The 72089-nt window shown below is 37.6% G+C and overlaps 3 annotated features.

The window, feature by feature from the left end:
* Positions 20318 to 20818: an enhancer, noted in NCBI's record as "H3K4me1 hESC enhancer chr3:182033397-182033897 (GRCh37/hg19 assembly coordinates)". NCBI's record gives its function as "activates a minimal SCP1, AML or CMV promoter by ChIP-STARR-seq in primed H9 embryonic stem cells {active_cell/tissue: H9 hESC(primed)}" and the evidence as "EXISTENCE:reporter gene assay evidence [ECO:0000049][PMID:30033119]".
* Positions 31454 to 31995: an enhancer, noted in NCBI's record as "H3K27ac-H3K4me1 hESC enhancer chr3:182044533-182045074 (GRCh37/hg19 assembly coordinates)". NCBI's record gives its function as "activates a minimal SCP1, AML or CMV promoter by ChIP-STARR-seq in naive H9 embryonic stem cells {active_cell/tissue: H9 hESC(naive)}" and the evidence as "EXISTENCE:reporter gene assay evidence [ECO:0000049][PMID:30033119]".
* Positions 31996 to 32536: an enhancer, noted in NCBI's record as "H3K27ac-H3K4me1 hESC enhancer chr3:182045075-182045615 (GRCh37/hg19 assembly coordinates)". NCBI's record gives its function as "activates a minimal SCP1, AML or CMV promoter by ChIP-STARR-seq in naive H9 embryonic stem cells {active_cell/tissue: H9 hESC(naive)}" and the evidence as "EXISTENCE:reporter gene assay evidence [ECO:0000049][PMID:30033119]".

Raw genomic sequence — 72089 nt, forward strand, 5'->3', positions numbered from 1 at the left:
TTCACTGGTGAGTTGCAAAGAGAGAACTTGAGCTGGGCAGAATGTTCACCTGTGTATCTCCAGTGCCTAAACAGTGCCTGAAGTGAACAGACTCAGCAAACTTGTGTTCAACTCCTATTTCCATCTCTTACTAGCTGTGTGACTTTCAAAAAATTGTTTGTCCTTTCAAGGCCTCAGTTTCCATATCTGCAATATGAGAAAAGGAAGAAAATATATGTCTCCGAGGGTTGTGAGAATTAACTGAGATAATCTATGTCAAGTGTGAGAACAGTACTTGATATTATGTAAGTGTGATATAAGTGTTCAGAAAATAAGTGAATAATGTCACCAAACCTCAGAACATACCTGTGATATCAATGCTGTTACCTCCAACTAATAGATGAGTAAACTGAAAGTGAAAAGTTCTAGATAAGTTACCTGTATTAGTTCATTTTCACCCTGCTGATAAAGACATACACAAGTCTAGGCAATTTACAAAAGCAAGAGGCCTAATGGACTTACAGTTCCACAGGGCTGGGAGGCGTCACATTCATGGCGGAAGGCAAGGACCAAGTCACATCTTATGTGGAGGGAGACAGGCAAAACGAGAGAAAGAGAGATCAGATCTCGTAAACCATCAGATGTCATGAGACTTACTCACTATCGCGAGAATAGCATGGGAAAGACTTGCAGGCGTGATTCAATTACCTCCCACCGTGTCCCTCCCACAACACGTGGGAATTCAAGATGAAATTTGGATGGGGACACAGCCAAACCATATCCTTACCCAAGGTCACAGAGCGTAGGATGGCGAGTCAGGATTTGCACCCACATCTAAATGCTTGTGTAGTCTCTGTTCTTTCCCATTGATTCTATGCTCTACTCACTCGTGTTTTTAAGTTGGTCTTTTTGCTTTGTTTATATGTAAGTGTGTTTGTATTTATGTATAGTCTTATTTCCCAGAAATGCTGTTTTAGTCCACAATTATAAGAATCTATAATGCTGGGAAACATTTCTAATTTCTTTCTGTGAACATGCCCGGAGCATCTCAGTAGCAGTGCCTGGGAGCACTCACTTCACTCAAAAGAATTGCGATAACTTGCACCAGTCACCAATTATCAGGGACCCAAAAGGCTGGCTTTCAAGGAACCAGTTATAAATAATGATAACTTTATTTACTCTATGATCTAGGCAATGCACACAGACCATGGAATGTGCAGGCAGGAAAGGATGGTAAGACATGTTTCCGGCTTGGCCAATTTTTACTTCTTTCTGTAAGGTTGGACTAATTCCAAAAGGCTCCCACCTTCTGTGAGGAGAACTAAAGGACCAGAGAGAATACATTCATCAAAACCTACTCGAAACAAAGGGCTGCCTCTGCTCTGAGTCCCTTAAGCTTCTCAGAGGAAAGGTATCATTACAGGTGAAACATACAGTTGGTACTAAGCCTTTGGCCTAGCACAATCACTGTAAGCAGGCTCATCACTTTCCTATTCCACTGGCCTTTGCTGTCTTCTTGGAAATAATTGTTTCATCACATGCCTCGGACAATTTCAGCTTGCCTGTAAACTCTCTTAGGCAACAGTATCTTGTTTTATTTTTAACTGAATCTCAGTTTTGTCGAAAGTACATGAAATTTGTATCTGGGAAGATGTTTGGGGCTGCAAAACTAAAAATAGCCTAAGCAAAAAGGAAAATGTATTATTTTGTGTAATGAAAACACTGGAGCCTGGGAAGTCTTAGGTCAGTGAATTCAGCGATTCAATAGCACCATCGTAGATCGAGGTGCATTTCATCTTTTCTCTCTGTTAATATCAGTAGATCAGTTATATCCCTCTTGATTGCAGGTGACAACAGTATCCAAAGGCCAAACCGCATCTCTCTTCTTTGGATCCATTTTTAAGAACAAGAAGAATCTTCCCAGAAACCCCCAGAGCAGACTGTCCCTCAAGTTTCATTAGACAGGTTTGGGTCATTGCCCACCAATCTCTGGCCAGAGGTCAGTAGACTACTCAAGATCCACTTCCTGGGGCTGCAAAGAAGCCCAGGCTTCACTAAAACACAAAGCTGCCCAATAACTTTATTCTGTGAACAAAGAAGACTGGCAATGGGCGCCTTCGGTAGGAAACGACAATGTCTACCCTGATATATGAAGTCATACGGATCTGGGTTTGAATCCAGGCTCAACATTTATAAACTTAGACAATTTCACCTCTTGAAACTTTAGTGCACTCACATGTAAAATAGTACACTCACATCTACCATAAGGGTGGTTGGTGAGGATTAAACAAGGCAATATTTGTTAAAAGTACAGCACAGAGCTTGGCACATAATTGTTACTTAATGCCTATTGGTTTCTCCTCTTTCCTTTTTGCCTCCCTTTTGGAAAGCTTTCAGCATACATGTTTCCATTAGAAACAGAGGACTTTCTCTTTTTCTATTCATGTTTGTGTAGTCTATTACTCATTCTCCTGCCTTTTCTTGTGATTTCTGATCTTACAACACTATTAGTAGTGCTTTTTAAAATGTGATTATTTCTTGTTATTAATACTACTATTGGAGTAATTGATAAATGTGTAACATAAAATGATACTTGCCCAAAGTTCACATCTGGCGTTGTTTTTGACCCTGATAATGTGGTCAATTGGGGATGCTCCAGTTAAAGGTAATGAACTGATTTATTTCATTGTAATTTGTTATGTTTCATAAGTGAAAGCCCTCCCTGCACTTTGTCCAGTGAGTATACCCACACATTAATCTTGATCAATTGCCAGCAAGCATTTAATGAGTGCCTTTGTTGGTATGGTTTAGGATGTTCCTTTGCTCTATCTACCACTTGTGGAGAAACTTAAGAAAGGAAAATTCATATATGTTGTTATTAAATAAGCTCTCTGCCACCCTAAGAAAGAAACAAGTATTTTGTTTGCGTAGCAGAACACAAAAAGGGCTAATGAGGATACGTTGGTTCAGATTATTATTAAATGACACATCTATTTTTAAAAATTGAAGATTATCTTTAACATGTATGAGTTGTAACTGCTCCTAAGTAAATTCTAGAGAAAATATTTATTCTGCATTACAGCAGAAATGATGGTCTCTTTTTAATTTTACTTAGTGTTTCTAAAGATTTTTAAAAATATATATCCATAGAGAAAATGCATCCATTGTTCACCAGTCAATCTTTTTTTTTTTTTTTTTTTTTTTTTTGAGACGGAGTTTCGCTCTTGTCTCCCAGGCTGGAGTGCAATGGCACAATCTCAGCTCACTGCAACCTCCGCCTCCCGGGTTCAAGCAATTCTCCTGCCTCAGCCTCCCCAGTAGCTGGGATTACAGGCATGCACCACCACGTCCAGCTAATTTTGTATTTTTGTCCAGCTAATAGTAGAGACGGAGTTTCTCCATGTTGGTCAGGCTGGTCTCGAACTCCTGACCTCAGGTGATCAGCCCGCCTCGGCCTCCCAAAGTGCTGGGATTACAGGCGTGAGCCACCACGCCCAGCTACCAGTCAATCTTTTGTTAAGCACCTGGCAACCCTATATTAGGTGAAGTAAAGGATGCAAAAGTCAAGGAAGATCTGGTCCTGGCAGTCCAGTGAAAGAGAGAAGACACATCCAATCAGCTCGTACAATGCAGGACAGTCATGTGGAGCAGGAGAACAACTGGAATGGCTTCTAGCATTGTCACAACTAGCTGGTGGCCCTGGGCAAACTTCCTAAATTCCATGGGCCTCATTTGCAACATGAGTGATTTGAACTACAGAATGTCTAACAGTGGTCAAATTCTAAAATTTTAGCATTCTCAAGTGTTTCAAAAATCACTAACATCTGGAGTAGTCAGCAAAGATTGGCAGGATGAGCTAGACTTGAGGTGGGCTTTGAAAAACAGAAGGAGGGAATGTGTTAAGAAAATTTGAGACAAGGAAAGAAGAACACAGAGCTGCAGGAATTAAAAGTAACAAGTAATGACTGCGTCAGGAGTGTCACACCTGCCAATGTGAGAAAATGTGTTGGGCAATTACTTTAGGAAATCCAGTTAGACAATGAGCATGGAGCAAAATAGGAGGCTCATAAAATCTAGGCTGAATGTATTAGCCTTGATGGTGTTCATATATAGGTGGTTTCTACCTTTTTTCTCCTCTTATTAAATCCATTTTATCTTCCTCCAGTCTTTCTCTTCCACTTCTTTTTCTTTCTTATCCTTTTTTTCTTCTCCATATTCTCTTTCTTCTCATTAGTATTGTAGTAGTGTTTATAATTTACAAGCGCTGTTACTTACATGATATTTTTAAATCAAAAATTAATGCATGCCATTCACAGACTTCTCAGAATTCAGACTCTGGAGCTGGAAAATCTGGGTTTGAGTTCCTGGTTATACCACTTACCAGCTGTATGAGCTTTGACAAGTTTCCTAAGTGGCTATGGTTCAATATCCTCCAACAGATGAAGATAATGATACCCACTTTCTAAATCTTGTAAGAATTAAATGGCCATCCAAAACACTTGGGACAGTGCAGGGTAAATGATAGGTCCTATGTACGTTTCCTATTATTTGGAAAATACCTATAGGGTCATTTTCTGTCCTGTCTGTATGGGTCACAATATGCATGTTTTTCTAGGTTTTTGTGTCCAACATCCACAGTATGTGAACTACTGACAACTTTCACATAAGAGAGTTGGAGCTCCATCTGAGTGAATTATTTAAATGTGCTAACTAAAATTTCAAGAGCATTTAAAAACCTTCTGAGCAAGGCCATGTCCTGAAGTTGCAGCCATTTTAATTAGTTTCACCTTCTCTGCCCCATGATCCAGAAATCTCTAATTGTACCGTTGCAGCCTCCTGCTCCCTGTCACAGATCTGACTTTACCTGCTACTATTTAAATTTTATGAATCATGCTCCCTCTGTGTGAACTCCTGAAACCTCTGAAACTAAATGAATAATTATCGAGATGAAATTGTTAACCGTTTATAAAAGATGTTGTAAAAAGACTTGTTTTCTCTATGAACCATTTTTTTTTTTCTGGTTGTCTCCAATTTGCGGCCATTAGCATGAAGAAAAATGTCAGCTATTCCTCCAATGAAGAGAGAAGGAGATTCTTAGAATCAAGAAGCTTGACATTCCATAAGCAAATACTCCCTGTTTCAAAAAAGGCAGTAGGAGTGTGCCATGGCAACCTCTTCCAGGGAATAACTTTAAGGTTGGCCTAGTGCTCTCCTTCATATATCGACTTCAGTGGGAGCACCTGGCATGAATGTCAGTGAGAAGACAGCTAGGGCAGGGAGTCCCCCAATAACACAGTGCGGCCATTTCTCAATGGAAAAGCATGATCTTGTAATGAGCTGTTTCTTTGAATACTGTTTTGTTTTTAAAGATTGTACGTTTGCATTTATGCCTTTGTTTTGGAAATACCTCAAGTAGAAGTGTCAAAATGGAAAGAACTCCTAGTTTCCTTTGCCTCATCAAAAATCAAATAGACCTAGGAATTCACCTGACGTCTTAGTCCCTCTGAATTTCAGATTTGTTTTCAGATGTGACATGTTATTGGAAACATCTGAAATGAGAGCTCCTTCATCATTCTCAAATTTGGTGATTTGAAAATCTCATTTTCAAGTGCGTTTTTCTTATTTCCCCATGTTGCATGCTTGGTAACTCTTCCATTTGTCTATTTTTGGCAGAATGGTACAGGATCTATTTGCCAGAACAATTTTTTTGAAGACCCAGGCTCTCATCATTTCAAGACAAGGGGTCCCTGGATCAAAATAGAACCAAAAGTTTCATTTGGCATCAATCAACCTTATCAGCAGAGTCCAGGGATTATCAGCAGAGACCGGGGCTTTTATCAAGACACAGAGCACAAGTAAATCCTATAATCTAAATTTGCAACATTTATGACCTGGAAAGCAGCCCCAGGTAGGCAAAAACAACTGACCTTTTTCTACTCCTCCAAAACACCTGCTTGGTACTGCCTCGTCTCCCACAACACTTCTCGACAGTGGTGATCTTGAAATGTTTATGCTTAAGTCGTGTCTTCCAAATTAGCCTCTAAGTTACTTTAGGGCAAGAGCCATGTCTTCGTGTGTCCTGCCCAGTGTTAGGACTGGATCCTCAGGAAATACCTATTGAATAAACTTAGATCTTTTCACATCCTTTCAATTCTGTCAACCCACATAAGGCTGGCTAACAGCAAAGCTGTGGGGGAACTTAGCCTACATTCTTCAATCCAGAATCCCTGAACACAGCTAGCATGGTTCAAGATTAATAAGTACACTGGACAGTTCTTTGGAGCCCCGTGATATTATTGGAATGCTTTTACTTTGAGATCTTGACCTCCTAATGTTAACAGAGCTTAGGTGGTAACCTAAAATCACTGGAAAGATATCACTCTGGAAAAATGAGTAAATGACAACAAATCAACCTTGCAACATCTCTGGATAATTGCTATCTACTCTGTCTAATTATTCCTACAAAAGGTAACTTGTCTTTCTTACATTTCTGAAATGTGGCCTGAGGTACCTCAGGTAGTAGTTACCCACTGGCTGGTCAACTGTGCAGATATGGAAAACATATTTGGCTATATTTCAGTGAGGCAATAAAAGACACTACTTAATTTCAAACTTTTTATTAATTATGTCTTATCAGTCCCTTTCTCCAGAAGATACCGATATGATTCTTCAGTTCAGTTCAGACATCCTAACTTTCCATTTTACATTAAATGGGACATTTTAATATATAAGCTTTTGGAAATAATTAGAATTCACATGTAGATTTTTTTGTAATCAGAATTTTTAAAATTACAGTATATAATTACAATGTACTATAAGAAATTGTCAAGTGGATAACCTTGTTGCACTGAAATGTTTTTGCTGTAAACAAGTCTCTCCTTTAGTGGAATATTTGTCAGTGCATGTATTCAAAGAAGCGCTCTCAAGGCATGTGCTCAGAAGTTAGGAAATAATTATATTTCCAAACATAATCTTTTCTAATCATCCCATTTTGTTTTGTTTAAAAATAACCTGTGGGTTTCTAAGACAGGCACAATTATCTTTCATCTCAGCTCCAAGATACCATCCTTCCAGAAAATGATTTGGGGTGGGGGGAAACAAACTCAGAGGTCACTTTTCTTTTTCTTTCCTTGAAAATCCTCACTCTAATTGCAAATAAATATACTAGCAAGGAACTGCCTAAGTTTAGCTGCTAGGTTTTTAAAGCAAGATAAGTGGGAAAGCACTGAATTTGTAGTAATATTTAACAACTCATCCACGCAGTATTAATACATAGTGATTTTCAGCGGTACATAGACAAGGCTAATTTCAATTCAACAAACTTTTATTGAGCGCCTAAAATACGCCGAGGACTCTGCTAAGTGTTGGGGGCACCAGGGTGAAGATGATAAAGTTCTCGACTTACAAAGCTTAGTTTCTGGAGAAGACAAACAGTAAATAAGCACTTTTAATAAGTTACGCTCAAATTGGCATGAGAACATGGAAGAGGTGGGGTGGTGAATTCTTAGTGGAGGCTTCTGCCATGCACAATGCCTGGGCTGACCTGTGAAGAAGTGTTTTAGTGGGTGGGAAAGGTGATAGAGGCAAAGTGAACAACACAGTCAGTCTGGTGGTTTAGGGAAACAGCCTAGTGTTTTGGCAATGAAATCTCTTGAGTTCGGGTAAGGTAGGGAAAAAGGCCAGCACATGTCTGGCCCCTGTCAGGTGCCACAGAAAAGTAGGAATTTTTCTTGTTCCAAATAAGATCTAGTCCCTGGCCATGCCCTGGTCTTCCAGGAAGATACAATCCATAGGGCCAATCCCAAACTACACCATCGAATGTTCCTTGAGAGCACCTTTGTACTGATTCCTGTAGCACTCAGAATGCCTCATATAAAAATCCCCAGACTGTGCTGGAAACTGTGGGCCTTTCTTGCCACCATCCTCTTTATTAAGGAAAGATTATCAAATGATTACCTGCCACATTTCAGTTACTACAGAGACAAATGATAAACGATCAGACCCTGGCCTTAAGGAATCTACAATCAAGCATTTATCCTTGGTCCCATCTCCTCAGGACTCAGGGCACTCCAAGGTGGCAAGTAGCCAGGAAGGCAAACAAAGCCACACTGTGTTGAGAGAAGACTATCTGCTTAGCCCTCCTTCCCTTTCCAAGTAATATGTGTATATGTATATAAAGAGAGTGTGTGTATGTGTGTATGTCAGTGGCCTTCCTGAAGACACTGCCTTTGTCTTCAGTCTAATCAAATGAAATACAACTTTCAAATTATTCATAAATGTTTTCATATTAGCTTCTTTAGGAAGCTTTATGAACTTTCAGAGCGTTTTAATACTTAAAATTTTTTTAACGTTGGTTCCTTTTACGATAAGATATGGAAGACAGATGTAAAAAATATATAAGCTTTTCAAAAATGAATAATGTTTTTCTATAGGCATTTTATATTAGCTGGAAGGGGAGAATGGCATGGGCATGAGACGGTGGGGGATATATTTGGTTCATAAACATTGGCATAACTAATAAACAATTATGGAGTGTCTTCTAGGTGCAGGGTGCTGGGGCTACAAAGGATTTCGGTGAGTGGTACCTGCCTTCATGAGCCTGGCCATCACCCTGGGGAGATAGACAAGCATCAGGGCAGGAGCATGGGAGACTAGGTGGAGAAGCAAAAGCACAGAGCCAGGGGTGATGTACGAAGGCTTAGATGACAAGAGGTTTTTGCATCTAGAACACTGAGCAGCAATAGCAGGCATGAGAGACATAGGGAGATTAATAAGATACTATGTCCCTGAGAATGAGCCCTATCTGCCCTTTTGGCTACAGTGGGAAACCCTAGACCTTTGAGAAACCATTATGGCTTGTTAGGCTTCAGGATGGAGAAATTCTGCCTGCTCTGGCAAGAGAGGCTCCTGGCTTGCACTCCTAGTGGGCAGCTCCTGAAGGAGAGGCTGTGGCCTGGAGCAAGGGTGGCGAGGTTGGCTGTTAAAGCTTCCAATATTTAAAGTCTGGTCTCTGGGCCTTGATGACCTCTCAGGACTCAACTCAGATTTTGTAAATCATGGTAGCCGATGTTAGGGTGACCATATAATTTATTGTCTAAACTAGGAAACTTCTGAAAGAGAAAGAGGGCATCATTAATAACTGGGCACAAACAACAGATTTAAATGAGGACTCTCCTGGCTTGAGATGTAGAGCCTCCCTAGCTGTTAACCATCAACACCTCCTAATGCATGGCCATGCATGGTGCCTGCTGGTGTTTTTTAGCCTAGTTCCATCACACACACCTTAATAATTAGAAGAAACAGAGGAATTTAAGGCAATGATCAGTTAATCCTGAGAGAGGGAAGCCAAGTTTCACAACTAGAGAGAGCCCAGAGTGTTACTAATAAAATAATCCAAAATATTATAAAATCATTAACCATACTTAAGTAAATAAATTCCAGCTGTAATTCATCCCAGAGCACAACACACAGAACTGCCCATATAAGAAGCAGTTCAACAATGAGAACACATGGACACAGGGAAGGGAACATCACACACTGGGGCGTGTCAGTGGGTGGGGGTCCAGGGGAGGGAGAGCATTAAGGCAAATACCTAATGCATGTGGACCTTAAAACCTAGATGACGGGTTGATGGGTGCAGCAAACCACTATGGCACATGTATACTTACGTAACAAACCTGCACATTCTGCACATGTATCCCAGAACTTAAAGTAAAATAAAAGAAGAAGAAAAAGCCGTTCAACTGCAAGTCACACTTGCATGGGGTGTGCTCTCTGGATGTTAGCTTGGGGCTCCTACAGGATACCTGCTCTGTTTTCTTTGTTCTCTGGGTTTCTTCTGCAGGTCTTTCCTGGATGCCCCAGTTTATTTATCCAGAAGATAACTGCCTATATCTTTTTGGGGGTCCCCAATGTATAATTCACATTAGCTTATGAATCAAGTGAGATAATCCCAAACACATTCTTCAAAGGCAGTAAAAATCTTTCTAGCCATTTATTTTAATCTGATGTGAAAATCAATGAACAGATTGGAATTTAATATGCTTTATAAATTATTGGGAAGTGGAAAAAAAAGACTCCTTTCTTGAGGTCACTGATTTGTGAAGACAGTGTTTGCTTTGGGGACAGAGTTTACGTATTAAAAAATTTAAACCTTACAATCATAGGGGTCCTTTTGTTTGAAAGATGACCTAGTGTAATAGAAAAACGTAGATTTTGAAGCCTGACAGATTTAAGTTTAACCTAACTATGTGACCTTGAGAATATTTCTAAACTTCTCTGAGCTTCTGTTTCCTCATTTATAAGCAGGCATAGTAATCCTCACCTTTCAGAGTTGTACAATTCCGAGATGATGTGCACAAAGAGTTGAGCATATTATAACCACTCAATATGTCATAGCTGTTTTATTATCAAGGTGACCAAAAACATTCTGGAAGAAGAGGGGTGATATTCTTTACCTATGTATTTTATAAACACTCCCAAAAAGGTTCTTAGAGAAAAATATGACTTGAGAGCATAAGATTTAAATTTATGACGTTACTTCAATTGCGAAAGTTTGTTCAGATGGCCTAATCAGGGGATTAATGAACCATCTTGACTGTGATGTGGATTACCATGACCTTCCTCTTGTTTTGGAGTTGGACACGTGGTGCTACCCAACTAAACGAAAATAAGGAATATTTTTAAACGCACTGTGCCATGTCACTTCCTGCATGGTGGAACCCATTCACAGACAAGACAGATACAATGAGGACTGTTAGGAAAATAGAGGAATGAAAGGCACATATTGTTCCCCTGAGTCTATGGCAGCCACTGAATAATGGCGTTTTCTTATGGGTAAGAACAGGTTTGCTTTCAGAGCAGTTCTCTGTATTTTCCTTGGATCCAGGACTTGTCAGCAAGGACACAGAAAAACCCAAGGATAAGTCTCAATCAGCAATAACTCAACACTCATAGGAAGGATGGTTTTCAAAGACAATTAGGAAGCTGTTTGTAATTTGAGCTTCTAAAACCACTTAGGGAAGTTCACCAAGTTTGAGAAAAACATGAGTATCTCCCTTTGTGACCAGGTTGCATAATACTATGGAAGGCCCCACCAGGGGAGTGCCCCATTTGTGTTACCCTATCTTTGCTCCTTACGTTTAGGATTCAGCGTGGTTTCAGTCAAAAGGACCCTAGAGAAGGTTTGTAGTTTATGGCATTAGTACTCACAAAGGAGGTGTTTACACATGTAAAATGATTTCAGAACAACCCTCTAATCTTCCACAAAACTCTCCCCTGAGAGTTTAGTCCCTTCCAACTCTGAAGAGGGTCAAAGCCTTTCACTTGATGAGTAATAAAGTTTATTGTCACACATCCTGACTTACTACAATTTAAATTATATCAAATTTTATATGCATATTACAAGTCAACATAGGCTTTTCATCAGCAGCATTTTTGCTTCATAACAACCTTAGAAAGAGATAGGTGGGTAGAAAAATATTGTTATTATTATTGTATCAAATTAGTATTTTAAATTATTTAGATTAGCTTTTTTGACAGGGGAGTAGGGAATTGGTGATGGAACTGGAGTTGGAGGGCACATACAGAAAAGAATCAAAGTTACACAGAAATACATCCTTCCATCCTCCAACTCAGCAACTATGCTTCTGGGAAGGTACCCTTCATGAGTAGTTACCCAGATGGATAAGGATATGCATACGGTGATACCCACTACTGCAGTGTTTGAGATAACAAAAAGCTAGAAACAAAAGGAATAGTATGGAGTAGTTAAAAAGAATAAGGAACTGTGAACTGTAGGCTACTATGTAAAAATGTCAGTAATAAATTGTATATCAGCATGTATAACATGACCTCATTTGTGATTATAAAAATGAGGAGCTAGCTAGATAAATAGATATTTACATATACTTACAGAATTTTCAGAAAAATTCTCTATAGTTACTCAGGCCTAGAAGTTTGGAACCAGAGTGGAAAGATGGAGTTATACTTTTCATCACGGACATACGGATAAGTATTTCTGAAATTTTTACAAATGGCAAAAATTTTGTTTTTTAAAAAATTTAAAAGAGGCTAACTTTTAAGTGTGTATGAAGATTTACATGGAAGGAAAAAGAAGAAGGAAAAATAGTCATGAAGCTTACTATATGCCTGACACCCAACTCTGCATCTGACATCTCATCTAAACTTTATGACAACTCCATAAGGTAAGACTTACCTTTGTCTGTGAATGAAAGTGAAAATCCCAAGAAGCTGATTCATTACCCTCACAAGCAACATGGATGGCTTCAACCCAATTTACTGAGACCCCAAAGTCCCCATGTATGCATTTCCATAGGCCACACGAATATAATTGTGTCTAAAGGTCATGAGAATAACACTGGGCAAAAGCAAAAATATTCTAACTTCTGAATTAGAACCCGAAGCATAAAACTTGTTCCACAGGGTCAGCCCTGTGACTGTGTAAGGTGATCACTAATGGTAGCAACTAATAGCTACAGGATGGGACACTTGTCCTCATTAATAGCTTTGCAAATATGCTCATAGAGTTGTTGCACCAAAAATAAATTAGAAGCAAATCAGAATGGAGCCAATTCAAAGAACAAAGTGGGGGAGAAAGATTAAACAGGCGACAATGACCACTAGCTTTGCCATGTTTCAAAAATCTGTTGTTCCACAGGATTCTGAAATGAAAGCAAATTTTTTTTCTTTCAAAGCAAAATGGTAAAATGGAAAACTAATTTAATGTTGCCTTTGCATTATCTTCAAAATAAAATAAAAGTTAACTGTTTATAGAAATGTTTTGCCTTTCCAAGGTTAAGAAATAATGGAATAAGATCCTATGAAATTATTCATTTCTCTGTGATTTTTTCTCTTTGTTCTTCTACAGTTTAGAAAGATTACTGACTTGTAAGTGACTCTTCATGCTAACATGCACAATATTTATACATCTCTAAGTAATACCCACTTGCCCAGTGGCATTCCACACAGAAAAAATAGAATTTTATGTATCATTAAGCAGTTTCCAAGGTGTCAGCAATTTCATGCAAAGCATCAGTGTAATGACTAGTAGTTCTACTTGCTAAATAGCAGAGTGTTTGGAAATTTTTAAACTGCTGCACTGGATACACCTGGACTCCCTGAATAAGCTAAAGTCTCCCTCCTCATCCATGTGAGTTCAGCAAATATAAGCATCCCCCTACCAGTGATTTCTCTCTAGGAAGGAGGGTCCGGAAAACTGAGTGTAGATTAGAGGCTCTAGCTGCCCTAGTGGCTGCCAGCAGTGACTCAGGGGCCAGAGTTAGCTGTAGCCAGACTCACTACAAAATGAAAATGTGGGATCTCTTGCATAAAAAGCAAGAAAAAAAGTGTGCCATTTAAGGCATTCAAATAAAATTTTATCCTCTTTTCTGTGGTCTCTCAACTTGTCATGGTGTTTTTATTTGCTATTTAATGTCTTTCTAAGTAAAGGATAAAATTAAAAATTTAACTTATTTGCCTGAATTTTACTGTTCATCATGCCAATTTATCAAGGAGCATTTAACTTAAATGTAGTATCACTGAAATTAGACAATTTGTTTTTCATAGTCCATACATGCATATGTATTTTATTCTTGCCAGAATAGTGGAAGCATTGCACAAACTAACTCAGTTGTTTTTAATTTTACTTTTTGACACTTGCACATTCTAGTATTACCCTTATCTTATTGATAAGCAAGTAAGGGCTGAAAGGAAAAGAAACTATGAGTTGCCCTATCTTTCCCTTTTTTTCTGTCATCATTTTCAGCATAAGTGGGTGGCTAATACAGGGAAGTAACACAAGTGAGAAAAGACTTGATGGATTACTTGGTCTTTTGTGGTTCTTAGAATGGCATTGCTTTGCATTAGAAGCAAGTTCTGTACTCACTTTGAGTCTCACTGAACTTCCTCACGTTGCAAGCCCATGAGAATTCCCTGCAACATGTCCAGGAGGGCACCATGACTACTCTATGCAAATGAGGAGGCCAGCAACTGCACACATTGTATTTCCTCTGTTCAAGCCTATGCTGCACTGCCCCCTTGGACTTAATTTACAAAACACGAGTTCAAAGATAAATTATTATGAACTTTAAAACAGTGACAAGAGTGACTCAGGCTCTTCTGAGTGAGAGGCCCTATGACTACACAGGTCATATGTCCATCAACATGCTCTCTTTAATCACCAAAGGCAAGACTGTCCTGCTGGATGGGAGAGCAATGTCCAGGGGTGACAACTCTACAGAGGGAGAAGTAAGATGATTAGAAAAAAAAAAGACTCATTCAGGAAGAACTGGACAATGATACACACAAAAAATATCATTCTAGTTTACTCCCAGCCTGATCAAATTAAGATGGTCAAGTTGGTCAATACTTTGCCAGAGCATTCAAAATGCTTTATAGTCCTTTAAAAATTACAGTTTGTTGTCAATGCAATCTCCAGCCAGTATATATTTAACTATGTCTGTCAAGCACAGGAAAACGTTCAAATGTATTATCATCAGTGACAACAATTCTCATCAATCCTTGGAATGACAGTTACACTGTGCTAAAATGCCAAATATGTATGTGAAACCCTCACCTATTTATAAAGGGTATCTCTTAAGTTCCTAAATATCCCAAACTAGAAAAAACAGAAATGATTTAACATGAATATCCCATGAAATATTTTCTCTGTATAGCTTCACACCATAAGTTTATTGCCTTTTCAATTTTCACTAAAAATCTATTCCTCATTCATTGGGTATTGTTGCACAAATAAAGTTTGTTTTTTTATTTTTACTTTTTAACATTTATTTTAAGTTCAGGGGTACATGTGAAGGTTTGTTATATAGGTAAACTTGTGTCGTGGAGGTTTGTTGTACAGATTATTTCATCACCCAGGTATTAAGCCTAGTACCCATTAGTTATTTTTCCTGATCCTCTCCCTCTTCCCACCCTCTACCCTCAAGTAGGCCCTAAGTGTATGTTGTTCCCCTCTATGTGTCCATGTGTTTTCATCATTTAACTCCCACTTAAAAAAAAAAAAATTCTGGAGTACAGGATGTGCAGGTTTGTTACATAGGTAAATGTGTGCCATGGTGGTTTGCTGCACCTATCGACCCATCACCTAGGTATTAAGCCCAGTATGCATTAGCTGTTTTTCCTAATGCTCTCCCCTCTCTTTGCCCTCCCCCGATAGGTCTTAGTGTGTGTTGTTCCCCTCCCTGTGTCCATGTGTTCTCATTGCTCAGCTCCCACTTATAAGTGAGAACATGCAGCGTTTGGTTTTCTGTTCCTGCATTAGTTTGCTGAGGATAATGGCTTCCAGTTTCATCCATGTCCCTGCAAAGGAAATGATCTTATTCCTTTTTATTGCTGCATAGTATTCCATGGTGTATATGTACCACATTTTCTTTATCGAGTCTATCATTGATGGGCATTTGGGTTGATTCCATGTCTTTGCTATTGTGAATACTGCTGCAATGAACATATGTGTGCATGTATCTTTATAATAGAATGATTTATATTCCTTTGGGCATATGCCCAGTAATGGGATTTGCTGGGTCAAATGGTTCTAAATCTTTGAGAAATTGCCACACTGTCTTCCAGAACAGTTGAACTAAATTACATTCCCACCAACAGTGTGAAAGCGTTCCTATTTCTCTGCAAACTCACCAGCATCTGTTGGTTCTTGACTTTTTAATAATCGCCATTCTGACTGGCGTGAGAGATGATATCTCATAGTGGTTTTGATTTGCATTTCTCTAATACACTGATGTTGAGCTTGTTTTCATATGTCTTTTGGCCACATGTATGTATTTTTTTGAGAAGTGTCTGTTCATGTCCTTTGTCCACTTTTTAATGGGGTTTTTTTCTTGTAACTCTGCTTAAGTTCCTTGTAGATTCTAGATATTAGACCTTTGTCAGATGGATAGATTGCAAAGGTTTTCTCCAATTCTGTAGGTTGTCTGTTCACTCTGGTGATAGTTTCTTTTGCTGTGCAGAAGCTGTTTAGTTTAATTAGATCCCATTTGTCAATTTTTGCTTTTGTTGCAATTGCTCTTGGTGATTTCATCATAAAATCATTGCCCATGCCTATGTCCTGGGTGATATTGCCTAAATTTTCTTCTAGGGTTTTAATAGTTTTGGGTTTTGCATTTAAGTCTTCAATCCATCTTAAGTTAATTTCTGTGTATGTTATAAGGAAGGGGTCCAGTTGCAATTTTCTGCATATGGCTAGCCAGTTCTTCCAGCACCATTTCTTAAATAGGGAATCATTTCCCCATTGCTTGTTTTTGTCAGGTTTGTTGAAGATTAGATGGTTGTAGATGTGCGGTTTTATTTCTGAGTTCTCAATTCTGTTCCATTGGTCTATGAGCCTGTTTTTGTACCAGTACTATGCTGTTTTGGTTACTCTAGCCTTGTAGTATAGTTTGAAGTTGGGTAGCATGATGCTTCCAGCTTTGCTATTTTTGCTTAGGATTGTCCTTGCTATATGCACTCATTTTTGGTTCCATATGAATTTTAAAATAGTTTTTTCTAATTCTGTGAACAATGTCAATGGCAGTTTTATGGGACTACCATTGAATCTATAAGTTGCTTTGGGAATGAATTACTTTTATTGATTTGCATATGTTGAACCAGTCTTGCATCCTGTGGATGAAGCCAACTTGATCATGGTGGATAACCTTTTCGATGTGCTGCTGGATTCCACTTGCCAGTATTTTATTGAGGATTTTTGCATCGATGTTCATCGGGGATATTGGCCTGAAGTTTTCTTTTTTTGTTGTATCTCTGCCAGGTTTTGGTATCAGGATGATGCTGGTCTCATAAAATGAGTTAGGGGGGAGTCCCTCTTTTTCAATTATTTGGAATAGTTTCAGAAGAAACGGTACCAGCCCCTCTTTGTACCTCTGGTAGAATTCAACTGTAAATCCAACAGGTCCTGGGCTTTTTTTGTTGTTGTTTGGTAGGCTACTGATTACTGCCTCAATTTCAGAACTCGTTATTGATCTATTCAGAGATTCACCTTCTTCCTGGTTCAGTCTTGGGAGGGTGTATGTGTTCAGGAATTCATCCAATTCTTCTAGATTTTTCAGTTTATTTATATAGAAGTGTTTATAGTATTCTTTGGTGGTGGTTTATATTTCTGTGGAGTCAGTGATGGTACCCCCCTCATCATTTTTGATTGTGTTTATTTGAGTCTTGTCTCTTTTTTTCTTTATTAGTTTAGCTAGTGGTCTATTTTACTGATTTTTTTTTTTTTTTTTTTTTTTTTTTTTTTTTTTTTCCAAAAAATCAGCTCCTGGATTCATTCATTGATTTTTTTGGAGGGTTTTTTTTATGTCTCTACCTTCTTCATTTCCACTCTGAGCTTCGTTATTTCTTGTCTCCTGCTAGCTCTGGGGTTTGTTTGCTTTTGGTTCTCTAGTTCTTTTAGTTGTGATGTTAGGGTGCTGATTTGAGATCTCTATAGCTTTTCAATATGAGCATTTAGTGCTATAAATTTCCCCTCTTAACACTGCTTTAGCTGCATCCCAGAAATTCTGGTACATTGTCTCTTTGTTCTCATTAGTTTCAAAGAACTTCTTTATTTCTGCCTTAGTTTCATTATTTACCCAGAAGTCACTCAGGAGCAGATTGTTCAATTTCCATGTAGCTGTGTGGTTTTGAGTGGGTTCCTTAATCTTGAGTTCTAATTTGATTGCACTGTGGTCTGAGAGACTGTTATGATTTCAGTTCTTTTGCATTTGCTGAGGAGTGTTTTACTTCCAATTATGTGATCAAATTTTAGAGTAAGTGCCATGTGGCTCTGAGAAAAATATGTGTATTCTGTTGTTTTTGAGTGGAGAGTTCTGTAGATGTCTATCAAGTCCACTTGGTCCAGAGCTGAGTTTGGGTCCTGAATAGCATTGTTAATTTTCTGTCTCAATGATCTGTCTAATACTGATGGTGGGGTATTAAAGTCTGTCATTATTATTTTGTGGGGGTCTAAGTCCCTTTGTAGGTCTTTAAGAACTTTTTTTTATGAATCTGGGTTGTCCTGTATTCAGTGCATATATATTTAGGAGAGTTGGCTCTTCATGTTGAATTGAACCTTTAACCACTATGTAATGCCATTCTTTGTCTTTTTTTTTTTTTTATCTTTGCTGGTTTAATGTCTATTTTGTCAGAAACTAGGATTGCAACCCATGCTTTTTTCTTCTTTCCATTTGATTGGTAAATTTGCCTCCATCACTTTATTTTGAGCCTATGGGTGTCTTTGCACATGAGATGTGTCTCTTCGATATGGCCCACCAGTGGCTCTTGTCGTTTTATCCAGCTTGCCATTCTGTGTCTTAATTGGGGCATGTAGCCCATTTACATTTAAGGTTATTATTCTTATGAGTGAATTTGATCCTGTCATCATAATGCTGGCTGGTTAACTTTGCAGACTTGTTAATGTAGTTTCTTTACAGTGTCATTGATCTGTGTACTTCAGTGTGTTTTTGTAATGGCTGGTAATGGTTTTTCCTTTCCATGTTTAGTGCTTCCTTCAGGAACTCTTGCAAGGTGGCCTGGTCATGACAGAATCCCTCAGCATTTGCTTGTCTGAAAAGGATTTTATTTCTACTTCGTTTATGAAGCTTAGTTTGGCCAGATATGAAATTCTGGGTTGGAAATTCCTTTCTTTAAGAATGTTGAATATTGGCACCCAATTTCTTCTGGCTTGTAGGGCTTCCACTGAGAGGTTCACTGTTAGTCTAATGGGCTTCCCTTTGCAGGTGACATGGCCTTTCTCTCTGGATGCCTTTAACATTTATCCCTTCATTTCAACCTTGGAGAATATGATGAGTATGTGTGTTGCATTGATCTTCTCATGAAGTATCTTATTGGGGTTCTCTGGATTTCCTGAATCTGAATGTTGGCCTGTCTTGCTAGGTTGGGGAAGTTCTCTCGGATGATATCCTGAAGTGTATTTTCTAATTTGGTTCCATTCTCCCCTTCTCTTTCAGGTACTCCAATGAGTCATAGCTTCAGTCTTTTTACATAATCCCATAGTTCTTGGAGGTTTTTGTTCATTCTTTTTCATTCTCTTTTCTCTGATCTTGTCTGCCTGCCTTATTTCAGCAAGATAGTCTTCAAGCTCTGATATTCTTTCTTCTGCTTGGTCAATTCAGCTATTGATATTTGTGTTTGCATCATGAAGTTCTCGGGCTGTGTTTTTCAGCTCCATCAGGTCATTTATCTTTCTCTCTAAACTGGTTATTCTAGTTAACAGCTCCTGTAATCTTTTGTCATGGTTCTTAGCTTCTTTGCATTGGGATAGAACATAATCCTTTAGCTCAGTCAAGTTCATTAGTACCCACTTTCTGAAGCCTACTTCTGTCAGTTCATCCTTCTCAGCTTCAGCCCAGTTCTGTGCTCTTGCTGGGAGATATTGCAATCATTTGTAGGAGCAGAGGCATTCTGGTTTTTGGAATTTTCAGTGTTGTTGCATTGGTTTTTCCTCATCTTCATGGATTTATCTACCTTTGACCTTTGAGGCTGTTGACCTTTGGATGGGGTTTTTGGGTGGTCTTTTTTGTTGATGATGTTGTTGTCGCTTTCTTTTTGTTTGTTTTTCTTCTAACCATCAGGCCTCTCTTTTGCAGGTCTGCTGTAGTTTTCTGGGGTCCACTCCAGACCCTGTTTGCCTGCGTATCATCAGTGGAGGCTGCAGAACAGCAAAGATTGCTGCCTGCTCCTTCCTCTGGAGGCTTCGTCCCAAAGGGGCACCAACCTAATGCCAGTTGGAACTCTCCTATATGAGGTGTCTGATAACCCCTGTTGGGAGGTTTCACCCAGTCAGGAGGCACAGGATCAAGGACCCCCTTAAGGCAGTAGTCTGGCTGCCCCTTAGCAGAGCTGGTGCACTGTGCTTAGGGAATCCCCCTTTTCCAGTCTGCCTGGACTCTTCAGAGCCAGCAGTCAGGAAAGATTAAGTCCACTGAACCTGAGACCACGGCCACCCCCGCCCCCAGGTTCTCTGTCCCAGGGAGATGAGAGTTCTGTCTGTAAACCCCTGGCTGGAGTTGCTGGAATTCCTGCAGGGATGCCCTGCACAGTGAAGAGGGATGGATCCCGGTCCCAACTAGAGAAGCAGTCTGGCCACAATCTGCCACAGCTGCTGTGCTGCACTGTGGAGAATACCACCCAGTCCAAACTGCCCAGCCTCCCTAGCACTGGCAGGGAAAAACCACCGACTAGAGCTGCAGTAATGCTGGTTGCCCCTCCCCTCAGGGACCTGGTCATTTTAGGCAGACTCCACGGTGCTGTGCTGGCCAGCGGGGATTCCAAGCCCGTGAGTCTTAGCTTGCAGGGAACCATGGGAGTGTGACCTACTGAGCAAGGCTGCTTGGCTGCCTGACTTCAGCCCCCTTTCCACAGAAGTAGATGGGTCTCCTGCCTCTCTGGAGTTTCAGGAGCCATCGGATTATGCTCAGTGTCTGCCCAACCTGGATTCGCCTACTGGAGCAGCTGCCACGGGTCTGCCCAGTTTTGTGCTTGGGACCCAAGGCCCTGGTGGTGTAGGCTCACAAAGGAACCCTCTGATCCACAGGTTGCAAAAATTCACGGAAAAAGTGTAGTGCCCCAGGTGGGTAGCATAATCCCTTACTGCCTCCCTTGGCTGGGGGAGGGAGGTCCCTTTACCCCATCCAGCTCTCAGATGAACCATCACCCCACTCTGTTTTTCCTCACTCTCCATGGGTTGCACAAACCACCTAGTCAGTCCCAATGAAAGAATCAGTTGGAAATGCAGAAATCACTCACCTTTTGCATTTCTCTCAATGGGAACTGCAAACGGACACTGTTTCTACTTGGTCATCAGCCCCACTTCTAAGTGAGAGTATATGGTATTTGGTGTTCTGTTTCTGCATGAGTTTGCTAAAGATAATGGCCTCCAGCTCCATCCATGTTCCTGCAACGGGCATGATCTCATTCTTTTTGTGGCTGCATAGTATTCCATGGTGTTTATGTACCACATTTTCTTTATCCAGTCTAGCATTAATGAGCATTTAGGTTGATTTCATGTCTTTGCAATTGTGAATACTGACACAATGAACATATGTGTGCATGTGTCTTTATAACAGAATGATTTTTATTTCATTGGGTATATACTCAGTAATGGGATTGCTGGATCTAATGCTATTTCTGTTTCACATTCTTTGAGGAATCGTGACAAGGTCCTCTACAATAGCTGAATTTATTTACATTCCCTCCAACAGTGTATAAGCATTCCTTTTTGTCTGCAACCTAGCCAGCATCTGTTATTTTTTGACTTCTTAATAATAGCCATTCTGATTGGCATGAGATAATATCTCATTGCAGGTTTGATTTTCATATCTCTAGTGATCAGTGACATTGAGCTTTTTTTCATGTACTTGTTGGCTTCATTTGTGTCTTCTTTTGAGAAGTGTCTGTTCATATCCTTTGCCCACTTTTCAATGGGGTTGTTTGGTTTTCTTCTTGTAAATTTGTTTAAATTCCTTCTAGATCCTGAATATTAGACCTTTGTCAGATGCATAGTTTGCAAAAATTTTCTCCCACTCTGTAGGTTGTCTATTCACTCTATTGATAGTTTTCTTTGCTGAGCAGAAGCTGTTAAATTTAATTAGATTTCATTTGTCAATTTTTGCTTTTGTTGCAATTGCTTTTTGGGTCTTCATCATGAAATCTTTGCCTGTTCCTATGTCTAGAATGGTATTGCCTAGGTTGTCTTCAAGGGTTTTTATAGTTTTGGGTTTTAGATTTCAGTCTTTAATCCATCTTGAGTTAATTTTTGTGCATGGTAGAAGGAAGAGGTCCAGATTTAATATTCTGCATATAGCTAGTTAGTTATCCCAGCACCATTTATTAAATAGGGAATCCTTCTCCCATTGCTTGTTTTTGTCAGGTGTGTCGAAGATCAGATAGCTGTAGGTGTGCAGTCTTATTTCTGGGTTCTCTATTCTGTTCCATTGGTTTATGTGCCTGTTTTTGTACCAATACCATGCTGTTTTGGTTACTGTAACTTTGTAGTATAGTTTGAAGTCAGGTAGTATGATGCCTCCAGCTTTGTTCTTTTTGTTTAGGGTTGCCTTGGCTATTTGAGCTCTTTTATGGTTCCATATGAATTTTTAGAAAGTTTTCTGTAGTTCTTTAAAGAATATCAATTGTACTTTAATAGGAATAGCATTGAATCTATAAATCGCTTTGGGCAGTATGGCCATTTTAATGATATTGATTCTTCCTATCCATGAGCATGAAATGTTTTTCCATTTGTTAGTGTCACCTCTGATTTCTTTGAGCAGTGGTTTGTAGTTCTCATTGTAGAGATCTTTCACCTCCATGGTTAGCTGTATTTCTAGGTATTTTATTCTTCTTGTGGCATTTTCCTAGGTATTTCATTCTTCTTGTGGCATTTGTCAATGGGATTGCATTCTGATTTGGCTCTCTGCTTGTTTGTTATTGGTGTATAGCAATGCTTGTGATTTCTGCACATTGATTTTGTATCCTGAGACTTTGCTGAAGTTGTTTATCAGCTTAAGGAGCTTGCAGGCTGAGTTTATGAGGTTTTCTATATATAGAATCATGTTGTGTGCAAATAGACATAGTTTGACTTCCTCTCTTCCTATTTGGATGCCCTTAAATTCTTTCTCTTGCCTGATGGCCTTGGCCATGACTTCCAGTACTATGTTGAATGGGAGTGGTGAGAGAAGGAATCCTTGTCTTGTGCCTGTTTTCAAGGGGAATGCTTCCAGCTTTTGCCCATTCAATATCATATTGGCTGTGGGTTTTTCATAGATGGATCTTATTATTTTGAGGTATGATCCTTCAATACCTAATTTATTGAGAGTTTTTAATGTGAAGAAGTGTTGAATTGTATTGAAAGCCTTTTCTGCATCTCTTGAGATAATCATGTGGTTTTTGTCTTTAGTTCTGTTTATGTGATTAATCATATTTATTGATTTGTGTATGTTGAACCAACCTTACATCCCAGGGATAAAACCCACTTGATTGTGGTGGATAAGCTTTTCAAAGTGCTGCTGGATTTAATTTACCAGTATTTTGTTGAGGATTATTTACATTGATGCTCATCAAAAATATTGGCCTGTTTTCTTTTTGTGTGTCTCTGCCAGGTTTTGGTATCAGGTTGATACGGCCATCATAGAATGAGTTAGGGAGAAGTCCCTCCTCCTCAATTTTTTGGCATAGTTTCTATAAAAATGGTACCAGCTCTTCTTTGTACATCTGGTAGAATTTAGTTATGAATCCATCTAGTCCTGGGCTTCTGGGATTTTCTTGGTTGGTAGGCTATTTATTACTGCCTTGATTTCAGAACTTGTTATTAGTCTGTTCAGGGATTTTTTTCTTCCTGGTTCAGTCTTGGGAGGGTGTATGTGTCCAGGACTTTATTCATTTATTCTGTAATTTCTAGTTTATGTGCACAGAGGTGTTCATACTATTCTCTAATGGCTGTTTATATCTCTGTGGGGTCAGTGGTAATATCCCCTTTGTCATTTCTGATTGTATTTATTTGAATCTTCTCTTTTTTCTTGTTTATCAGTCTATCTAGTGGTCTTATTAATTTTTTTCAAAAAAAAACACCTCCTGGATTCATTGATATTTTGAACGGTTTTTTGATGTCTCTATCTCCTTCAGTTCAGCTCTGATTTTGGTTATTTCTTGTCTTCTGCTAGTTTTGGGATATGTTTGCTCTTGTTTTTTAGTTTTGTTAGTTATGACATTAGGTTGTTAATTTGAGATCTTTCTAACTTTTTTATGTGGGCATTTAGTACTATGAATTTCCCTCTTAACACTACCTTAGCTGTGTCCCAGAGATTCTGGTATCTTGTATCTTTGTTTTCATTAGTTTCAAAAAACTTTTTTATTTCTGCCTAATTTCATTATATACCCCAAATTCATTCAGAAGCTGGTTATTCAATTTCCATGTAATTGTATGGTTTTAAGTGAATTTCTTATTCTCGATTTCTAATTTGATTGTGCTCTGGTCCAAGAGATTTTTTGTTATGATTTCAGTTATTTTACATTTGCCGAGGAATGTTTTACTTCCAATTATGTGATCGAATTTTACAGTATGTGACATGTGGTGATGAGAAGAATTTATATTCTGTTGTTTTTGGATGGAGAGTTCTGTAGATATCTACAGGTCCCTTTGATCCAGTGCTATGTTCAGATCCTGAATAGGTTAATTTTCTGTCTTGATAATCTGTCTAATATTGTCAGTGGGGTGTTCAATTCTCCCACTATTATTGTGTGGGAGTCAAAGTCTCTTTGAAGTTCTCTAAGAACATTTTTATGAATCTGGGTGCTCCTGTGTTGGGTGCATATATATTTAGTATAGTTAGGTCTTCTAGTTGAATTGAACCCTTCACCGTTATATAATGTCTTTCTTTATCTTTTTTGATCTTTGTTGCTTTGAAGTGTTTTGTCTGAAATTAGGATTACAACCCTTGCTTTTTTTCTGTATTCCATTTGCTTGGTAGATTCTCCTGCGTTCTGTTATTTTGAGCCTATGTGTGTCATTATGTGTGAGATGGGTCTCTTGAAGACAGCATACCATTGGGCCTTGCTTTTTTATCCAGCTTGTCACTCTGTGTCTTTTAAATGGGGCATTTAGCCCATTTACGTTCAAGGTGAATATTGATATGAGTGTATTTGATCCTGTCACTGTGTTGTTAGCTGGTTATTATGTTGGTTTGTTTGTGTGTTTGCTTTATAGCGACACTGGTCCTGTGTGTTTAAATGTGTTTTTGTAGTAGCTGGTAGTGGTCCTTTTTTTTTCTATCTTTAGTGCTCCTTTCAAGATCTCTTGTAAGGCACGTCTGGTGGTAACAAACTCCCTCAACATTTGCTTATCTGAAAAGCATCTTATTTGTTCTTCACTTAGGAAGCTAAGTTTGGCTGGATATGAAATTCTTGGTTGAAAGTTTATTTCTTTAAGACTATTGAGTATAGGCCCCTAATCTCTTCTGGCTTATAGAGTTCCAGCTGAGAGGTCATTTATTACTTAATTGAGCAATTATTTTCCTAGTGCTGTGATAGGTACAAGGCATGCAACAATGAAGAAGATAGTTGTGGCATCCACTTTAAGGAGCTGTGGGGTTGATGGGGAGGATAAACAATAATGTCTTGCTGGCAGAAGTACTTATTCATGTGTCTGTGCATGTGTGAGTGTGCATGTATGTTAGCATGTGCATCAGGTAGTTGAGGAATGGAAAGAAAAATTGAGGGGGTGTAAGGGGTGTCAGTGAAGGCCGCCAAGGAAGGCCTGGAGGAAAGGAAGAGAGGCACAAAGAGGAAGTAGGGAATGGAGAGTTGGATATTTTTTATCATCAAGTTAATAGTGTATATGAAAACCCAAAGTTGGGAGCAAGAGGTGAGGCAAGACATATTGGAGTAGCCAAAAGAAGCCCAGGCTGAAGTGGTAGGCAGAAGGTCTTAGGTACTACACTAAGAATGTTGGATTTCCCCAGAGTGGGAACTCAGAAAGGCATATCAGAGGAGGTATTGCTATTGATACAACAGGTCTTGCAAAATGATGACAAAACCAATGTATTGTAATTCAACATAATGAATTAGACCCAAGATCACAAAGCCAGGAATCTGTCTTAGGAAGAGCTTCCATGGCCTCTGCCTCTTGGCACCTTGGTTTCTCCAACCAAAATGGAGCAGGTATCAACTAGTTCCTTCTTGAGAGAGCACTTTGCTTGCCACACATAAGTTTTCATTGCCTGAGATCCATAAAGCAGCTTATACCAAAAGAAAAAAAATAATCATATTATATTGCTAACATATTACGAGAGATTATAAGCTCCAAGTGTAAACACCAATTATGCTCAGTTAATATTCCCTAATAATATACATTAAAATTAGCTGAATAAAGGCCAAACACTGAGCCACAATTCTTAAGATCTTATCTCTTAGTTGAAGAGCTGAATTGGGGGGGAGATCTGTATCTGGCATAGAAGATTCATTGTAGCATAAAGTACATTGCCTTCTAGCTCCTTGAGGTGTAATGCCCTCTTTCATATGATTTCCTGAGTTCTTTCAGTATATAGTCTTTTAAAGTATACCTGTTATTCATTTGTCATTCTCAACCAGGTTCTGACAAATGCTAATGGAAGAAAGGTGCCCATCTTTCTTCCAGTTATAACTTCCATGTTGTCTCAGTTATAACCACTAGGTTATAACACACAGCTCTTTCTGTTATAACATGGTCAATATCCTCCTGTTTAGCACCGAATTAGTCTCTAAATGCTGTTTCCGTTGCTTTTGGCTTTTTAACCACACATCATAACTCATAACTGCTATAGGCTTGGATGTTTCACTTTGCCCAGAATGATACTCATGGATTAATTTCAAGAGCCCCCATGCCTAAATCACCACAGCTCCATCTTAAGAGTAGTCTGCTTACTGCTGCTTCCTGGTCACATGATCATGAAAGGCAAGCAAAACTGGAGTGGGTTAGATATTTCCAAGTCCAACTGAAATTGTGAAAAATAAAGTGCTATAGTGACCACAACTGTGAATTGGCAGAAATCATTTCCAACAACAAACTGGTATAGGTTTTTACCTTCTAGGAAGGATTGTATCCATCATAGACGTTAAATTTCATAGATGAAAAAGAATTTGGTAAATGAATCAATCCCTTTGCTACATCTCCAACAAATTAATTGACCAGTTAACAATAGATTCTGATATAAAACTTTGAACCGAGTGAATTTTTTTTTTTTTTTTTTGAGTTGGAGTCTCGCTTTGTGGCCCAGGCTGGAGTTCAGTGGCACAATCTCAGCTCACTGCAACCTCTGCCTCCCAGGTTCATGCCATTCTCCTACCTCAGCCTCCAGAGTAGCTGGGACTACAGGCACCCGCCACCATGCCCAGCTAATTTTTTGTATTTTTAGTAGAGACGGGGTTTCACCATATTAGCCAAGATGGTCTCGATCTCCTGACCTCGTGATCCACCCGCCTCAGCCTCCCAAAGTGCTGGGATTACAGGCGTGGGCCACCACGCCCTGCCCGAACCAAGTGAATTCTATCCTTCACACCAGATGATAAGCTGAGTCAGCATTTTGCTAAATCAGGATAAAAAATTGTATTTAATTATTGTCTTTCTGATGATCAGTTTGAAAAAGACCATTCAAGCCTTTGCTAATTATTCTTCCTTGGTATAGGCCTTGGTTTTTATTTATAACAGAATCAGAAGAAAAGTTTGCCCACTTCGTTACCTACCATGATTTCCACTGAAATCTTTTGCAAAGTATGTGTTTTCATAACTCTAGTTTCAGGAGGTGCTCTCTAAAAAAGTTCAATGAGAAAGAAGTTTCACGGTCAGAGATTTTAGGGACAGATTACAAATTATGTCACTTCTTGCACATTTACAATAGACATTAGCATAGTAAAGCCACTGAGAAGTCCTACAGTGAAAAAACCTATGTAATTTTATTTCACTAAGACTCCCTAAACTATCTGACCACAAAAGCCTGTTTTCAAATAACACCTATTAACATCCTGTGGAACAGTGGTCCATTGAACGTCCTCAGAAAGGATGCATTAGAGAGCCAGGAGACATCCAACAAGGCCAAGATATTTTCTAACCCTCAACTTTACTAAATAACTGGCCAATTTAATTGCATTTATTCAATTACCTAAATATTAATCATTTTAAAAGTATACATTTTAACATCAACTATCTTACTGTAAAATTCTAGTCATTTAATACAAGCACCATATCAACACAGTGTCTGCCCTTTAGGAACTGCTAGTATTTTTGGAAAGAAAAAGATGCATTTCCTTAAAGGGAAGTTGCACAGAAAGGCCACATGTGATTATGTAAAAATTAGTGGGGCAGAATTAAGCACTATGAAAGTTGAAAGGAGGAGGGCAATTGAATCCACATTATCCACTTTTAGAGACAATGGCAAAACCCATACACACCCTTTGTTCCCTTCTGCCTGTCATTTTTTCTTCCTTTCCCAGAGACACTCAGAATGCAAAATGTGTTATTTGTTCTGTGCCCACAGCTTTGGCAGGTTGGGATCCCTACATTGTTAAGCCTAAAGGCATTCAATATTAGAATTTATTGTCAGGAAGTCATAGATCTTAGGTCAGGGTTAGAAGAAAACTCTTACCCTCATCTAAGCCACCACATCCCTTGTCCTGGCCCCCAGTGGTATCCTTGCTGCCACCCTGGCCCCCTTATACATGGTTCCCCAGGCAGCAGCCAGAGTGATTCTTTTCAAGTGTAAATTGGACCCGGTCTTTTTTTCCAGTGGCTTCCCATCACAATTAAAATAAAACCTAAATTCTCACCACAGGCTACAAAACCCTGCAGTGATCTAGCCCCTGGCTACCTCTCTCATCTACCTCCTACCACACACCTCCCTCACAGAACTCCAAACCCACTGGGCATCTCCTGCTTCTCCTTTGAAGGCCTGCACACTTGCTGCCCTCTTCCCCACTGTGGCATTTCTCCTCGCTTCATCAGGTCTCGGCCCAAATGTTGTCTCCTCAGAAAAGCCATCCCTGGACCCCTTACCTTAAATAGCGCCCTTATTCCACACCTCACTTCCACTTAATCCTCCATTCTCCCTCATCCTCTTCATTTTTCTGCAACTGGCTTATTGCTTTTTAAAAATATTTATGTATTTACTTGTTGACCTTCTTGAGGGAGGGGACATAATTCTGTTTCATTCAATGTTGCAGTTCACAGTGTCTGGTACACATGAGGCATTCCATAAATATTTGTTGAATGAGTTAGTCAATCAATGAATGATTGAATGAATAAATTTATAGTAGAATAAACATGCACAGCAAAGCAGGATATACGCCAAAAATTATCTGAATAAATTAGGAAGTACATACCTTCTCATAAAAATCCAGCAGGTGAGTAACTCTTATGGTGGCACAGGAATTCCAAGAACTTCCTCTGAAGAAAGTCACTTCTAGCTGGGTGGCTTTGCATAATTCACTTAGCTTTTTTGTGTCTCCAGTTCTCTTAACTGCAAAAGGAGGACAATAATAACTACCTTGCAGGATTATTGTGACAATTAAAAAAGATAATGTGTATGAAGTTCATAGGCCAGCTGTCTTCCACAGTGGATGGTCATTATTATCAATTCGCCAAAGCTTCTTTTATAGAATTTCCTTAAATAGAAAGGTGCCTTTCATAAGTTCAAAGTGAAGGCCATTTGGCCTGCTAATACATGAGAAAAATAATTAGTTATTCATGAAATGTATGGTAAGTATGAAGCAAATAAGTTTTTTAGATTATTGTTTTGAACTACCTAGACCACAAAGCCCCTCAGCATTCTGAGGATAGGGACATGTGATACATCACCTATGCACTAATGTTTTTTACTTTCAGGGGACCTCTTAGCTTATCAGGAGAAAGCTACATGAAGAGTTTAAACAAGAAAACCCTTTGGTTTTGAAGTAATTTAAGAACTACAAAGAAGATGTGAAAACAGTATGGATTCCATATAACCATCACCCAGCTTCCACCAATGATATTGTGCACAACCATAGTAGAAAGTCGAAACCAGAAAATTAACACTGGTCCGATTCTATTAACTTAGATACAAAACTTATTTGAATGTTTATGGAGGATCTTTTCTAATCTTGAAGTTGGGAGCTAATTGGGATCATATCTTGGTTCCATTAATCAGGCAAATGAGACAAACTTACAGATTAGTATATAAAGCTCTAATTTATATAATTATTTTCCTTTTCAAATAATTTTAGAATTTAAGAAGCTGTTAGTTTCTACCTACCTAGAAGTCTGGTCTACGCATTCTGAAAAAGCAAAACACAAAGCCCTTCACAGTTCTAAAGAAATGCAGATATGAGAATCCCTGATTTTAACCTCTAAGCTCAAGGCCCATATTTCCCTGAGAAATGAATTCCTCCTTTTCCTGTTAGTTCTGGATATTGCTGTGCATTAGTGTTGAAAGGGAAATAAAGCTGAGGCAGGCCCGAAATTCAGCAAGCACTTAGACTCCAGCTAGAGGAGGACTACGACAGAGAGGAGCCATCCACATGCCTAGGGAGGGCCTGAAGGTCCTGTGAGAGACATCCTTACTTGTGCTCCTTCAGCCTTTGCAAGTGCAGAAGCCACCTGCAGCCGGGCTGGTCACACACAGAAGGGCACATACCACCTGTTCCTCACCCAGGCGGTATTCTCCTTGCCGCAAAGCCTCCCGACTCACCACTTCTTCCAGTTCTGAATGTGACAAATTCGCATCAAGTGAAATTTGTTAATTTGACGTAACAAAAAGATATGCAAAAGCGTTCTTTAAAAAAACATCTAAAAATACTAACACAAAGTCAGCTATAAGTGAGGTACTGTCATTTTTTCTGTTTCATTAACTGAACGCTTCTGTTTTCCTCTTTTGTGTAACCCCACCCTGCAGGGTGGTCCACTTGAACTAATGAAATATGGCTTTAAGTGTATCAGGGTGGAGATGACTCATGCTCCATAATTAGAGTGCCTTGGGACTGAAAAACAGAGCTTTTGGTTTCAGGGCCATCCAGGTTTCACTTTTGATTCTTTATAAGATTTTTCCAAAATGTGAAGATCTTGTTCCAGAGAATAAAAAGATTGATCATGGCAAAATTATATCAGAGTACCTCTCTTTTCCCTTAATTCATGTTGTAATGAAAGAGTATAGACTATGGAGCCAGGAAAGATGAGTTTGAATCCTAGCTCCACAATTTACTGAATGTTTGAATTTGGGCAAATCATACCCTCAGTTTCCTCATCCGTACAATGGGTAATATAGTATAATACTATCTACTGGGTTTGTTTGGTGAATCAGAGAAGGTCATAAATGTGAAAGTCCTTTGCAAATAAAAGAATTTTACAGGTATGTGCCAGGCGCGGTGGCTCATACCTGTAATTCCAGCACTTTGGGAGGCTGAGGCAGGCAGATCATGAGGTCGGGAGATCAAGACCATCCTGGCTAACACGGTGAAACCCCGTCTCTACTAAAAATACAAAAAATTAGCCAGGTGTGGTGGCAGGCACCTGCAGTCACAGCTACTCGGGAGGGAGAATACTACTGAGGGAGAATGGCGTGAACCCGGGAGGCGGAGCTTGCAGTGAGCCGAGATCGCGCCACTGCACTCCAACCTGGACAACAGAGCAAGACTCTGTCTCAAAAAAAAAAAAAAAAAAAGAATTTTACAGATATGTTATCATTGCTATGTCACCTGGAAGAAACATAAAATCAAAAATCCCATTTAAATTCATTAGAACAGTTTGAATGTCATGCTAATGAAATGATTTGATAGATAAGCTTTTCCTTTCCTTCCTTTTTTTTCTCTTTCTTTTTTCTTTTCTTTTCAACTGGGGAATGAAAAGAGTATATAAAGAAGAGGCAGAAGCTATCTTTCTTCATAAAGTTCTTCGTAAAGCAATCTTCATAAAGTTCATAAGATGTGCAGTGTCCTTTTTCTCCTTATGAATATTCTCCACAAAACTGTGCTCTGAGTCTTGCCACTGTGGAAAATCTGGAGGGAAAACCTAAAGCCAGTCTGCAAGAGAGTTTTCATAAGTCTTCATGGTAATGAGAAAAATAACCATAACTTGGTGAGCTAAATTAATTAAATTTACATGACTGTCATTTATCCTGAGATTATGTCCTTCCTACCTTATTTAGTGTAAAAATCCCCTTTCTCTTCTGAAATGATGGTGATAGTGGATGGCAACTGTTTTGTTTGCTTTCAATGTCCTTACTCTGCAAAATAAGAAGTTGGCTACCCTATGTCAGGCCCCAATTATTTTTTGAAATTGGACTGGCCCATGACATGCCAATCTCTGGGAACCCTTGGCTTGGAAGGTTAATTGGAGATGGCAGGAATGGCGGTGGGGAAGCTAGTTCAGCTGCCTGTGTTTTGCTCCCTTCCCCAGAGCCCGCGGGGCCCACTGCCCCACATCCGGGCTGTCTCCAGTCCCTGGCTGTGTATCTGCGTCCCAGCCCCCCTGCTCCTCATCCCTGTCCGCTTCCCTCTCCCAGCCTCTCCGGGCTGGCGTCATCCTTCTAGACACAGCTTCATAAGTTTGCCATGTGCAGTGACCCTGTGTTGACACCGAGCCATGATACAAACTATGGGATTGTAATGAATCTCTAATTACCCACAGTACCTCAGAGAGTCGTCAGCCCTGCTGCTCAGCTATATTCCCCACCAATTTGGTCATCACCAAGCATTCAGACTGCAGCCAAACTCTATGCCTGGAAACTGGAAGCCCCCACAGTCTCAGCCAAATGAGGCTGGCTCTGCAGGCTTCTGGGAATGACAGGATGATTTGCTCCCTTGTTATGAATCAGAGAGGGCGTTTGCACATGAATCATTTAGCTCTGCATGGAGACCCTGTTCTCAACTTTTATTTCTCCTGTAGGTCAGGCTGAGTGGATGCTCAGGAACCCTCCGGTGATTGCCCTTGGGTGAGGTGGGGGCGGGGTAAACATTTTTAATTTCGTGGGATAATTCTGAATCCTACTTCTTAAGCTAAGCCAAAATGGGAGGTGAAAACTTGTCTAGGTTTCATAAAGTGACAAGCAGCAGATTTTTATTTTTCAATAGAAAATGTCATATCTTACCAGTGGGGAAAAATAGCTTCAGAAAAATGACAATAATAATATCCCTCCGCCCCCCCACTACATGCTGGAAATTGCTCTAGAGGCTGTGTATACATTATATCTAATCTTGACTAAGACAAAAACACAATCGACCAACAACAAAGTCATTTTACAGACAAGAAAACTGAGGCTTGGACTGGTTAAGTAACTTGTTCAACTCATATCGCTAGAAAGCAGCAATTTGTCTCATTCCAAGGCACAGGCTTTCTAAGAATATTTAATAGTTGGAACTTAAGAGAGATCACTGGTCTTAAAGGGAAGATGGTCTTTTAATTTACTATCAAATCTCAGTTGAAAAATTACTCCTGGTTTCCAAAATAAGTCATAGAATTTATTTTTTAAAGATTGAGTGAGATAATCAGCATGAAAATATTGACTTGAAAAAAGTTAGTAAAATACTCGAGAAAGTGCTCAACTAAGTCAAGAAACATTTCAATTCAAATATCACTGATACAAACATTAACTATTCTTTTCAATATTCAAATATCCCCTTGCATGAGACAGGTGCTGGGGAAATAAACATGCATAAGACACTCTCCACCTTCAAGGAGCTTAGAGGACATTATTGATGTTGTTCTTATTTCCCACATAATATAGTATTAAAAGTTTTATTTATACAGTGCTATATGTGAAACTTTTTAGAGCAGGTTACTAACTAATATTTCTCCGGTTTTTCAAAACCGGGGCTTACCATAGCATGAACGGTGTCATACTGTTCAGTTTGTGTGAGTTGAGGATGCCTATGGCCACTCGATGTTCAGGTTATACCCAAGCAATGTGAAAAAGTTTTTCAAGGAATAAATGTATGTATTCCAAGGTTGTGTTTTAAAACAGAAATGGATGAGCCATAGGAAGTGGTCATGTGTTTCTGAAGCCAGTCTATTTTCCTAGCATCAGGACATGATTTTAGTCCAGAGGCTCCTTGCAATCCAATTGGTTTCCCGAATTTGCAAGTAATTTGTACTTTCTGTTGTGCAACAAAGCTTTGTGATTAAGACAGTACTACTCTGTTCTTGAGACTTACAGCCTTCTCCTACCACCTAGAACAGATAATAGAAAGTAACTTTACTCATAGGGAGCATTTTTATAATTAAAATTTATAGTTCCTAAATCCAGAGTCTGTCAATCATGCCATCTCTCACCTCATCAATAAACTAATACGAAGTTTTAGCTGGAAGGGAATTTGGAGATTAATGTCTTCATTTCACAGATGAAGAAACTGATGCACAGAGAGGTGAGGAGACTTCAAAGACAAACTGAAAAAATCTGGTATACAGGATGCTAATGGAATATAAAGACGTTCTACCTGGGGTAAGAAGTTCGCATTACTCTATTTTTGAAGGTTTGCTCCCACTGTAGTGTTTCCTATATGTCCCTATCAAGTCGATGGCAGTCTCATTGTCTTTCTAAACAAGAGCCACTTCCCAAGAAGTCTGTCAACATTTTGGAAATATAAGTTCAAGCAACAAGATAATTTAGGATGTGCCTATATGAATTGAATATAACATAGGGTTCCTAAAGCCTTTCAACCATTACAGTTCATAATGCTACAACTTACTGAGCACCTTTCGTATGTCATGTATTATATATAGTGTATCACTCATTTTCACAGGCCAGAATCTATTATGAATCCCATTTTACAAATAAAGAAACAAGTGATGTTCCTACAGTCACACAGATTGTAAGTGTAATCAAGTTTCATCCACTTCTAAAGATCAGGATGCTCCCCTCCCCACCATCTGTGAACCCAAGCCCCAAAATAAGCAGAGGGTGGTAGTCTTGCTCCATTTTCAAAGCACATAAAATTGTTGTATCACGAATTTAAGGCTGGGAGGAAGTTTTACACATAACATCCTTAGCTACGTCTCTCTACCTACAAGGAGTCTCAACCTAAGTCATGGTCCCCTTTGTCTCACTACAGCCACTAAGTCAACAAAAGTATTCCTCTCTGGCTCAAGAAGAATGAAAGACTAGAGTTATGCCTCCAATGTCCACTTCCAGATCAGCCTTAAAGGAGTAAGAAGTAAGCATTGAGTAGAGATCTCTCCAGGCAAAAATGTGTATTTAATAATATTCCCTTGCCTGTTATTATTATGTTTCTGCTTGGTAGTTGAAACCGAACTCCAGAAAATACCTATTAAAATTTACCCATTCAGGCCAGCTGCAGTGGCTCGTGCCTGATAACCCCAGCACTTTGGGAGGCCAAGGTGGGAAGATTGCCTGAGCCCAGGAGTTTGAGACCAGCCTTGGCAACAAAGTAAGACTCTATCTCTACAAAAAATAAAAATTAAAAAAAATTAGACAGGCATGGTGGTGCGTGCTTGTGGATACTGGGAATAACAATAAAAAAAATTGTTACTGTTTCTTTGTGAAAAAAGTCCTAACATATCAAGAATATACAATTTTCAAATACATTTCATTGTGGTAGAGAGAGTTCTTACAGTTATTTTATGTGATTCTCAGATTTCTCACCCTCCGTTATGATGAGATAGAGATAATCTGCCTAATTCTGGCCAATGGATCATATAAGTGAATTAGGCAGATTATCTCAATATCTCAATATCACTTCTTCTCTGAGGTACATTGGAGGCTGAGGTGGCAAGATTGCTTGATGCCAGGAGGTTGAGGCTGCATGTTCATGCCACTGCATTCCAGCCTGGGTGACAGAGCAAGAACCTGTCTCAAAAAAGTAAAATAAAATTTACACATACAGCAAAAAGGCTTAAAGAGGATTGGCTGTTCCATTTTTGTTCTCTTCAGCACCCACTTGGATCTGAAGAAGAGAGATAATGGGCCTTTCTACAATTCTGGTGGAAAACAAAAGAACACAACTACATTGTTAAAGAAGTCAGGTAACTGTCTAGAACAAGGCAGCAAACAGAAACCAGCCAATAGAATAGATGTGGGTGGGGTTTTCCCAGTCATAGAGTTGTGTGTAAAGTATTAGAAGGCTTCTATGGATTTCCCTTGCATAGCTCAGTGCCTTGCACTCTTACTTAAAAAAACTTTTAAATAAGAAATTAAATTGATGTTTTCAGATGAAAGGTAGTGTATCTGTGATTATAAGATTAGTAATGAGCATGCTTGGGAGCTTTTCTAGACAACAGAGTGGTGAGCCTAAGCTTCTGGGCTCTAGAAGCCAAATAGCCTAGGCTTGAATCCCAGTTGCATCACTTCAACTACGTGACCATGGGTATGTTCCTGACCTTTCTGCTGCTGTCTCACCTTCTTCTGTAAAACCGGGATAAAAACAATACCCATTTCATGGAGTTATTGTGGGGATTAAGTGAATTAATATATGTAAAACACTTTGAAAGGTACATGGTACAAGGTACGTGCATGATAAATGTTCATTCTTAGAGCTTTTGTGTTTGTTTTAAACAGGTCTTTAATAAAGCTAGTATATAGTGGAACTTGAACAAGAGGGAAAAAAGACGTTTTGCATTAATTATGTACTTTTAAAGCACTCTACTGCTGCTTCCTATTTCTTGGTGTTCATCTGGGTGTGAACATGGAACTCACTCTGCATAGACAGGAAAACAGTATTGCGTTGTGACTCTCATTAACACCAGTGTTCAGGAGTGGAGTCATCAGCTGGGATCGTCTCAGTGAGATCTCAGGGGAGTCATAAGTCATAGCCCAGTCGTAATATTAAAAGCAATTACTTCTGGCATGTTTCCTGCCATTTGATATTTGCAGACTATTTTGTAATCTTCTGGTTACCCTTTGCCCATCTGCTTGTACCTAGAGAGATGACAAATCTTCCTTCTGCTTAACAAATTCTCCTAAATTGATGGAGTAACTCAGAGTAAGAAATAAGAATGAACCTCAAAAGTTTTTCACTTTTATCCTCAAGTTTAGTCCTGCTGTAAAACTATAATAATTTAATCTTTGAGAGACCAACAGAAATAAGAGAATAATAATAATTATTATTATTGCTAATATGTGTTGAGTGTTTACATATAGTATTCTAAGCATAATACTATGATGCAAATATTCTTATTCCGTCTATGAGAAGGAATGACATGAGAAAACCAAGACATAGAGAGATTAAATATTTTGCTCCATTTGCATGGCTCCTGAGTGGTAGAGAATTCAAACCTAGACAGTCTCACTCTGGGGCCTATGTTCTTCACCACTGTGCCATAATAGAATCCTGCTTGAATCCATGACCCAATGAAGTAATTTCAGACCTTTCTGCACTCTCTCTTTTGAACGAGAAAATAACTGATGAAGTTTGGCTTGAAAACATGTACAAACATGCAACAATGCAGAGCGGGTCACTAGGACGAAGTGCCTATCTGAGAAGCTCTCCACCTATACCTTGGTAAATTTCTTACCATTTTGAGTCTTCCTTAGAAGGTCAGGAACTTGATTTTTCTAAAACACTAAAAAAGATCCCATTTCTCAGGGCTTAGCTCATATTAACTAAGCTTAGAAAGACTGGGAGGCAAATCAAACTGCCAAAATATTAATCTATTCTAACATCAAAAAACATTTATTGAATGCCTTACTATTGGTGATAAAATGGTAATTCTAAGAGTCTCAAAGTCCCTGCCCTCATGAATTTTACATTTCAAATGAGAGGAAAAGGTAATAAAAATATAAATGTCTGTAGATCAATCATACAAAATCAATTACTACTGAAGTGTTATGAAAAAAATAAAGCAGGAAAATAAACAAAGGGTAGAGGGATGCTACTTTAGATTGAGTGGACAGTGAAGGGCTTTTTTTTTTTTTTTTTAGACAGAGTCTCACTCTGTCGCCAAGCTGGAGTGCAGTGGTGTGATCTCGGCTCACTGCAACCTCCGCCTCCCGGGTTTGAGTGATTCTCCTGCCTCAGCCTCCAGAGTAGCTGGGACTATAGGCATGTGCCACCACTCCCAGCTAATTTTTGTATTTTTAGTAGAGACGGGGTTTCACCATGTTGGCCAGAATGGGCTTGATCTCTTGACCTCGTCATCCGCCTGCCTCAGCCTCCCAAAGTGCTGGGATTATAGGCATGAGCCACCGTGCCCGACCAAAGGGCTTTCTAAGGGGATGATCTTTGAATAGAGACCTGGATGAAGTAAGGAAGCTAGCCAAGTGGATGTGAAAACAGTGTTCAGATAGTGGAAAGGGCAGGAACAAAGGCCCTGGGATGGGAATATGCTTGACATGTTTAAGAAACAGATACGAGACGAATATGATTGGCTTTCAATGGGCAAGTGAGGAGGACAGTGGTAAGATGAGGTGGAAGAGGCAGTCAGGGGCCAGAACACAAAGGGCCTTATAAGGTCATAAGGTTATGATAAGGGGTTTTGGATTTTATTCTAATATAACAGAAGTTATTGGAGGGTTTTGAACAGGGCAGTGACATGCTCAGGTTTGCATATTAAAAGGACCACTTAAGCTACAAAACAGAGAATTGACCAAAGGCAGATAGAGTGGCAATAAGAAAGCAACATAGTACAGACTGCAAGGTCAGGTAAGAGATGATGGTATTCTGGAGCAAAACAGATAATAGTAACAGAGGTAAGAAATAGTGTTACTTAAAATGCATTTTAAAGGATAAACTCCAAGTTGGGATTGGTGAATAGAGACGAATATTTGAGGATAACCAACCAAAATTTTAGTTTTGAACATGATGAGTTTAGTAAGCCTATTAGACATCAAAAGGCAGACTTTGAGCAGGCAGTTGGATAGTCTGTAGTCTATATTCTGTAAAGGAGAGTTTGGGACTAAAGGTAACAATTTGGAAGTCATCAGGATACAAGTGGTTTTCAAAGCCATGGAATTGGATTCAGTCCCTCAGAATGGTGAATGCAAATAGAGAAGAGAAGAAGTCCCAAGAATTCAGCCTGAAACAACTCCAATCTAGAAGCAGAAATAAGAAAGAGGGTAAAGCAAAGAAGACTGAGGAAGACAGCCAATGAGATAGGAGAAAAACTGGCAGCACACATTGTCCCCAAAACCAGAAGAAAATGTTTCAAGATAGTAGGAGTGTTAGTTATATTAAAATATTTCTGAGGAGTAGAATATGATAAGGAGTTGAGATTTGACTATTGAATTAGGCAACATGGGGGATATTTATGCCTTTGGGAAAAAGAACTCAGCGGAGTGGTATGAAAGATAGCTTGGCTGGGATGGTAAGGAAGCAGGTTAGGTAAGGGAACAGGTAAGATGAGATAGCATCCAATAGACAATAGCATCCAATCAATTTAGTCAAATCGCATTGGCCTAGATATCTGTTTTTTGAACCATTGTATGTTAATTTTGAGATTTAACTTCCAAGAGCCATTTTGTTTCTGCCACCTCCAGGTTTCTTGAAGGCACCTTGGTATGTCCATGTTGGTGCCAGATGTTAGTAGTGAGGCAGGTTGTATGTATGTAGGAACAAGGATATAGGGAAACTCTCTATACTTTCTGTTCAACTTTGGTGTGAACCTAAGACTGCCACTAAAAAATAATGTGTATTTAAAATTTTGTTTAAAGTATCAACAGAACTAAATATTATTTCTTTGAAAAAATAATAAAATTAATAATTAACCAACAAAGCCAATCAAGACACAGGAGAAAAGGAATGAATAATAACACACATGAATAACATAGGAATGAAATAAATATTACTAGATGAAACTCTAGAGAAGATAAACAGAGCATAGAGAAGATAAAGCAGAGATTATAGAGGTTAAAAATTAAGTTTCAATTAAAAAGATAAAAATAGAAATCCAGATATATGAAAATCATTAGTATTTTCTTAAGTGAAAATTGCAAAAACTTGGGTTGATCTCCCAAATATCTGAAACTTGAGCTTCTAAATAACCATGGGCAAAGTAAAAATTCAAAAAACTTTAGAAAATATTTTGAACTGAATGATAATGAAACAAAAAATATCAAAATTTATCAGATGCAGCTAAAGCGGTGCTTAGAGGAAATTTGTAGCTTATATTAGAAAATAAAAAGATTTTAAAATCTGTGATCTCAGTTTTCAAATTAAGAAACTAGAAAAGGAAAACAAATTAAACTTTAAAAGAAGAAAGGAAATAATACGGATTAGTGTAGAAATAAATAAAACAGAAAACAAAAGCAACAAAGAATACCAACAAAGGCAAAAGTTGACTCTCTGTGAAGATTAATAAAATTGATAAACCTATAGCAAGACTAATCAAGAAAAAGAGAAAGTGAAAAGAGAGCATCAATTTAGATCCTAGAGACATTAAAAGAATAAAGGAATGCTAAGAATAGTTTTATGCCAACAAATTCAACAGTTTAGATTAAAAGGACCATTGTTGGGAGACATACAATTTACCAAAACTGACACAAGAAGAAAAAGAAAATCTGAATAGTCCCTAATCTATTTTTAAGTTTGAATTTATAATTAAAAAAAAATTCTCACAAAGAAAACACCAGATGCAGAGTTCATTCCCATGAAAGAAATAATACTAATTCCATGCAAACTATTTCAAAATATAGAGAAGGCTATGTGCCTCAACTCATTTTATAAAGTCAGCATCAGCATGATAGCAAAACCTGACAAAGACATCACAAAAAAAAATTGCAGGCAAATATCCTCCATAAAAAAAGAAGCAAAAATTCTGAACAATAGAATAGCAAATCAAATCCAGTAATATATAAAAGTAATAATGCATTATAATCAAGTGAAATTTATCCCAGGAATTCAGGTAGATTTAGCATTTAAAATCTATCAATATAATATACCACATTAACAGAATAAGGAAAAAAGTTAGCATTCCAAATAGATGTAGAAAAAGTACTTAATAAAATTCAACACTCATTCATGATGCAGACTTTCAGCAAACTAGAACTACAAGGCAGATTCTTCAATCTAGTAAGGTACATCTATGAAAAAAACCTCAGCTTACATCACACTTGATAAAATTTTGAAGGCTATTTCATAAGATTGGGAACAAAGCAAAGACGTCCACTCTTACCACTTAAATTAAAAAGCCACTTAAATTAAAAATCACCACTTAAACCACCACTTAAACTAAAAAAAAACATTGCAGTGGAGTTTTTGGAATTATAATAAGGCAAAAAAAGGTAAAGGAAGGAAAAGTAAAGAAAGAAGTAAAATTGCCTTTATTTGTATACAACATGATTTTACATGTAAAAAACTCAAATAAAAAAGAAACCACTATAACTAATAAGTGAACTTAGCAAGATTGTAGGATAACAAGCCGATATACTATAAGAATTCTATTTTTGTGTTCTAAAAACAATAAGAAATGAAATTTTAAAAATACCATTTTCTAAAGCATCAATATTTCAATATACTTTGGAATAAATATAGCAAAATATATGATATCTTTATACTGAAAATTAAAATATTCCTAAGAAAAGTGGCCTAAATAATGGAGAGATACCATGTTCAAGGATTGGAGGACCCAAAATTACTAGATGACAATAGTAATTATAATTTCAATAGCACTAGATGGTAATATAAATTAACCTAGAATATCTATGACAATGATAAAAACAGAACAACAAAATTGGAGAACTTACTATGATGCTAAGTAAGAGAGTATGTTATGGGCATAAGCATATTGGTATATGTTATTAGTGTACATATCAAAAAAACAGAATTAAAAAATCCAAAGATAGGCTTCCATAGGGGTGATCAATTGATTTTTATCAACGACGTCAAGACAATTCAATGAGAAAAAGAAAGTCTTTTCAACAAATAATTCTGGAACAACATGATATCCAAGGGGAAAAAAAATGAACTTTGATTCTCTATCTCACATCATGCAAATAATAATAATTTGAGATAGGTTATAATCTAAGTGTAAATGCTAATATTACAAATCTGATAGAACACATAGAATATCCTGACAACCTTGAGGTAAGCAAAAGTTTCTTAGGATACAAAAAATGCTAACTCAATAAATTTGATACATTGCATATCACCAAAATTTAAAACCTCTATACATCAAAAGATATGATTAAGAAAATAAAAAGACAAGCCACAAATTGGAAAAATATATTTGCCATTTACATTTCTAACAAAGGACTCATATATATAAGATATAAATACCCACAAATCAATAGAAAAAAGACAACCAAATTTTAAAATGGGCAAAAGACTTTAACAGGAACTTCATAAAAGAAGATATATGAAAGACAAATATGCCCATGAAAAGATACTTTAAATATTACTCATTAGGGACATGCAAATGAAAATCACAATCAAATATCACCACATGCACACTTGAACAGCTAACATTTAAAAATATGAAATACTATATATTGGCAAAAAAAGTATTACACAGGAACTCTCATACATTGCTGGTGAAATGTAAAATAGTATAACTACTTTGGAAAATTGTATGGCTGTGTCTTATCAAGTTTATCATTCACCTGCTCTATGACTCAGGAATTCCACTCTAGCTATTTATTTAAGAAAAATGAAAACATACATTCACAAAGAGACTTGTACAAAAATTTTCACAGCAGATATATTTGTAATAGCCAAAAGTGGAAATGATGGAAATGTCCATTAAAGGAAAATAGATAAACAAATTGTAGAATATTTATACAATGGAATACTACTCAGAAATAAGAAGGAACAAACTGTTAACACATTAAGCAATATGGAGGAATATAAAAATATATTTGAGATAAAGAATCCACATACTGCATAAAAGAAAAGAGTACTGCATAAGTCTATTCATATGAAATTCAAGGACAAACAAGACTAATCTATGGGTTAGAAATCAGAAGAAAAATGTTTCTCTGAGGTAGAGGGCAGGATTCCCTGGAAAGTGGCATGGAAGAACTTTTTGCTGAGATGAACTATTCTATATCTTTATGGATGCTGATTATTTAGGTATGTACATTTGTCAAAATTCTCAAACCATCTGTACATTTGCTACATATAAATTTTAATACACTAAAAATTAAAAATTGTAAAAGTAGGCAAAAATAACACATTCTAGAAAAGAAAGAAGTGATAAGTCTACTCAATTATTGAAAAGCTGAATGGTTCTAAAACAATGGAAAAAAAAATGAATCTGCAGTTCAAAATCTTCTTAAAAACCAAATTACCAGGCTCTTTCTGGATAGAGAAAAACAGGCTTTGAGATGTGTGTGATCTTGACAAGAACAGATCAGACAAGGACAATTTTAAAAAGTTAAATTACAGGCTGAGTTCACCTTTGAACTTCAATGTAAAAACCCTAAAAGAAATGTTATCAAACCAAGCCTAACAATTTTTAGAAAGATGCTATTTTATGGCAGGTTGAATGTAATGTGAATTAAACACAGGAAAAATCTCTTATTGTAATTTACTGTGTAAACTGGCTAAAGAAATTCCATGTAGTAATTTCAATAGAGGCAAATAGAAGCATCTTATCTTCCCAGGAACAAATAAAAAGATACTCAATTTTACTAATAATCAAGGAAATATAAGTTTAAAAAAGATATATCATTTTACAATTTTTTTTTTGGCTCAAAATTAAAAATGCCAAGGTTGACTAGAATGTGGATCAAAGGGAACATATGCCCTGCTGACAAAGCACAAATTGATACATTCATTTTTGGGGAATAGTTGATGTTGCCTACAGAACTAGGCTCAGTCTTTGACCCAGCAATTCCATTTCTAAGTATATATTGAGAAACAAAAGAATTACTGTGACAATTAGAGGTGGGTTCGTGTATTGAGTTGGGTGGGAAGAGGTAGAGTGTTTTAGCCATGGGGTAAAAAAGAGACCCCAGAGGCCGGGCGTGGTGGCTCGCGCCTGTAATCCCAGCACTTTGGAAGGCCAAGGAGGGCGGATCACAAGGTCAGGAGTTCGAGACCACCTGGCTAACATGGTGAAACCCTGTCTGTACTAAAAATACAAAAATTAGCCAGACGTGTTGGTGGGTTCCTGTAATCCCAGCTACTCAGGAGGCTAAGGCAGGAGAATCGTTTGAACCCCAGAGGCGGAGGTTGCAGTGAGCCAAGATTGCGCCATTGCACTCCAGCCTGGACAATAGAGAGAGACTCTGTCTCAAAAAAACAAAAAAATAAAAAATAAAAGAAAGAAATAAAAAGAAAAAAAAAAAGAGAGAGAGAGAGACCCCAGAGACAGACACTGGTACTGTCTACCCAAGCTCTGTCATTGGAAGAGGAAGTCTTACCTATGTGATTTGGGAGTATCTGGTTCCTGGTTTGGAGATAAAGGTGACTGCTTGTATTAGATAGATATCTCATATTGTTTTTGCCTAATTTGTTTAAATATTCAGTTAATATAAAACTCTTTGTTCTGACACTCTGTTCATCAATCAATATCGTATTTCCCCTGTAGACCTTCCTATAAGAAGGGAATAGATCATTCACCTAGGTTTTTGACAATTTCTCATTCCTGAGGGTAATTTCTTTAAAAGTCCAAAAACTGGCATCTAATTATGATTTGGATCCTCATATACTTTGATTATAGGAAGAGAATTTTATGCCAATATGAATGATCTGGACATATTTCTCACTGAAGTCCTAAAATGGGCATTCTGGTTTGCATGATTCTTGTGTGCCCTGGACTTAGTGTAAGTTTCTCCCTCAAGAGATGATGACTCCCAGCACTGATTGACAAGCATAATTTCTGGGTCTTCATCAGAATTCAGATCCAGCTATTCTCATCTCAGGTTGACAGCACTATCTCACTTTCATCTTCCAATCCTTGTTGTTGATTCCTGCACTGATTATGTCAGTGTTCAACTAATAATGAAAATTAAGTTACAAGTTAGAACTAAAATATATGAAATCATTTCTAAAACTAACTAGTTATATCTGTAAGTATATAAAAATTGGTATAAATAGCTCTGGCTAAGAAGTCCTAGCCAGAGCAATCAGGCAAGAGAAAGAAATAAAAGGCATCTATATAAGAAAAGAAAAAGCCAAACTATCTCTCTTTGCACACGATATGATTCTATACCTAGAAGACCCCATAGTCTCTGCCCAAAGGCTCCTGGAACTGATAAATGACTTCAGTAAAGTTTCAGGATATAAAATCAATGTACAAAAATCAGTAGCATTTCTATACACCAATAACATCCAAGCTAAGAGCCAAATCAAGGATGCAATACTGTTCACAGTAGCCACAAGAAGAATAAAACACCTAGGAACACAGAAACAAGGGAGGTGAAAGACCTCCACGATGAGAATTACAAAACACTGTTGAAAGAAATCAGAGACAATACAAACAAAATGGGATAACATTTTATCTCATGGTTAGGAAGAATCAATATTGTTAAAAAGGCCATACCGCCCAAAGCAATAGACAGATCCAATACTATTCCTATCAAACTACCAATAATTTTCACAGAATTAGAAAAAGCTATTCTAAAGTTCCTATAAAATCAAAAAAGAGCCCAAATAGCCAAAGCAATCTTAAGCCAAAAGAATAAAGCCAGAGGTATCACATTACCTGAGTTCAAACTATACTGCAAGGCTGCAGTAACCAAAATAGTATATGGTATTGGTGCAAAAACAGACACATAGACCAATGGAACAGAATAGAGAACTAAGAAGTAAAGCCACACACCTACAGCCATTTGATTTTCGACAAAGTCGACAATAACAAGCAATGGGGAAAGAACTCCCTATTCAATAAATGGTGTTGGGATAGCAGGCTAGCCATATGCAGAAGACTGAAACTGGATCCCTTCCTTTAACCATATGCAAAAATCAACTCAAGATGGATTAAAACTTAAATGTAAAACTATAAAACTATAAAAACCCTAGAAAATAACCTAGGAAATATCATTCTGGACATGAGCCCTGGCAAAGATTTCATGACAAAGACTCCAAAAGCAATTGCAACAAAACCAAAAATTGACAAATGGGAACTAATTAAACTAAAGAGCTTCTGCACAGCAAAAGAAACTGTCAACAGAGTAAACAGACAGATGCAGTTTGTCAGATGCGTAGTTTGCAAATATTTTCTCACTATAGAGTGGGAGAAAAGATTTGCAAACTATGCATCTGATAAAGGTCTAATATCCAGAATCTATAGGAAACTTAAACAAATTAAGAAGCAAAAACAAATAATTCCACTAAAAAATGTGCAATGGACATGAACAGACACTTCTCAAGAGAAGACATACATGTGGCCAACAAGCCTGTGAAATAATGCTCCATATCACTAATCATCAGAGAAATGCAAATCAAAACCATAGTGAGATACCATCTCACACGAGTCAAAATGGTTATTACTAACAAGTCAAAAATAACAGATGCTGGCAAGGAAGCGGACGAAAGGGAACATTTATACACTGCTGGTGGGAATGTAAATTAGTTCAGCCATTATGGAAAGCAGTTTAAATATTTCTCAAAGAACTTAAAACTACTATTCAACCCAGCAATCTCATTACTGGGTAAAAACTGAAAGGAATATAAATTGTTCTACCATAAAGACACATGCACATGTTTGTTCATTTATATACCTAAAGGAATATAAATTGTTCTACCATAAAGACACATGTACGTGTTTGTTCACTGCAGCACTTTTCACAATAGCAAAGACATGGACTCAATTTAGATACCCATCAATGGTGAAAATATGGTACACATATACTATACACCACAGAAAACTACACAGCCATGAAAAAGAACAAAATCATGTTCTTTGCAGCAACATGAATGGAGCTGAAGGCCATTGTCCTAAGCAAATCAACACAGGAAGAGAAAAACCAAATACTACATGTTCTCTTTCATAAGTGGGAGCTAGTCATTGAGTATACACAGGCAAATAAAAAGGGGGGAACAATAGACTCCAGGACCTACTTGAGGATGGAGGTGGGAGAAGGGTGAGAATTGAAAAACTACCTGTCCATATATTGGATAGTATGCTCATTACCTGGGTGATGAAATAAGCTGTACACCAAACTTCCATGATATGCAATTAATTTACCCATAAAACAAACCTGCACATGTACCTCTTGAACCTAAAATAAAAGTTGGAAAAAAAGCTGCTGAACACAAACACAGGTACACGTGTACACATAGCACCTATACTTTGAAGACAATTTAATTAGATAGTTAGGATTTTTTAAAAGAGTTTTAAACCTAGAAAAGATAGGCATATCATGACCAAGCGCTGACCGGTGGATGAACTATCTACTTGCAGGTTTACCTAATGATAATTTTGCTATTAAGATGATAAAGAGCAACATAAATAAGCCGTACAAAACCAGCTGAACCCATTAGGTCTTGAACATAACCATGTTTCACAACAGTCACACCTTACAACTCCTTTGGTTGACTTTTTTTTTTCATCTGACATTTTTACCTGTCAACGAATAATGCTCACTCATTGCTGCCTCTGGCCCATTAATTTTGCTTGGATCTCTTTGAAATTTTGGACAACATGCTTCTCAGGTGATTGCAATATGAGTCAAGCAGAAAAAGAGGTTGTCAACAGTACTAGTGAGGTCCTAAGTCTTGGCAGTGGGTCTCCTGCAGAGCCTGGTGCTGTCACCGCATCAATCAGCCCTGGAGCATGCTGTTATTATCACAACCAGTCATTCCACACTGCAATCACAACAGGAGGAAGAAAGCCTTCTCTTCACAACTGACTGCAAGCAGCTTGATCCCTGTAACCTTGAAAACTACAGGAATGTCACAGGTAGGAGTTTCCCTGTGACACATCTGCATCTCCTTTCTTCCCACTGCATTGACCCCTCCTTCACCCAAATCTTCATTCTTCTCAAATTGGAAGATAGTCATGAATGAGGCTGTGTGAGCACAAGAATCTGGCTACAAGCCAAAAGGACAAACTAAAGGTGTCACAGAGGTGAAAGAAAGGTAGAATTTTGGAATGCTGCAGAAGAAAAATCCAGAGGCAGAGGCTTCAATCTCTGGGGGAACCTGACATTGCTCTTTGTGAATGAAAACTGATTGCTAACTTCAACTAGTGATTCTTAGCAGGGCCTATTTCTGGACAAAGTTTAAAAGAGTGTAAAGATTGTCATCTTTTTTGCCACTTGCATTCCTGCCCTTCTTTCCATTCTTTTACAAGGACCTTTTCCCTAAGTTCCCTAGTTACCCAACTGGCCCTTGATGCATGCTTATGTTGGAAAGAATCATCCAATATGTCACACAAATATTTAAGGGATTGCTATGGTTTACTGTGACGCTTTTTTCTGGAGAACTTGGATTTGAATGGAGGATAATATCTCAATTAAGAGAAATAAGGCTTGACTGGTGACTGTTTGCTCCTCTTGATCCAGACTCAATTGCGGCTTAGTCAGTCTAGAGCTAGAAGTCATTTCCTCATGTGTTGGTGAGAATAGCATGTGAACAAAGCTCATTTAAAGCTAATAACAATCAGAGCCATAGCTGCTAGTTATTTAGTACCTACTCCACTTACCAGATGCTTTTATCAGTTATTTCATTCAGTCATCACAATAACAATATTAAATAGATACTGTTATTTCCATTTTATTGGTAAGGAAATTGACAAGTAATTCTAAGCAACTAAGCATTAGAGCTAGTAAAGAGATAAGCTGGACTTTAAAAGACATGGAGCTCTCCATTATAGAACACCATCTCAAGAAGCGAAACTTCAGTAAAGTTCTAAAACTAAAATATTAATATTTATACTGGATTTCTTTTCTTTATCACTTTTATTTTAGGTTCAGGGATACACATGCAGGTTTGTTATACAGATAAACTGTGTGTCACGGGGGTTTGGTGTACAGATTATTTAATCACTCAGGTAATACACATAGTACCCAATAGGTATTTTTTTGATCCTCTCTCTCCTCCCATCTTTCACCCTCAAGTAGGCCCTGGTGTATGTTGCTCCCCTCTATGTGTCCATGTGTTCTCGTTGTTTACCTCACACTTTTAAGTGAGAACATGCAGTATTTGATTTTCTGTTCCTGTGTTAGTTTACTTAGAATAATGGCCTCTAGCTCCATCCATGTGCTGCAAAGAACATGATTTTGTTCTTTTTTATGGCTGTGTAGTGTTCCATGGTGTTTGGTGTGTGTTTACCATATTTTCACCATTGATGGGCATCTAGATTGAGTTCATGTCTTTGCTGTTGTGAAAAGTGCTGCAATGAACCAACACGTACACGTGTCTTTATGGTAGAACAATTTATATTCCTTTTGGTTTATACCTACTAATGAGATTGCTGGGTCAAATGGTAGTTTCAAGTTCTATGAGCAATCTTCAAACTGCTTTCCACAATGGCTGAACTAATTTACATTCCCACCAGCAGTGTATAAGTGTTCCCTTGTCTCTGCAACCTTGTCAGCATCTGTTATTTTTTGACTTTTTAATAATAGCCATTCTGACTAGTATGAGATGGTATCTCAATGTGGTTTTGCTTTGTATTTCTCTGATGATTAGTGTTGTGGAGCATTTTTTATATGCTTGTTGGCCACATGTATGTCTACTTTTGAGAAGTGTCTGTTCATATCCTTTGCACATTGTTTTAGTGGGGCTGTTTCCTTTTTCACTTGTTAGTTTATTTAAGTTTCTTATAGATTCTTGATATTAGACTTTTGTCAGATGCATAGTTTGCAAATATTTTCTCCAATTCTATAGGTTGTGTGTTTGCTCTGTTGATATTTTTTTTTTGCTGAGGAGATGCCATTTAGTTTAATTAGGTCCCATTGCTCAATTTTTGATTTTGTTGCAGTTGCTTTTGGAGTCTTCACATGTAATCCTTGCTAGGTCCTATGTCCACAGTGGTGTTTCCTAGGTTATCTTCCAGGGTTTTTAGAGTCTGATGTTTTACATTTAAGTTTTTAATACATCTTGAGTTAATTTTTGTATATGCAGTTTCAATCTTCTGCATAGAGCTAGCCAGTTATCCCAACATCATTTATTGAATAGGGAGTCCTTTCCCATTGCTTGTTTTTGTTGGCTTTATCAAAGATAAGATGATTGTAGGTGTGTGGCATTATTTCTGGGCTTTCTATTCTGTTCCATTGGTCTCTGTGTCTGTTTTTGTACCAATACCATGCTGTGCTGATTACTGTAGCCTTATAATATAGCTTGATGTCAGGATACTGGATTTCTAATGTAGCAATATAATATAATTATGACACTGAAAAAGATTAGCAGAACATATTACCTGCTTTATCCACCTACCCCAAAGGAATACTGTGATGATTGAAGAAATTCTTCAAACACCTGAGCCTTCTTCTAAGAAGACCACCTATTAGAATACATCTCTGTTTCACTATTTTTAAAAAAAAATTATATTCCTAGCCATGGGTAATAAAGAAAATGTCCATGCAGTCTAAAAAAAAGAAATACTGGCTAAGGTAATTTATAGATTCAATGCCATCCCCATCGAGCTACCAAAGACTTTCTTCACAGAATTGGAAAAAACTACTTTAAAGTTCATATGGAACCAAAAAAGAGCCCATATTGCCAAGACAATCCTAAGCAAAAAGAACAAAGCTGGAGGTATCATGCTACCTGACTTCAAACTACACTACAAGGCTACAATAACCAAAACAGCATGGTACTGCTGCCGAAACAGAGATATAGACCAATGGAACAGAACAGAGCCCTCAGAAATAATACCACACATCTACAACCATCTGATCTTTGACAAACCTGACAAAAACCAGAAATGGGGAAGGATTCCCTATTTAATAAATGGTGCTGGGAAAACTGGCTAGCCATATGTAGAAAGCTGAAACTGGATCCCTTCCTTACACCTCATACAAAAATTAATTCAAGGTGGATTAAAGACATAAATGTTAGACCTAAAACCATGAAAACCCCAGAAGAAAACCTAGGCAATACCATTCAGGGCATAGACATGGGAAAGGACTTCATGACTAAAACACCAAAAGCAATGGCAACAAAAGCCAAAATAGACAAATGGGATCTAATTAAACTAAAGAGCTTCTGCACAGCAAAAGAAACTACCATCAGAGTGAACAGGCAACCTACAGAGTGGGAGAAAATTTTTACAATCTACCCATCTGACAAAGGGCTAATATCCAGAATCTACAAAGAACTTAAACAAATTTACAAGAAAAAATCAAACAACCCCATCAAAAAGTGGGTGAAGGATGTGAACAGACACTTCTCAAAAGAAGACATCTATGCAGCCAACAGACAAATGAAAAAATGCTCATCATCACTAGTCATCAGAGAAATGAAAATCAAAACCACAATGAGATACCATCTCACACCAGTTAGAATGGTGATCATTAAAAAGCTAGGAAACAACAGGTGCTGGAGAGGATGTGGAGAAATAGGAACACTTTCACACTGTTGGTGGGACTGTAAACTAGTTCAACCATTGTGGAAGACAGTGTGGCGATTCCTCAAGGATCTAGAACTAGAAATACCATTTGACCCAGCCATCCCATACTGGGTATATACCCAAAGGATTATAAATCATGCTACTATAAAGACACATGCACACGTATGTTTATTGCGGCACTATTCACAATAGCAAAGACTTGGAACCAACCCGAATGTCCATCAGTGATAGACTGGATTAAGAAAATGTGGCACGTAAACACCATGGAATACTATGCATCCATAAGAAGGGATGAGTTCATATTCTTTGTAGGGACATGAATGAAGCTGGAAACCATCATTCTCAGCAAACTATCACAAGGACGGAAAACCAAACACCGCATGTTCTCACTCATAGGTTGGAACTAAACAATGAGAACACTTGGACACAGATGGGGAACAACACACACTGTGGCCTGTCATGGGGTTAGGGGAGGGGGGAGGGATAGCATTAAGAGATATACCTAATGTAAATGACGAGTTAATGGGTGCAGCACACCAACATGGCACATGTATACATATGTAACAAACCTGCACATTATGTACGTGTACCCTGGAACTTAAAGTATAATTTTTAAAAAAAGAAAAAGCAATATTGTAGATATAACTAGGTAAGAATTTACCCACAGATTCAAAAAAGTTTATGAACCCATATAGGATAAATACAAACAGAACTATAGCTGGGCAACCAAAGACCAAGAGAAATCTTAAAGGTGGCCAGAGAAAAGAAGATATTATTTTTAGAGAAGCTACCAAAAAGACTGAAAGCTGAGTTTTTAAGAAAAACAATAAAAGTCAAAGCTGGAAGGAAAATGACTGCCAACATGGAATTTTATTACTGGTGCAAATAATCTTCTAGAAAGAAGGTAAAATAAAAATGATTTCAGACAAACAAAACATAAGAGAATTCATAGTAAGTCCAAACTAAAAGAAATACCAAATTAAGTTCTTTTGGCAAAATAAAAATTATTTCAGATGGAAGTATGGTAATGCAAGAAGGAATGAGAAGCACTGGAAAATGGTAAACATGCTGCTGATACTAAATAAAACTTGATTACTTGGTTGTTTAAAAAAAAAAAGAAGAAGAAATAATATACATAATATTTTTTGACTAAAATGCAAAAATTAACAACATAATCAAAAACCAAAAAGGACCTTTCACCTAGAAATTAAAATACATGTTATTAAATAACACTTGGGTCAAGAATATTATATTGAGGAGAAAACCGGACTCCAAAAGTATATACCGTACGATTTTATTTATATAAAGTTAGCAAGCAAAAAATCCATTGTAATAAAGGTTAGAATAAAGACCAGGCACAGTGGCTCACACCTGTAATGCCTGCATTTTGGGAGGCCAAGGTGGGCAGATCACTTGCGGTCAGGAATTCAAGACCAGCCTGGCCAACATGGTGAAACCCCATCTCTACAAAAAATACAAAAAAATTAGCCAGGCATGGCACACACCTGTAACCCCAGCTACTCAGGAGGCTGAGGCCTGGTAATCGCTTGAACCTGGGAGGCAGAGGTTGCAGTGAGCCGAGATTCCATCATTACACTCCAGCCTGGATGACAAAGCAAGACTCCATCTAAAAAAAAAAAAAAAAAAAAAAATTAGAATACTGGTTACCTTTGAATATTGACTGCAAGTGGGCACAAATAAACTTTCTGGTGTGTAAAATAGTCTAAATCTTGATCTGAATGATGTTTGCCCAGATCTGAAAACTTATCTAGCTGTACACTGAAAATCTGTGCATTTTAATATATATAAATTTTACCTCAGTTTAAGTAAATCAACTGAAGTAATTCATTACACTAAAAATTAGAAGAAAAATTATATTATCACTTCATAGCTACAGAAAAAGAATTTAATAAAATTCATGATCTGTTTATTTAAAAAAATCTAGGAATAAGAGGAAACCTCCTTAATCTGATATAGGGTGTCATAAAACAAAAAACCATACTACTCTGAACTGAATACTTAACATTGAAGTATAAAAACTTTCCTCTAAGATCAAAAATAAAGCAAAGATGCTTGTTATCTCAACTTCTATTCAATATCATACTGGAGGTCCTAGACAGAGCAATAGAGCACTGTCCTTATTGGCAAGTGAATGATTGTGCATGAAAAAAAACAAAATAATTTAGAGATAAATTATTATATTTAATAAGTGCATTTAGCAAGATCTCAATACCCAATTTACAAAAATTAACTGTATTTTATATGTAAATAGAACTATTAGAGAACTAAATTTTAAAATAGCATTTACAAAAACTTTAAATACCTTGGAATAAATCTAGTAAAATCTAATACGCACAAAACTTCAGAGAACTCTATTTTTTATTTTTTAAAAAATAATTTCAACTTTTCTTTTAGATTTAAGTGGTACATACAGAGGTTTGTTACCTAGGTATGTTGTGTGATGCTGGCACTAAGGGTATGATGGATGCCTTCTCTCAGGTACTGAGCATAGTACCCAATAGGCAGTTTCTCAATCCTTCCTCCCCTGCTTTCCTCCCCACTCTGGTAGTCCCCAGTTTCTGTAGCCACAATCTTTTATGACCAGGCGTACCCAGTGTTTAGCTTCCATTTGTAAGTGCGAACATGCAGTGTTTGGTTTTCTGTTCCTGCATTAATTCACTTAGGATGATGGCCTCCAGCTAAATCCATGTTGCTGCAAAGGAACAGGTTTGGGTTTTTTTTTACAGCTGTGTAGCATTCCATGGTGTATATGTACCACATTTTCTTTATCTAATCCATGATTGATAGGCACCTAGGTTGATTCCATGTCTTTGCTACTGTGAGTAGTGCTGTGATGAACATGCAAGTGCCTGTCTTTTTGGTAGAACAATTTATTTTCTTTTGGATATATACCCAGTAATGGGATTGCTGGGTTGAAAAGTAGTTTCATTTTAAATTCTTTAAGAAATGTGTAAGCTGCTTTTCACAATAGCTGAGCTAATTTACATTCCCACTAACAGTGCATAAGTGTCCCCTTTTCTCCATAGCCTTGCCAGCCTCTGTTGTTTTTTAACTTTTTAATAGTAGCCATGCTGATTGGTATGAGATGGCATCTCATTGTGGTTTGGATTTAAATTTCTCGGATGATTAGTGATGTGGAGCATTTTTTCATGTTTGTTGGCCGTTTGTATGGCTTATTTTGAGAAGTATCTGTTCATGTCCTTTGCCTATTTTTTAATGGGGTTATGTGTTTTTTGCTTGTTGAATTGTTCAAGTTCCTTATAGATTCTGGATATTAAACCTTTGTCAGATGCATAGTTTGCAAACATTCTCTCCCATTCTGTAGGTTTCCTGTTGGTAGTTTATTTTGCTGTGCAGAAGCTCTTTAGTTTAATTTGGTCCCACTTGTCAATCTGGGTTTTGTGCAATTGCTTTTGAGGACTTAATCATATATTCTTTTCCAAGGCTCGTGCCCAGAATGGTGTTTTCTAAGCTCTCTTCCAGAAGTCTACCAGTTACATTTAAATCTTTAATCCATCTTGAGTTAATTTTTGTATATCTTGAAATGTAGGGGCCCAGTTTCATTCTTCTGCATATGGCTAGCCAGCTATCCCAGCACCATTTATTGAATAAGGAGTCTTTTCCCCATTGTTTATTTTTTTCAACTTTGTCAAAGATCAGATGGCTGTAGGTGTGTGCCTTTATTTATGGATTCTTAGAACACTAGGTATTGTAAACATATTAGTTCTTCCCCAAATCAATTGCTAGATCCAATGCAACTACAATAAAAATCCCAGCAAAGATTTTTTGGGGGATTGAGGGAAATTGACAAGCTTTTAAAATTAATTTTTGAAATGCAATCAACAGGGCCAGGCACAGTGACTCATGACTGTAATCCCAGCACTTTGGGAGGCCAAGGCAGAAGGATTGCCTGAGCCCAGGTGTTTGTGGCTGCAGTGAGCTATGATTGCACAACTACCCTCTAGCCTGTGTGGCACAACAAGACCCTGTTCCTAAAAAAAAGAAGAAAAAAATTGCAAAGAACCAAGAATAGAAAAAATAGTTTTGAAGAATACATTTGGAGACTCTACACTACTGAATACCGTGCTTTATTAATTAAGACAAGGTGGCACTGGTGTAAGCTTAGGCAAATGGACCAGTGAAGCAGAAGAGGCAGTACTGAAATAGATTCTGACATACACACATGATTTATGACAGAGGTGGCATTGCAGAATTGTTGGTAAAAGAGAATTGTCAACACATAATGGTGGATCAATTAACTACCCATACAGAAAAGAATTAATCTTGATTCCCACATGTGTCATGTAAAGAATGAACTCTAGATGTTTAGCAGATCTGAAAGGGAAATTTAGAATATGACATACGAGAACACCTCATGATCTTGTCATAGGCAAAGATTGATCAAACAGGAAAATAAAAGCAATAACCATAAAGGAAAAAATTATAAATTGGATTATATAAAAATTAAGAACTCCTGCTCATCAAAAGATTCATTTAGAGAGTTAAAAGGCAAGATACAGAGCAGGAGTCCGTATTTGCAATACTTACATTTGACAAAGGGTCAGAACATGTAAAAAATTTCTTTAATATAAAGAACATGTAAAGAATTCCTTTCCTTTTAATAAGACAGACAATCCAATAAAAACATGGGCAAAGGACTTGAACAGACATTTCACAAAAGATAAACTCTAAACAGATAATAAAACATTAAAAAATGCTCATTCATCATCAGGAAAGTGCAAATCTAAAACTACAATAATTAAATTTAAGAAGATTGATAATACTAAGTTTATGTGGAGCAATAGAAACTCTGATACACTGTTTGGGGGACCATAAATTGGAACCATCACTTTGAAAAACAATTTGGAAGTATTTACCAAAGCTGAACACATGACATGATACATTGCCCAGCAAATCATCTTATGGGTATATGCCACACAGAAATGTGTATATATGTACCAGAAAATATGTATAAGAATGTTCATAGTAGGATTATTCCTAATTGTCACTAACTGGAAACAATCTATATGTTAATCAACAGATCAGATATTAAATTTTGGTATATTAATAAATGGAATTTCATTCAGCAATGAAAATGAATAAACTTCTTACATGCTGCAATATGGAAGAATCTTACAAGTGTAAGGTTAAGTGAAAGAAAGTAGACACAAAAGAGAAGCAAAACTATAATTTCACTTATATAGAGTTGGCACACAGGTGAAATAAATCTGTAGTTTTGAAGGTCAGATAGTGGTACCCTCTGGGGAGTACAGAAGCCATAGTGACTGTGAGGGAACAGAGTAGGGTTTCTTGATGTTCTATTTCCATTGGATGCTCTATTTCTTGATATGTTAGGGGTTACACAGGTATGTTCACTTTGTGAAAATTCACTGATATGTATACTTAATGATTTATTCTCTTTTAGTGTATTATACTTCAGTGGAAAAAGTATCAAAAAGGAAAAAAGTTGAGGCAGTATGAATCTGCAAAATTAATAAGTGGGAAATAGTTACCAAAATGAAGGAAACTTTTTTAAAAATGGGACTACTTTGCACAATTTAATACAAATAACTTTGAAAAGCTAGATAAAATAGGTTATTTTCTAGAAAAATACAACTTACCCTAATAGAAACAGAAAATCTAAACATCCTAATTACTGAGAAAGGAAGAAAGAAAAGAAAGAAAGAGAAATGGTACAACTGTATGCATGAAAAATGCAGAAGAACAAATGAGAAAGCTGTTTGGAACAATGGCGGAATTTAGTACAGTAGCAGTTTACAAATTCATCATGCAAAAATCAATAGCCTTCATTGGTACAAACACAACAGCTAAAATATGTAATAAAAGACATCTTATAGGATGACCAAAAAGAAAAATAATACCCAGAAGTAAACTTGACTAGAAAATGTCTCAAATTCATGTGAGAAAAACTACAAAACATCGCCAAAAAATAAAAAAAAATAGAGACGAACAAATGGAAAGACATACTGTGCTTTTAGATTATAAAGCTGAATATTCTGAAGATGTCAATTGTCGTTCAGTACAATATTTAAATGCAATGTGATCTCAATAAAATACCATCATGCTTTTTTTCAGGAGCTGAACAAAATGATTATAAATATTATTTGGAAGAACAATAGCCTCTAGGCTATTGTCCTGAAAAAGAAGAACAATGGGGTCGGAGATAGGGGAAGAGTAGTCTGTCCTTATTAAATATTAAAATATAGTTAAAGCTTCTATAAGTAAACCACTATGGTAGGAATAGACTGACCAGTGAATAGAGCAGAAAATCCAGAAATAAATCCAATGCATTCGGAAATGTACATGAAAAAGGCAGCATATCAGATCAATGGGAAAAAGATGTACTTTCTAATAAGTATTGGGATAAGTAGACAGCCACATGGAAAAAGATAGCATTGGATCCATTCTTCATACCACATTCAAAAGTAAATTCAAATGTAGCAGAATTAAATGTTAAACCCTAATGAAACCACAAGTCCTAGAAATAAGATTTGAAAAAACATAGGATAACTTCTCTTTAATTTGGGAAGAAGGCTACTTTCCAAACTGTGATTTGACTAGAAGAAAAAAGGGAAAAAGTGATACATTTAATAATACATAATTTTAAAAAATTGAATACAAAATAAACATGATAAGCAAAGTAAAAAGTCTAACAGCAAACTGAATAAAATAGTTGCAACTTGTGTCACAAAGAGTTAGTAATTAAATATATAAAATGCTTCTAAAAACTGAGAAGTCAAAGGCACAAAATCCTATAGAAAAATGGGATAGAGACAAAAGCAAACATTTTAGTCAAAAAGAAACATAGCCAGGTGCAGTGGCTCAAACCAGATTCTAGTGACTGGTGAGGGTCTCACTCTGTCTACCCAGAGCCAGGCTGGAGTGCAGTGGTGCAATCATAGCTTACTGTAACCTCGAACTCCTAGGCTCAAGTGATTCTTCCACCTAAGCCTCCTTAGTAGTTAGGACTACAGGTGTGAGCCACTACACCCAGTTAATTTTTAAGAAATTTTTTTTTGTAGAGACAGAATCTCACTATGTCATCCAGGCTGATCTTGAACTCCTGGCCTCAAGCAATCCTTCCAACTCACTTCCCAAAGCTCTGGGATTACAGGTATGAACCACCTTGCTTGGAGATTGGCAGTAAATGTTCTAATACATTTACTCTTTGATATAAAAATGCTACTTATAAAACTCTATCACAAATATGCACTAGCAAAATATAAAGACATTCAAACACATCAAATTCACAAAACCATTCATTAAAATGGTTTGAAAAGAAATTTGTAAATGCAAAATACTGTAAACAACCCAGATCACTAGGGAAAAGGGAAATAAGTTTTGGCACATCCACAGACTGGCATATTAAAGAGGAATATGGAGTATCTCTACACACTACTATAGAATGATGTCTAGTGCATAATGCTAGGCAAAAAAGGCAAGTTGGGGAAGTGTATAGTAATATAAGTGTGTGTGTGTGTGTGTGTGTGTGTGTGTGTTATATTAACTACTTACCTAGTTTGGTGGCATAACCACACAGAATGGAAATGTCCCAAGTAACTTTAAAATGCAGCATTTTGAATACTTACCCCTAGTGGAATACTAAGCCCTCCTTGTTTGTGGTTTCTGTATCTATACAGTCAACAAAACACAGATCAAAAATACTCAAAAAAAAAATTGTCTGTACTGAACAGGTACAGACTTATTTTTCTTGTCATTATTCCCTAAACAATACAGTGGTACAACTGATTACACATCATGTACATCATATTAGGTATTATAAATAATCTAGAGATGATTTAAAGTATATGGGAGGATGTATATAGGTTATATAAATACCAGGCCATTTTATATAGAAGATTTGAGCATCCTCAGATTTTAGTATTCCATGGAGGTCCTGGAATTGGTTCCCCAGAAATGCTAAGAGACAACTATATATTCTAAGGACCAAACAATGGCAAATACAACTTAAACTATTTTCAGTAACCATATTGTTTGTTGTAGTCTTCATATTATTTTTCTGATTCTGTTATATATTTACGGTGGAGTAAAGATAGTAAGTATATTAGTGCTGCTCAGAATCAGGAATGTTTGTGTGGAACAAAGGAATGCAGATGTAAGAAGAGTTTAAATAAAAAGTCTTTATTCCAGAATGTGACCTGGAAATAGTGTAAAATCGTGATGTGTTTTGCCATAAAAATTCTTATTCCTTAGTTCTGTCCGCTGGAAAAGCCTTGAAGCAATGTCTAATCCAGAAGCAACAGCCACCCCCACCATCCAGATGGTGATCTTCACACACTACTTCCCTTTCAAAAGATCCAGGGCTCCTTGGAAAAATGGCTGATCCCAGATGTGGGTCAAGAAATATACGACATCTTCTCACACAAGAATAAGAAAAATATGATTAGGACTATGCGAACTTTGTCAAATGGAGGCAACAGCCAGCTTGAAAAGGCCCCAATAGCTAATGATAGAATAATTTGAGGAACAATACAATAATACAATATCTAAAATGAATGAAAACTTACCAAGTATGTTTCAATTCATAAGTTGATAATGACACTTCAAAAAATTCATTAGTTAATTTTGGAAAATGTTAGAGATCCAATTCATTATTTTGAAAACTGGTTAATACAGAAAAAGAATTAAGGATTTATTCTTCCTTAATTATGCAAACTATGCCACAAGGTAAATAAATAGCTCATAAAGAATGTTTCTGTAGAGAAGTATTCAAGCTAGTAAATGAAGAAAGAATAATAGAATAGTGCATGCTGAAGCTCTTAATGAATTAATGGATCCAGGCAATGATCATTAATGGCTGTTAACATCTCAAAAAGAGAGACAACCAGACATTATATGACTCCTGATGGATGTACACAATGTCACTTGTAAAATATTCTTACCAAAAAAAGTCAAGCCTGAGTCTGATCAAGCATCTATATCAAACTACTAATTCATGGAAAATAAAAGGAAAATAAAGCATTCTTAACAATACCAAGGGGATATGAACAGCCAAATCCATAGACGAAAAACTACAGGACAAATCTCAACAAATAAATGGTAAGAAGAAAAAGATGGAGAACAGATACATTAAATATGCCTTAAGAGAATCATTACTCAATTGCAATGTATGGGCCTTATTTGGATTCTAATTTAAGCAAACTATGTGCAAAACAGTCATGAAATCTTTAACTGACCAGATATCAAGGATATTGTTAATTTTGGTGTGATATTCTGGTTATGTTTAAAGAAAGAGTCCTTATTTTTTTGGAGATACATATTAAAATATTTACAGATAAAATAATAAGCATCTGAAATTGCTTTAAAAGAACACAGTGAGGGTACCAAACAAGTAGAGATGAAACAAGATCGACCATAAATTGATAACTGTTGAATCCGAGTGATGAGTACCTCGGAGTTCATTATAACATTCTCTCAACTTGTTTAGATTTGAAATTCTTCATAATAAATTTTAAAAGTTCAAAACATCATTATTCCTTTTCATTCATCCACCCATTCATTCAAAATATATTGAGTAACCACCAAGGATTTGAAAAGGAACAAAAACCTTTGGGTTTACACAAATCTGTAGGAAAAATTGACTGTATTAATACAAAATAGAAAAAATAAAGGCACAATTCTTTTCAATAAAGGTATCCTCCTCTTCTCCATTCAGGTCACAATAAAAGCATTATATTTTATCAGAGCCAAGATAAACTCCTTTCGCATTGCCATTCGCCCTCTACTCATCTAAAAAAATATATTCTTGGATGAGTCTCTAGGAGGTGAACTTCACTCTATCCCTACATAAATTAATAAAGTAGGTGAGCCTGTGTTCATCAGCCTCGGAACACCCCTTTCAGGACCTTTTGTTAGCTCCATGCAGATGTCCTACCACAGCCCTGCCCTCCCCTACTCTATCAACTTGCCTGCCAGTGGAATATGCTACCTTTATAGGAGTGTTTGATTAAGCAGTCAATGCACTGTATTAAATGTTATGATATGTATTCAAGATATGTATTTTGAAATACACATAGGTATGTGATTTCCACACAGAATATTAATTACTATGGTTTTTAAATTAAAATTCTTCCTAGAACATCTGATATAATTATAGACATTCTGACCAACATTCAATTAGTCCTAGTTATGATTTATCTTTCATAATATATTCTAAAAGAATAAGTTACTTCTCTCCAAAGAATTCAGCTTGAATTAATCATTTTTATATCATCTCACTTTTTTATGTTCAGAAAAAGAAGGTACACATTAAAGAAGACTTTAAAGATTTAAAGTGGACTTTTTAGAGAAGAAAACAATGAGAACTAGGTCAAATTTCATAAAGAAAAGGACAGGATGATTGCTTCACAAACAAAAAAATCAAATTACACGTTGATGCAAGGTGGCTCTTGTCTGCTTTACATATCAGGAAAGGGTTTGTAGAACGTTGGACATCACACATGAAATGTGTCAAGTACAGAATTAGTAAAGTTAAAAAAGCAATATGCATACTGTATCTGCATAAATAGATATGCATACATATTTATTCATGTGGATATGTATAAATATAACAGAAGAATGTTTTCAAATTGTTGTTCTGATGATTCAGCATAGGAGGCCAGAGAGGAAGGTGGGCATAGCATCCAAATGCATTGATGGTTTCTTGGCCAATGTGGAACAGGAATGACAACGTACTCTAGTTGAAACACAAATAATAGGCTGATGTGTAAAAAGCATAAGGAAAAACTCTTGGCATAGATGTTTAAGATGTACGTGTGTGTTAAATTATGAAATATCTATTGCAGTTATTCCCAGACTTTGGTGAGATGAAAGATGAGTATAAGAAAATGTTTAAACAATGACACTGGCATATGGATACCAACTTTCTCTTTTTTCAAGTAAATACACTTTAAATTTCCATCTGCTGTCTTTTTCATTTTATTCAAAATGATATTTTAATGAAAAAAGTAGAAAAGACATAATTTTTTAACAGAAAAAGAAAATAGTCCCTTCTCTAATCACATAGACAGTCTAATGACAGGTATCAGTCTGGATACCATTTTAGCAGAGCTGGTTTTTCTTTTATTAAACTCTCTTAAAATTCAAATTTTATAAATAATCTATATGCACAATGCAGAAAACCTGAAAAAGCATGGAAAATCACTAAGAAAAAAATAGTTTGAATCTCCTATCCCAGGATAACCACAACTTGGTATGCATGCACCTGGCATTTTTAATAGGCAATTAATAATTTTTATAAACCAAAAAGCTGTTATTCTGTACTATTCTTGTATTTTTTATTTAGCACCATATCGTGAATATTTCTCGAGTATATATTCTTCCACAATATGATTTTTCACAGCTGAATACTATCATATTTACATAAACATAGAATCATGTACTTAACTTATCCCCTAATTGTTGGACATTTGTGGTATTTTTTCCCCTTTTTTTCTATAGTAAGCAATACTCAGATTTCCTGGGGTCTTTTCAGCCTGTGCTGTAAGAAGAGGTCTGCTTCACAGGACATCTCTTGTCCTCTCCCCTATTCATGTAGAATCTCAGCCTCTAACATCCGTAAGAGTCTCTAGGGCTGGATGTTTATGTTCACTAACAGGCTGGCTCGGGTCTGGGGCAATGACTCTTCTTGTCAGTGTTCTCTGGGCACTTTGGTATCCTCTGGAAACCACTGGTGTCCCCAACAAGCTGTAAATGGTCTACATTCTGTTTCATATTTGATGGAAGCCTAACTCTCATCTTATGTTTTGTGTCATTTTGTTCTAGAGGGATTCAGACCACACATTGTTGCTTATCCCACAAGACTCCTCATGAAAACAATTTCTTCAGCTTCTGCTTGCAGGCCCTCTTTCTGCAGACACCAGACACTAAAGCTTGGTTTAGTCAGGGGGCAGACAAAAATGTGCTTCCAGAGGCTCTACTTCCTCAGGCTCACCCAGACAGTGGCTAAATGCCCCCTAGGCATAGGCGGGACTCCTGCTGTGAGGAAAACTTTGGGCAGCCTTCTCTTTCTCTCTCTTTCCCTGGAATAAATTCCTAAAAGTGACTGTGTATGTTTTCAAGGGCTTTGAATGTTTTTATGGCTGAATTATGCCTCCCCACTTCAGATTCAAATATTGACGCCCTAAACCCCCAGTACCCCAGAATGTGACTGTATTTGAAGACAGGACATTTAAAGAGGTGACTACATTAAAATGAAGCTTGTAGGGTGGGTCCTAATCCAATCTGACTGTTGTCCTTAGAGAGGAAATTTGGATCCAGAAAGAGAGAGACACCAGGGATTCACACAAACCGAGAAAAGACCACGTAAGGATGCAGTGAGAGGGCAGCCATCTGCAAGCCAGGGAGAGATGCCTCAGGAGAAACCAAACCTGCTGCTCTTTGGGCTTCCAGCTTTCAGAACTGTGAGAAATAAATTTTTGTTGTTGAAGCCCCTCAGTCTGTGGTACTCTGTTATTACAGCCCTAGCAAACTAATACAAATGCATACTCCAGAATTGGGCACATCACATTGTACTTCCCATATTATTTTCTTCTTTAATTGTTGCCAGGAAATGGCAGAATGTCAAATCTGGAAGGATTTGCAGATCCAGGCGCACCAACAACAAGAAGTAATCACTGGAATTGCTCGCACAGCTTCTCCACATAAAAGTCCTGAAGCCCCACCTCGACTGACTGAATCAGTCCTCAGGGATGGGGCCCAAATTTGTGCATTTACAAAACCCTTCCCCAGAATTTACAGGACTTCCAATTAAAAAGATCACTGACAGCTCTCATTAAAAAATAAGATTGGAGAAAAAAATGTTATCATCTCTAAATAGTGACTGAGCAGTCAGCTTTGTTGAGAATCCTTTCCAGTAAATTGCACCACCTCCTTCTCTAGGTAAAGCGAAGTGCTTGTACCTGTCTCCAGTTCGCATCATAAGGATTTCTCATCAGTCCACCCGTAGGACTTTCCTTGCCCTGAAGTGATGATTACAATAATGAATATGTGGATAATGATCATAATAGGAGCTGCCATACATTGAGCACCTTCAGGCTAATCACTCTGAAAAGAGATTTGCATAAGTAACTCATTAGTCCTTAAAAACCACTGAGAGGTTTGTTATTATTTCAGTTTTTCAGATAAGTAAATGAAGGCTCAGAATTAGGTTCATAACAGTATCAGAAACAAAGTACATCCTTGACTTGGAACGCCAAGCTCTTGGCCATTTGAAGTAAACCATGATTCTTTTCAAATGACTCAAAAAGAAAATCTTAGTTTCTAAGGGGATTTCAAGAAAAGAGGATCATATCCCAAAACCTGGGTAGGCATATCTGTGCTGTCCCGTGGAATGAGGCAAACTGTGGGAGACCAGGAATAGATTTAGACCCACTCATTGGAGAGGGCAGGTACTGAGGGCAGGTCTTGAGAGGCAGCCCAGGCCATAGGAAACACATTGTACTCAAAGTTCTTGACAGCACCTGAAAGATGACAGTCTTTGCAAGCTGGAGCATGGGGTCCAACAATAATAAGGTGAAGCCTCTATCGGTGCAGAGAGCCTGGAAGTGACACTCAGAAGTCTGCCCCCACAAGTACAGCTCAGATGGAGAATTTGGGGGAAGCAGCATGAAGGAGAGGGAATGTAGAAAGCTGGGTTTGAATTCTATCCCTTTTGGCTACGTGGTTTTGGGTAAGTTCCTTAGCTCCACTAAGCTCTGTTTTCTCCTTTGTAAAAAGAGAATGATAGCCTTGTTGGTGATGGGAAAAATTAAAGGCAGTATGACTACAGGAAGGGCTCAGCCTTTAGTGGTCAGTGTAGAAAGAATAGATTATTATAGTTGGAGTTTGAATTGGCCAAAGCAATGCTGACTCTCATTGTGTAAAAACTGTGGGACAGGGAGGCCGAGGCAGGAGGATCACAACGTCAAGAGATCGAGACCATCCTGGCTAACATGGTGAAACCCCGTCTCTACTAAAAATACAAAAACAAAATTAGCTGGGTGTGGTGGTGGGCGCCTGTAGTCCCAGCTACTTGGGAGGCTGAGGCAGGAGAATGGTGTGAACCCGGGAGGCGGAGCTTGTAGTGAGCCAAGATCGTGCCACTGCACTCCAGCCTGGGCGACAGAGCGAGACTCCGTCTCAAAAAAAAAAAAAATACTGTGGGACAGGTTGTCAGCACTGGGATTTCACTCAGAGCAAAAGGCAGATGTCAAGAGATCATCATCAAGACACAGGTAGAACTAGACTGGCTACAAGAATGGCCTATTTCAGAATCACTGAATGTTTGGACTAGGAGCAGCCTACAGGTGAGGGACAGAGTGTGTGTGTGTAGGGGGAAAGGGAGGGACTGGAGGCATAGGACAGAAAAAAAAAAAAGGCAAAAATGTGACCCATAAAATCTGTATTATCCCACCATTCCTAATAGGACATATTTAGATACAGGGGCTTACTTAAGCAAACCTGGCATTAGGACCGAAAGCACTTCCTTTGAAATCAGATAGAGCCAAATGTAAATTTTTATTTAACCTATCAGCCTGGGTTTTTTTCTCAATGTTCCTCCCTTCACATCCAGGCTTTAGCTCTTTAGTCACTTATTCATAGTTCCATGCACAGGTGCTTTTCCACTGTATGTGTACACATTTTAAAGTCCAGATTCTGTAAAGTTTCACTCCAGGCTTTTATAAAAAAAAACCACTTTTTTTTCTTCCTAATTAAGAATATTTATGGCTACATTGCCAGAATTTCAGTTTTGAAAGCTTCTCGATAGGAAGAGTACCTGTGACATAATGGGAACTCAAGAAAGAATATACTGAAATGAATAAATGGACCAACAAATGACTAGATGGATGCAGTATCAAATGCTCTCCACATTTGCATTCAGACCAGGGCAGGAGAGAGGAGGAATCAGATTTATGTCTTTTTGGACATTTTGAAATATAGCTCCCCAAGCTCTAGATTTTATTTGACCTGCCTTTCCTTAACTTGTAGGAATACGCTCTACCCTTTTCTTCCAAGATTTCTGTCACTTCCATTTCTATAACTCTTTCCCTCTTCCTTCATCTTTTCACTATTTAAGAAGATGGTTGGCTGAGAGAAGGTTTGGAATGAGTTACACTTTTTATAATTGAAGAAAAAAAACATTTTACAGATCTTTAAAAGATATAATAGGCTGGGCACAGTGGCTCAAGCCTGTAATCCCAGCACTTTGGAAGACCGAAGTGGGCAGATCACAAGGCCAGGAGTTCGAGACCAGCCTGGCCAATATGGTGAAACCCCGTCTCTACTAAAAATACAAAAATCAGCCAGGCATGGTGGTGGGCACCTGTAGTCCCAGCTACTCGGGAGGCTGAGGCAGGAGAATGGCATGAACCCGGGAGGTGGAGCTTACAGTGAGCCGAGATCACGCCACACACTCCAGCCTGGGCGACAGAGTGAGACTCCATCTCAAAAAAAAAAAAAAAGATATAGTAGAGGAAGTATTGTTATTATTGGGATTAAATGAGTATGTTTTCTGTTTCTGGCATATAGTTCAGAGAAATTCCCGGTTTGGGAATACAGAAGAGGTAGTCAGAGGAAAGGTGCTTGGGGTACTGTGCTTCTTTCACAGCACCGAGCAAGCAGTAAGGGCTACTCTAATCCCAGCTCTCTCATAATATCTCTCCAGTGAATTTCTTGTCATTACAGGCAGTCCTTTATGCAATCTATGATTCTGTATGTCACACACTACAGTGAAACAAAGACCAGCTAAATGCCATAAACCATCCAGAAGCCTTTTTGTTCCTCTAAGGAGACCAACAAATCTATTCTTATTGGTATTCCTGTTAAACCCTTATAAATACTGGTTAGTCCTCCATGGCCATTTAAGAGACTTTTATATGGTTTTTGAAATGCTCTCCAGCCATATTGCTTTTATCTTTTTTTTTCTTTATTGATTTTTCTCCTTAAGACTTTAATTCACTCTTCTGCAGTTGCTACAGTCAAGAGAGAAATTCTGCAGATCACATAGAGATAACATTCCAACCCAGACTGGGTCACACCATCTCACATAAGAATACCAGCATCCTGCAGATAACTGGTCCTTTCCTGCTTTTCAAACCCTTTTGGTCTCTCTTTTCATTTTTTTTCTCTCCTTTAGTATTTGAGACTTAATCTTTCTTCAGTCTTATTCTTCATGCTGAGCTCATCTGAAATGTACCAATAATTGCTACCAGCTAAATCTGGTTTCATCATTCTGAAAATTCCTCATTGAAACCAGCCCTGTGGAATAAGAATCTGATCATTTCTGCAAGTTAAAGTGACATTTGGCATGTAGCTTTACCAATATATTATCATGTATGTATAGATAATTCCTGGGTGGGTTTGGTTATATTTCTAAGAGGTATGGGCATATAAAATTTAGCTAAATGCTTCAGCAAAATACCATTTAATTCTATTAAAGTATCATCTAAGTGGCAGCATTTTAAAAAACCTTAGGGCAACTAATCCTTTATGGAGTTTAATATTCTGCTGAAAATCATCTTTAGCTTTGATTGCTAAGTAGACCAAGTCTTGGATACACTAGGAGAATGATTGCCTGATCTACTTTGTCCTTCAGATATTTTTTCTATTAAATTCAACAAATATTTTCTGAGTTCCTACAATGTGCTAACTACTACGTGAATATAGAGTTTAAAAAGGTATTGAATATAGAGTTAAAAGAGTCAAACTCACACTTAATATGTATGTATTGTAAGCACATATATGTTTGTTGCAGCACTATTCATAATAGCAAAGATATGGACTCAACCTAAATGCCCATCAATGATAGATTGGATAAAGAAAATGTGGTATATATACACCATGGAATAGTACACAGTCATAAAAAAGAATGAGATCATGTCCTATGCAGGAACATGAGTGGAGCTGGAGGCCATTATCCTTAGCAAACGAACACAAGAACGGAAAACCAAATACCACATGTTCTCACTTATAAGTGGGAGCTAAATGATGAGAACACATGGACACATAGAGGGGTACAACACACACTGGGGCCCACCAGTAGGTGGAGGGTGGAAGGAGGGAAAGGATCAGGAAAAATAATGAATGGGTACAAGGCTCAATAACTGGGTGATGAAATAATCTGTACAACAAACCCCCATGACACAAGTTTATCTATATAACCTGCACATGTACCACATGTACCCCTGAACTTAAGATAAAAGTAAAAAAAAAAAAAAAAGACATACAAACAAACAAATGATATGAGAAATACATATTTTGAAATATATACTGTGATTGACTCTATCTAGAGGATCAGGGAAGGTTTCCTGAAGGAGGTAACATTTACAATTTTAGATTAAAATATCTTCAGGTAAGACCATTAATTCGTCCCTATACAAGTTCTGCCTTTATCCTTCAGGCTGAAGTAATCATCAATATCAATGTCACATGAAATCACTTATAGTCCTGTAATTTATAAAGGTACTGGCAACATTTCACAACTTGTTGCAATTATCTTCACAATATCATTGAACATTAAAGACAGGAGAGGAACAAGGCATGCCTGAAAAAAAAAGTGAAGTTGATTTTAGAGCTTTCTTTCCTATCTCCTGGTATCTTGTTTCCTCCCCTAGCCCACTAGCATCAACCTTGGGTCTTAATCCAGCCATACCCTGCTAAATGCTAATTGCTAAGTTAAGCATGAATTCCTATCCTTTCATATGTTTGGATTTTAACTGGGCGAGGGGAGTCCCATTTGCTGGGAAATGCAGAATAGTAAAGCTAGAGCGGTGGAATGATTGACATTAGGGTTGACATCTGGAGAAGTGAGAGCTGTCTAGGTCTTCCAAAGACTGAATAATGTACAAATCCATGGCACTGTATAGTCAAAATATGACTTATTGGAATAAGTATTTCCATTCCAGTTTAAAGGGTGCACTGATTTTTCTCGAGGTCACAGAACAAAAAATGGAGTTGCCAGGAATCTATCTCTTCGCTTCTCTGTTCTAAACTCCCTTAGGCCATCCTACATTAGCTCTTAGTATTTATTATTAATTTATTTTATTAATTAAAACAGTTCAGTTAATAACAATATACACTTGTGTAGTGATTTATAGTTTACCCTCCTGATTTCACGTGATCTCATTTAATCCTCAAAAACAACCAAGTGATAAAACTGAGGCACTGAGGGGTGGAGAGACTTGTCCAAGACCACACAGCTGTTGGCAGGGCTGGCACTGGCCTGGCACGTGAGGGCCTGGGGTCTGTAACCTCTCTCCTGCCAGGGCGGACGTTACTGATGTGTTTGGGCTCAGCACACTCCTACAGCTGTCCACTGTGTGCTCAACTGAAGAAGCCATTCTCCCAGACAGAGGGAGCTCTTCTGTGGTTAAGGATATAAAAAGAGCTGTGTTCTAAGGCCAGAATTTTCCCCCCAGTTCTTCTCAAGGTCCATTCAGAGGCTAACGTCGCATTTCTGCAGCCCAGGCACTTTAACTGTTATTATTTTTGTGTTTATTTTTTGTTTGTAGAAAGAGTCCGGGACATGTTGCATATTTACGACGCCAAAATAGGAAGTGTGTGATGCCCACTCGACCGCAATGAATTCCAAGGCATAAAGGCCCCAGAATCTCTGGATACAAGAAGTCCTCACTCTGCCATCCCTTCTTGAGTGGTGTTGGTGGACTTCCTATGTGATCCCGAGGTGGAGTCAGCTGGTGTAAGAGTTGGCAACCAGCTCTGCTCCATAGACGGCATTCACTTAGGAAGCACGACTGGCGGCTTCATGCGATTGGAGAGAAAAGGGGAGAGGGGGAGGTGAAGAGAGGAGGAGGAGCCCTCGGCAGAATTCCAAGTTCCGTGGCACTGGCCCCACGGAACTCTGGAAACAAGAATCAGGCTTGGGCTGCGCAGGTTCCAAGTCACAGGGCTTCCATGGCTGGCAAGCGTCGAGCCGGAAATTCAGTTGAATAGAGCCCTAAATGTTTTTTTGTTTGACATTCATGCTTAACAGAAAATGATGAATCCATTAGCAACTCCTTCCGTTGCCAAAAGAAACAGACTTGCACTTGTAGATTGCTTTCATTCTGCGCTATCAAGCCACTGCATGTGCTGCTTTCACAAAGCTGACAGTCATCTATCATTTTTAAATGGGTTTAGAGGTACAGTCGTCTTTGTCTGAAGTGTGTGGATGTGTCAGCGTGAATGTGACTCATTAAAACAGACTGACCCAAACAGTTTAAATGGGATTCACAGTAGGGGGAAAATGTTTTATTTGAGGTTTGTTTGGAATTATTTTGAAGTTTGTCACTAATTTTGAAAAACAATGGGCTCATTTTCCTAACTTCTTTTTCTTCCCTGAGATGTGTCTAAGAGAACAAATAGCTATATTATGCACTGTCTCAAAAACATGCTCTTTGGAAATGAAAAAAGATTCTATGATTATGAAATGTCAAGAGTTCCCTTGTGCTCTAGAACATTTCACATACTTAAATGACTTCATGAAACTCCCCCAAGTTTCTCTCTCTCTCCTCAGACCTTTATCCCCAATCCATAAATGACATCTTTGAACATAATCTTTAGACCCGTTTTTCATCATTTCTATTAGCCTTTCAAGGAATGCCTTTTGAAGTCAAAGATTTAACATATGGATTAAATCTTCCATAAAATGGGTTTAAATATTAAGAGAAAAACACCTGGCTGTATGTATCTGGGTTCCACAGGACATTGTATTGTTTTAAATGCTTCAAGATGTTCAATAAAACTGAATATGGCCAAACTCATGTCCAATGTGGGCCTGTGGGCCCTCAAACCTGTTTCCAAATGGCTGTTTCTCTCTCTCTCATCTCGCATTAGTGTGAAGTTCCTAAAGCAATAATAGAAGGGCCAATAGCAGAAATTAAGAAATTAATTAAATTATATTATATGTATATATATAATTAAGAAATTATATATATATCAATGACAAAATTAATTTATCAAGAGTTTCAATATAACTAGTATAATTGATCTTCCAAGTTTTCTCTATGGGCACAGAGGGATATATTCAAAATGTTTAACACCAATAAGTCATGGGCACAACCAAGTAGAACAGACATCATGGCAGGGTCCTGGAAGCTCCTTGCTGGATGAAGGAGATTAAAGGAGCCCCAGCATTGACATCAAGGAGGCTGGGACAGTGTGTTGGGGCAGGGGGCACTGAGAGTAGTGGTTATTTATTAACTCGTAGAGATGAATTTCAATATTTTAATACAGAGCTGTACCAGTGTGTATTGGCTGAATTCCAGCCCTACTTTTACTCCTTCGTTGCATAAATTCCTAGGATTTGAGGAAACAAAAGCAGGTATACCTTCTTATGTTTGAGCACTGCTCTATACTTACCCGCTTTTTTTCGTGTACGAACCCAAATAAACTGAGTGTCTTCTAAGGCATCAAGCACTATTCAAGCTGTTCTCATAGGAATTTGTTGTTAAAAGTGAGGAATGAGGATTAAAACATTAAAAAGGGTAAAACAGTAATTATGGTATTATTTAAACATTTCTAAAATTTCTTAGTCTTCACCCCATTTTACACAGAAGACTTCTAAATTTTTAGCACTACAAGGCACATTTGTAGAATAAAATACGTAGAATGTGTATTTAACTTATGTCATATCTTTCCTTTAAGGAGTTAAAATGAGTTGTCATAATGATTTGACTTAATTAACCAATTCAGTCATTCCTTGCCACCACCACCACTCCCAAAAAAAGGTAAATATTATGATACCCTTTTGCACTGGAAATGAAAACAAATGCAATTTTTAAGATCCTAAGCCAATCAAAGACCAGCTCAAATCAAGCTCTTGCATCCAAGACTGCTTTGACTGAGTTGCCAAGTGATCCCACAAGTAACATCTATGTAGGAGGAAGGGGAAATGCGAGCACTGTAAGACCTCATCCTTTAAGGAAGTATAATTGGATGTCTCTTGTGTAACTTAGGCCATTTCAGAGCTTAAGATAAATACACATCAAATATAAGGGGGAAAAAGAGGAATGTATTGATTTTATCCCACTGACAAAAAGAAAAAACAGTTTCTATTGAAATACATACAAATATATTTTAAAACATTTGATAAAGAAAACACAAAAAGAAACAGGATGGACGGAAAGTTATATTCCCTCTAAAGTTACTGAGGACCAAAATGCAGCAGTTTATTTCCAGTTTTCCC

This window comes from Homo sapiens, chromosome 3, assembly GCF_000001405.40.
Source record: "Homo sapiens chromosome 3, GRCh38.p14 Primary Assembly".
Lineage (NCBI taxonomy): Eukaryota > Metazoa > Chordata > Mammalia > Primates > Hominidae > Homo > Homo sapiens.